The sequence below is a fragment of the Dama dama genome, chromosome 18, assembly GCF_033118175.1.
Source record: "Dama dama isolate Ldn47 chromosome 18, ASM3311817v1, whole genome shotgun sequence".
Lineage (NCBI taxonomy): Eukaryota > Metazoa > Chordata > Mammalia > Artiodactyla > Cervidae > Dama > Dama dama.
Window position 1 is genome coordinate 18,926,934 of NC_083698.1, and position 72,089 is coordinate 18,999,022.

A 72,089-nucleotide genomic window follows, 5' to 3' on the forward strand; every position below is an offset into this window, starting at 1 on the left:
CTTCTAGAAGAAAACAGCTGGTAAGCTCTGTGACATAGGTTTTAGGGATAAACTTCAGATTTCAAACAATCTGACACCAAAAAAGTGAAATCAGCTATAGCATTCCTCTATAATCCTGCTGTTTCCTTTTTGAAAAAAATTCAAATGTATTAGTGGAAAACTTAATTGGGCTTTCCTATGGCTCAGCTGGTAAAGAATCTGACTGCAATGCGAGAGACCTGGATTCAATCCCTGGGTTGGGAAGAGTCCCTGGAGAAGGGAATGGCTACCCACACCAGTATCCTTACCTGGAGAATTCCATGGACTCTACTGTCCTTGGGGTTACAAAGAGTCAGACATGACTAAGTGACTTTCACTTTAATGTTTTTTGAAAAATGTTAGTGTCCTAAACAAATGACATCAGTGACAACAAAATAAAAAAATAAGCAGACTGAACCGTTTGATCTCTTCCAATAGAAATACATAAACCTATACTGAACTACCGATCATACATATTGAATAAATATCTATTAATTAATGATGTAAGAAAAAATAGTAATTGATTCACATGATTAGATCAACTATTGCTGCTTTAGTATCTTCCACACGTCCCTCCCTCAGGAGCATTTCATTAGAACCACTATGAGACAGCGGCTGTTAACTAGTCAGCAACTTGGGTTCGACTTCAGCAAGATCTAGCAGAGGAGCTGCAGATGGGGTTTCCAAGACTGTTATTTTAAAAGCTTCTGAGGATACTCTAATTTGAAAACATAAAAGATTTCTGTACTTAAGATTTACTGAGTGCATTCTAAGTCCCTTCAGTTGTGTCCAAGTCTTTGTGACCCTGTACACTGTAGTCCATCAAGCTCCCCTGTCCATGGAATTCTCCAGGCGACTGGAGTAGGTTGCCATTTCCTTCTCCAGGGTATCTTCCCAACCCAGGGATCAAACATGTGTCTCTTATGTCTCCTGCATTGGCAGGTGGGTTCTGTACCACTAGCACATCCTGGGAAGCCCAGGCACCTGGGAAGATACAAAAAGATACTAATTCCAGAAAATTTCCTTTCTCACCACATTTTACTGTCTGAGCCATAAAAGCAAAAGGTCTCATAAATGAGATGGACACTTGGCAGCCCAATTTTTTAAAAAGCACAGTAATAAATTACTTTTCCTACAGTCTCCTGCTAATTTTTATGGTGTTTATCTGTGTATTTCAAAGAAAAAATAGTACAGTTGACATCATCTTTTAGCAACACATAAAAGAAAATGAAATAGGTTAACAAATGTCAATATGATAAAACTGACTATACAATATCAATATGTATTATAAATTGCAATCAAATTCACTCATCACTTATCTGAAAGCAAAGGTGGATCAGACGGTGAAACATCTGCCTGCAATGCAGGAGACTCGGGTTTGATCCCTGGGTCAGAAAGATCCCCTGGAGAAGGAAATGGCAACCCACTCCAGTATTCTTGCCTGGAAAAGTCCATCGATAGAGGAGCCTTGCAGGCTACCATAAGGTTGCTAAGAGTTGGACACAATTGAGTGACTAACAGTTGCACACTTTTCACTTATTTTTGTCATCTGGTAAAGTGTCAGTCTGTGTTACATTAGGAAAAATGAATTCCCCGTTTGGAGTTCAGTTCTCTGATAGTTATAACTGCTGGTTAATATTGCCAATAAATTGTGGAAAATTATGAAAGAGATGGGCATACCAGACCACCTGACCTGCCTCTTGAGAAACCTCTATGCAGGTCAGGAAGCAACAGTTAGAACTGGACACGGAACAAGAGACTGGTTCCAAATAGGGAAAAGAGTATGTCAAGGCTGTATATTGTCACTGTACTTATTTAACTTATATGCAGAGTACATCATGAGAAACGCTGGGCTGGATGAAGCACAAACTGGAATCAAGATTGCTGGGAGAAATATCAATAACCTCAGATATGCAGATAACACCACCCTTATGACAGAAAGTGAAGAGGAACTAAAAAGCCTCTTGATGAAAGTGAAAGAGGAGATTGAAAATCTTGGCTTAAAACTCAACATTCAGAAAACAAAGATCATGGCACCTGGCATCATCCCATCACTTCATGGCAAATAGATGGAGAAACAGTGGAAACAGTGGCAGACTTTATTTTGGGGGGCTCCAAAATCACTGCAGACGGTGATTGCAGCCATGAAAATAAAAGACACTTATGCCTTGGAAGGAAAGTCATGACCAACATAGACAACAATATTAAAAAGCAGAGACCTTACTTTGCCAACAAAGTTCCATCTAGTCAAGGCTATGGTTTTTCCAGTGGTCATGTGTGGATGTGAGAGTTGGACTATAAAGAAAACTGAGCGCCGAAGAATTGATGCTTTTGAACTGTGGTGTTGGAGAAGACTCTTGAGAGTCCCTTGGACTGCAAGGAGATCCAACTAGTCTATCCTAAAGGAAATCAGTCCTGGGTGTTCATTGGAAGGACTGATATTGAAGCTGAAACTCCAAGATTTTGGCCACCTGATGTGAAGAGCTGATTCATTTGAAAAGACCCTGATGCTAGGAAAGATTGAAGGTGGGAGGAGAAGGGGACGACAGAGGATGAGATGGTTGGATGGCATCACTGACTCAATGGACATGAGTTTGAGTAAACTCTGGGAGTTGGTGATGGACAGGGAGGCCTGGCGTGCTGCAGTCCATGGGGTCACAAAGAGTTGGACACGACTGAGCGACTGAACGGAACTGAATGCTGCCGTGACTCAGGATGCTACCAGGCTTTTAACCTGTCCGACAGTGAGAATAGCTTGGGTTTTTAAAAATTGAGTTAAGGGCACTTGGTAAATGAAAGGAAGCAAGTATGCAATAGTTTCTATTTATCTTCATATAACCTAAAGAAAAACGTACTATGCACTGTGTATCACATCAGCCTATTAAAATTGGGCATAACATCTTAATATGTTGCCCAGATGTTTACAATATACTTTCAACAATGATGCCGTACTCTATGAGCTTACTTCCCGGTATGGAGTAACTTTGATTAATGTCAATGATGACTCTTTAGTTAACAGATCTCTAAGGTTTAAATTGTATTTCATATCAAAAGCCAGCTGCTACACATATATCAATCAAAATTGAGTCCTATAACTCAAAAACAAATCATGCTGTCTAAACCCTGATCTTTGTCTTTACTCTGATATATGTTCCTCCTATAAAGTTAATGGCAAATACACAGTTTAGAATTTGGGGTTATATATTATTTAGGGTCATCAGCATACAGCACTGGGAGAGAAACTATGAGTCCATCACCAGGGGTTTTACCAAACAGAGCATAAACGCTCCGTGGGATGCCACAGATGTGGCAGACAGTTGCAAAGCTCTCCAGAGAAAGTATAGAGCATTATTCTTCAAACATCAGTTTTTCCAGCGTAGTTAAATGTTACTAAAAATGTATGTTTGTCTTCCCAAAATCATATTTCCCTCTTGCATTTTCTGAGTTATAAATCTTCAAAGGAGAATAGATTCTGTATTATTCACTGGTCGTCACAGTCCCCCTCCTAGGTTCTCTTAATGCCTAAACAATGAGCTTACTTATATGCACTCAGGAGGTCTGCTGCTCATTAAGCAGGTAAAAATAATAGTTACAGTTAGCAGACTTTGTTTTGCAAGTGACATGGCCTTGTTCTGGCACCAGTGCCTTCTAAGGTACATGTTAAAGTCTGTGGGCAGTTCTCTCTTTCAAAAAAATTTCTTCGATAAATGCTCATTAATTTAAAATAGGGGAAAAAAACAGGCTGTAACTTCTTCAAATGTATGTTCTAGCCCATTTGTGCCATTAGCAAAATGGATGTAAAGAAAAAAATTATACCAAAAAACTTAATATTTCCAAGAATATTACTTTTCCATAATATTCTTCTAACCATCAAATAAAACACATTTTCCATAACTAATGGAGACAAAACTACCTACCCTTCTGCTTTTATATCTTGGTCCTAAAATGGCCCTTATAATCCATTTCTTTTAACTTAATTTCAAAGATTGAGAAAATGAGACATGTAAAGTAATGTTGTATCTAATTGACTTGGTCATATCTCTTTAAAATAATTTTTACTACGCAAAAAATTCTTAGCTTATTGAAATACATATTCAACTCTTTCTTGAATTTTATTATCATAGCATACACTGATTTAAGATCTGGTTTAGTATAAAATAGTAAAAGAAAATAGTCTAACAATAGACTTACTTGTGATTATGAACTATTTAAAACTGCTAGCAACATGTATCAGTTGATTTCAACAGTCATTTAACTAACAGAACCAACAAGACTATGCTGTTAAACAATATGGGATTTAAATATAGCTGAGAATGATACTATGTTTAAAAATCATATTTTTAAAGCATCCTATTCTATGCCTGCAACTATGATTATTATATTGTTCCAGATTTGGATAAATGTTTGATGAACACAGATGCCGTAAGACTTAACCAACCATAAAGCTATTTGAGCTTAACTTTTCTCTCTTCAATTACTCAGTGAGTGAATACTATAAATTTCTGGACAAATTTTATGTGACCAAAACCTTACAGGCATTTGTCAATGAGCTGAACTGTTGTGGGGAGTAGTCTATGAAAGACTGATTACCGTCTGTACCCACAACCATAGGCAAGTCCTCATACAGTGATTGCTCATGACCTGCTCCCTCATCTATAAATGCTAGCCTAAATGGTATTCAACCATTTACATGATCTGCTTTAAGAAAAAAAAGTAATTGAACATTGATAAATAAGAGTATTTGATCCAGCGTGTGGCTTTTCAACCACCTGAATCCTCTCCCTTGGATAATTTGAATTTGAGGCCTTTGTAATGGAAAAATAAGTAATACTTAGCGAGCAATTATTGTTGTGTGTGTTAAGTTGCTTCAGTCACGTCTGACTCTTTGTGACCCTATGGACTATAACCCAGCAGGCTCCTCTGTCCATGGGATTTTCCAGGCAAGAATACTGGAGTGGATTGCCATGCCCTTCTCCAGGGGATCTTCTGTACCCAGGGATCAAACCCACGTCTCTTGTGTCTCCTGCACTGGCAGATGGGTTCTTTACCACTAGTGCCACCTGGGAAGCCCTATTTCCTAATAACATAATATAATAGCCAAATTATTATCTAACAACAATGATTGAGACAAATCCCAAATATACTACTAAATGTTCAATCATCACTCAACATCCTTAGATAGGCAGGTACACTTGCCTTTGCCTCAGCTATAATTTTGAGTCAAAAGGGAAAAGGATGAAGATAATGTTTTAATTTCAACTTGAATTCAATAGGTTACCAATACCTGAAACCCAGGAAGACTTTATGTGTTAGTGTACTATGACTGCCACAACAAAGTATCACAAACTGGATGACTTAAACAATAGAAGTTTACGATGTCACAAAAAGACTAGAAATCGAAAATCAAGGAGTTGGCAATGTTGGTTTTATCTGAGACCCATGAGGGGAAGTTTTGTTCCAGGCCTCTCTCTTGTGTCTTACAGATGGCCTCCCAGGCCTAGGTCTTTTCACATCATTTTCTCTGTGTGTCTGTGCCTCGATTTTTATAAGGACACCTGTCATATTCCATTATGACCCAAACTAAGAATGTCATTTTAACTTGATTTTCTCTGTAACGACCCTAACTCCAAATAAGCCACATTCTGAGGTACTGGGTGTGAGGATTCAACATATGACTTTTAAATTGGCACTGGGGAAACACTACTCAACCCATAACACTCTAACAATAAATTCCAGACTTTTAGCTGTAATTGAAAGAAAGAAATCTCAGGAATTGACAACTGTGAGCTTGCATTCCTGCAAAGCCTCCAAAAGCATGAGTTAAACTGTGATTACTCTCTCCTGCATGCCCTGCTCTCCTTTTTCTGTTGTCCTAGCCTCTTAATTTCTTAATCTCTGGTTACTACTTGTCAACTCTAAATTTATGAATATCAAGAACTATCTGAGGATTTTCTGTTCTTTGAGTAATATGAGAACATTTAACTTCCAGTACCACTAGTGTCAAAAAGTGTGAAAGTGAAAGTGTTAGTCACTCAGTTGTGTCCGACTCTTTGTGACGCTATGCACTGAAGCCAGCCAGGCTTCTCAGTCTATGAAGGAATTCTCCAGGCAAGAATACCGGAGTGGGTTGTCTTTTCCTCCTCCAGGGGATCTTCCCAACTCAGGGATGGGACCCAGGTCTCCTGCATTGTAGGCAGATTCTTTGCTTCTGAGCAACCAGGGAAGCCCCGGTGTCTCCAGTGGAGGGCAGTGGTTAGAACTAGTCTTTTGTGGCTGCCTTGAGTCCAGCCATCTTTCTTTTATGTATAAGTGATTATTGGATCAACCATGTGAGAGGTTCAGACTGGACTATTAAGTGGCCAAAGCCACTTTGAGCAACTATTCAAAATAATAAGATGGATCTAAATAAATTGGTTGAATTCAAAGATTTAGGAACTACAAGTCTAATTTCCCTTTAACTACATGGCAGGCACAGAACAACCGAAAAGCAGTAAAAGAAAAACAGACTTTCTAAAAAAATTTATTATCATCTGTCAAGCTCATAAATCAGATTTAATTTTCCCTTGGTGGGAACAATATTCAAATCATAATGTGTCCTTTTATTTGAAATATTGACTAGCCTCTTGTTTAAATGACAGTGTTTTAGACTGAAAACTTTGATTTTGACCACCTTTAAAAAGAGCCAAAAAAATTTTTTTAATTAAAAAAATTTTAATACATATAAAGGAAAATCCCACAAAATACATGTTTTGGGGGAGAAGAAATGGATCAAACCCTCAAACTAAACCTCAGTTTCATAGCACCATGGAAATATGCCTACCTTCTTGATTAGGGATTCCTTTAGAAGCTGCCAATGTTACTAATTAAAAAACAACAAAAAAGCCAAACACACACATGCATTAAGAAGAAAGTTAGCAAAATCTACATGGACTAGAAGTCACAACACTGATCAGAGAATTTAGAGAGGAAGGCAACGCAGGAGGAAGGCGGTAGGACAGGAGGCAAGTAGATAGGAGGGAGCCAAATCAAGACAGAACTCAAACTCCCACTGGGTTACCGGAGCTGTTGACTGATGTAAAAGCCTCTGAACTCCCTTGGTCTGCAAGGCATGTTCACAATCAGCTCCCATCAAGTGAAAGAAAACAACAACAACAAGCATGTCTGAGTTCCATAAAACTAGAAAGAAACTAACTTACAAATACCTCTTCTCAATGAAATTTACATCGTGAACATAATCTTGTGATAAATACAAATATTACCATTTTTCCTAGCATTTGCCAATTAGATTAATACTAGTTTCACACTTTATGACAAGAAATGACTATAATTCATCTTATTTCCATCTAATGATTGGAAGTGGAAGTGTTAATTGCACAGTCGTATCCAGTTCTTTGAGATCCCACAGACTGTAGCACACCAGGCTACTCTGTCCATGGAATTTTCTAGGCAAGAGTACAAGAGTGGGTTGCCATTCCCTTCTCAGGAGATCTTCCAGACCCAGGGATAGAACCTGGGTCTCCTGCATTGCAAGTAGATTCTTTACCATCTGAGACATAGACTAGTTGTTCACATATAACCACAATAAAAATTCAATTAAATAATTTATTTAGTTCTTTACCAATTATATCTACCAAGAAACTATAACGCAGAGGAATAAAAACTAAGCCTAAGGTATGAAAAAGACTGTGTCCCAATAAAAAACCCTCAACACAGCAAAAAATATGCATGTACATGCATGCGCACACACACACACACACACACACACACACACACACACGCATGCATACACACACACAGTATAACCGGTGGCAAATTTGGAATTAATTTTTTAAAAAGCTTTAGACAGGCTCACTGCATCATGAATGTGATACTCTTATTTATAATATGTTACAGAGTGTGGATTGACAAACTATGGCCTGTGGGCTAAATCTGCCTTCTAACTGGTTTTATATCAGTGGAGGGATTAGAATGTTTTTTTCACAATTTTATATGATCACATTTTAAATGATGATATAAGGACCTACATAACCATTTTCCTTCTTGGTACACAAAGTTTAAACTGTCTTTACATGACAGTTTACAGAAAGTTTGTCCTGGTATTGAGTATACTGCACTCATATATACCCACTCCAGTGTTCTTGCCTGGAGAGTCCTGTGGACAGAGGAGCCTGGTGGGCTGCTGTCCATGGGGTCGCACAGAGTCAGACACCACTGAAGCGACTTACATGCATGCATGCATTGGAGAAGGAAATGGCAACTCACTCCAGTACTCTTGTCTAGAGAATCCCAGGGACATAGGAGTCTGGTGGGCTGCCGTCTATGGGGTCGCACAGAGTCAGACACGACTTGAAGCGACTTAGCAGCAGCAGCAGCACTCATATACTGAAATGTTGTTATAAACTAATTATTGTCATGCTTTGAGCTAGGCTTTTAATATCTCAAAAAGCAACCAACTATCACCATGTTATCAGCATCCCTGTCCTCAGGTTAAGTTTTCTAAGCTGTTACTCATTCTGGTTACAGCTCAATCCCTGGCCATCATTCAGAGAGAAGATAAAAAGTCAGATTAAAAAATAAGATTCTGTAAAATATCATCTGTATATTGTTTTATTCAACAAAATTTATTAGGCACCTCCTTTGTATCAGAAAAAGTAAATTAAGGAATCTGTTCTAGGTCAATGCCCAAGTTATTGGCTTGGCCAGCTGTGTGGAGAGATGTGCACTCATCCAGTAAAAGGATATTGAAAAAGCTGCAAGGTGAGGTTCCAAATAAATTGAAGTTCTGAAATGCTTATGAGGCATAAGGTGAAAATACATGGAATAAGCTGGAAACATGGCCTAGCAACTCAAGAGAAGTATGGCCTGAAGAATATTTCAAAGCCATAAGCACGTACTTGAGAATTCAAATATATTTGAAGTTAACAAAGTAGAGATATACGGGTAAAGAATGAAGGAAGAATACATAGGTATTACCAACAGTTACGGCTAAAGAACTGTGAAATCAGGAACAATATCAGAAAAGGTCAAAGAGCTCTGATCTAATTTTAAGAAAAAAGTCATGGTTATCACTAGTCTTGGAGGTCTTGCTCAGTCGTGTCCGTCTCTTTGTGACCCCGTGGAAGGTAGCCTACCAGGCTCCGCCGTCCATGGGATTTTCCAGGCAAGAATACTGAAGTGGGCTGCCATGAGGTTGTCAATTAATGAAACATTTTTCAAAAGTGAGTTAATTTAAGAGAAAAGTTGTGATCTTAGTGGTAGAAGATAAAGAGGAGTGACTAGAGAAGAAAAGAGATTGTACCGTGCCGAAGCAAAAATTGTACTGGACAAAGTTAAAAAGACAAGGAATACTTTATTCATGGCTATTGCCAGAGGGAAGAAAGAACAGACTCAGCCTGAGATCAATTCCACTGAGGGAAAGGACTGGAGAGTTTTAAGAGATGGAGTCGGGGCATCTTGGGCCCCCACAGTTTGCTAACTGGCCTTACAGATCTTCTCCTATCTTCATGACAGGTGATAGTTTTACAATCTGGAGCAAAGTGCCTCCCCATTGTAGGTTTTCCATTCTTGCCTAGAAACTGGCCGTCAGGGGCCCTATCTTTCTTAATGACTGAAGGATGGCTCCCAGGTTTTGAAAAAGACATTCCTTTGTTTTATCAATAAAACCGTCTGACTCTGTGTGATTCTATGGACTGTAGTCTGCCAGTCTCCGCTGTCCATGGAATTCTACAAGCAAGAATACTGGAATGGGTTGCCATTTCCTTATCCAGGGAATCTTCCCAATCCAGGAACTGAACCTGCCTCTCTTATGTCTCCTGCATTGGCAGGCATGTTCTTTACCACTAGTGCCACCTGGGAAGCCCAAACTGTCAAGAGGTCTTTTAAAAGATTTATATTTCAAAGGGGAGAGAAATAACAGAAAATTCCATTTTTTATGAAGTAAATGCTCTAAGGAAAGGTAAGTTAAGGGCCTAGAATTAAGAAGAAGCCTTTTTAAACTTTAGTCAAGATGAGATTTTTAAAGTTGACTTGGTCAACTAATTTGAAGAGTAAATTGAGATAAGTTGGAGACAAAGATAATAAATTGCCTCTTCAAGGAGCTCAGGTGGGAAGGGATAAAGACACTGGAACTAGAAAGACTGCAAGATTAGAAACTAAATATAAGTTTTTACAATATAAGAAAAGCATTTTATAATCTGAAGGAAAATGAGAGGGATATCATATAGAGATTTGTAGGAATAATCATGGAAACAAAAGTCTCTGAGCAAAAGTCAGAATACTGGGTATACAGTAAAATTTAAAGGGTAGACAAGAGTTTCTCTTCCACTGAGACCATAAGGACAGAAGAATCAAAAATATTTGTGTAGCATAGCTTAGCAAAATAAAAATATACAGAAGTTAATCAAAATTAATTTCTCCCAGAGTAGAGGCCTGATATCAATGGAACAGCCTTTTTTAAAACCTTCATACTAAAGTGTTTTGAACTATTAATATTCTGTTAATATCATCATCTTGTTGACAACTCACATTTTAGTATACTGTTTTCAGGTATTCTAGAAAAACACCCACAACTGATGACCTCAGAAATACGAGAAGTCTCTCACTGCCCAGTAGTGACCCTGCTGTCTTTGGAGGAGTGATGAGCTGTTTATAAGCAATAGCTGTTAAGACTGAAGGCAGCATTCTAAACTGAAGGTTAAGTGCCGCCTGCTTTTGAGTCTGCAAGAAAAATGTTACAATCTTGGGTTTTTATATGGCCTATTGAATGCTGGAATATTTCATGTGACAAAATAAAAATATACTTAAATATAAATAGGCTCTGGTAAATAAGTAAACTCCTAAATCATACACAAAATTCTGTATACCATCTAGAGTGCCAGCTTTTACATTTTGTGGAGTCATGATATTCTTCATGAGGCTGATGAAATCCATGGGAACATAAATTTCCTCCAGTATAGGTGGAATTCATTGCCTTTGCTCTCAGCAAATGTTATACTGGGATAAAACAGAAAGCACACCATAATATTTAAGGAGAAGTAGAAAGAATATTAAAATGGCCCGTTCTCATAAATTGAAATGGAGTTTCAGGTAAAAATACTGTTACTTTCTGTCAGTTATCCATATTTCAATATTATATAATTCTATAGATTTACTTCAGTAATATTTCTGTGGAAGACAGCATATTAAGTTTAGGCTCTAATTTAAAAGTTGAGAAAACTTTTAAATATCTTCACATGTGGATCATATTGTACTACTATGATACAAAATAAAAATACTAACTAGTACTTCAAATGCTTCTCGGTAAATTTGAAAGTTTGCAGATAAAACATTATAGCTAGTGTTAGGAAATATCCATAAGAAATAATTTTCCTGGAAAAAAAGCACAGAGAAACATAACATCCTAGCATTCAACAAAAGAAGACCCTTTGAAGAAATATGCAATTTAATGCTTAAAATTTTATGCCTAACAAAAATTAGTTTGCGTAGTAATTCTGAGTATTGTTTTGATCTTTTAACCAATATAATTAGGAAAGGCTATATCATTTAACTTACTGAAAATTGTTTTAACCTAAATCTTACAGGTTTAAGTGAGGCAACAAAAAGTATGTGATATGAAGTAAGTCAGAAAGAGAAATATAAGTATGGTATACTAACACATTTATACGGAATCAGGAAAAATGGTACTGAAGAATTTATTTGCAGGGCAGCAATGGAGAAACAGACATAGAAAATAGACTTATGGAGATGGGGAGAGCGGAGGAGAGGATGAGATGTATGGAGAGAGTAACATGGAAACTTACGTTATCATATGTAAGATAGAGAGCCAACGGGAATTAGGTGTATGTCTCAGGAAACCCAAACAGGGACTCTGTATCAACCTAGACGGGTGGGATGGGGAGGAAGGTGGGAGAGAGTTTCAAAAGGGAGGGGATATACGTATGCCTATGGCTGATTCATGTTGAGATTTAACAGAAAACAACAAAAGTCTGTAAAGCAATTATCCCTCAATTAAAAAATAAATTTTTTAAAGTATATGATATATAGTAGTATTGAAATAAGATAGAGACCAAGCTTAAAAACTCCCAAGCAGACAAAAGATCACTTAAGCCACATAAGAAAAACTAAGTCTAGCTAATTTCATAGATATAATGGAAAGTCACTTTAGGTCATTTCTTATAAATGCCTCTGATAATCATAAAAGAAGCTTATGGCATCTTCCAAGTTAATCATTTTTTCCAACCCCCTGCTCTCTGGAAACCCCCACAGTAATAACTAATCCTTGTAAAGTTTAAAAAACTTTGATTTTCACTTTGTAAGTCATCCTGTAACATTATGAGCAACATGTCAGGTTAAGACTTGAAGGAACCCTACTCTTGGAGTTTATTTCTCACTCAATAAAACATTCATACCATGTAAAGCTCTCGGAATTGTCTCTTAACAGTAGAGAACTAACAATCTGAGACTGATTATATTTGTTTTCAAGTTTTCAAACTGATTAACAAGCATGTTTTATATTGGAAAAATATCTAGGAAAGAGTTTTTTCCTCCCTAACAATGCAATCCAAAGAATATTAGGGGGGAAAAATCATGACACACAAAAGAAGATGCATAGCTTGTTAACATATGCCATATAAAACACAGAGTAAATGCTCAGAAGTGGTTCCCTCTCTGCAGTAGAGGGATAATGAGATTCTAAATCTACCTATAATTGAGACCAATAGCTTGTTACAGAATAGGAACTGCTTTCAAGTCCAAAGTCACTCTCAACCTTAGTGAATGAATAAATATAATGATTTAACATCTATTGCATTAGACCACAGTAGGGAAACCTAGTGATTGATTCTCACAATGAAGTCTGTATCTCTAGAGAAGAACAGGGCTATAAGAGCATTGGATGGCCATAATTACCAATGTGGTCTCCACGGTAATTATTATAAACCTAAATAGCAATGTTTATGATCTATCTATTAACTGTCAAGTCATTAACTATGAAAATATATATATGATAGAATATATAGCCAGTAAATTTCATACATATTGAACTCTGTTATTTTACTAAGGTCCATATTACCATCAGTACCACAGTCCACTTCTGCGGACAGCTGTAATAATCATGCTGCCTGCTAGTCTCTCTGAGGCAGAAGTAAGCTAGCAGAAACACCAACAATAAACGTCACCTTTTACTCATATTTATTAAAGGAGAAATGCCTACCACAGTCAAACGTTTTGTTGCACTGTTGATAACTTTTTATTCTTTTTGATATACAAGGAAAATATGCAGCAGTGATTTGCCCAAATGGCTTTAATGTAGTGAAATGAAAGATATCAACCCACACACAGGAAGGCATGAATAACAGAAAGTGAAAGGCACCCAACATGTCCAACTCTTTGTGACCCCATGGACTATACAGTCCATGGAATTCTCCAGGCCAGAATACTGGAGTGGGGAGCCTTTCCCTTCTCCAGGGGATCTTCCCAACCCAGGGATTGAACCTAGGTCTCCAGCATTGCAGGCGAATTCTTTACCAGCTGAGCCACCAGGGAAGCCCAAGAATACTGGAGTGGGTAGCCTATCCCTTCTCCAGGGGATCTTCCTGACTCAGGAATCAAACTGGGGTCTCCTGCATTGCAGGTGGATTCTTTGTCAGCTGAGCTACCAGGGAAGCCCCTGAATAACAGAAAAATAAAGGTAATTAGATACATGGAGATATATATTTAGAAATATACATCCATATCCATTTAAATACATGGAATATATAAGACAGCCTCAGAAATCATAAAGCATTTAGTAAAGCCTTAGATGCTCTGAAAATCAGTTCCAAATATTTAGGCAATACATTAGCTTACTATTAGTAGCAAACAGCAGCAAACAATGACCAACCTGTATAACCAAAATCTAACCACCCCTTTCTTTTTTGCTCCTTCCTTCTGTCTTCTTTTCTCCTTTACTGCTTCCTTCCAACACTTAGGTTGTGCACCTTCTTTGTGCCATGCGTGCTCAGCTGCTCAGTCGTGCCTGACTCTTTTGTGACCCCATGGACTGTAGCTCACCAGGCTCCTCTGACCATGGAATTTTCCAGGCAAGAACACTGGAGTGGGTTGCTATTTCCTTCTGCAGGGGATCTTCCCAACCCATGGATTGAACCTGCATCTCCTGCATTGGCAGGAATATCCTTTACCACTGAGCCACCTGGCAATCCCTCGGTGCTATGGATCACTCAATATGTTGGCATGCAGTTTTTGTTGTTGTTGTTATTTTTTATAAAGCTATTCCATTCTCCACTATCTCATGACTCCTTTCCAGTGAGGAAAGAAGTTGATTTACAAAGCTGTGTTAGTTTCATGTATATAACAAAGTGATTCAGTTGAACATACATATATGTTTTTTTTCAGATTCTTTTCCCTTATAGGTTATAACACAATATCGAACATAGTAAAGAAATAAGCTATCAAGCCATGAAAAGACATGGAGAAAACATGAGCAACATAACTAAGTGAAAGATGCCAATTCAAAAAGGCAATGTACTGTTTCATTCCTTATGTATGACATTCTGGAATACATAAAAGTAAGGAAACAGAGGTTGCAAGGGGTTAGGAGGTAGGGAAGGATGAATAGGCAGAGTGGAGATAATTTTTTAGGGCAGTGAATATACTGTGTGTGATACCATAGGACAGACACATATCCTTATATATTTGTCCAAACCTATAGAATGCAGAACACAAAGTGTGACCCCTCTGGTAATATGTGGATCCTAAGTGTCAATGATATCTCACTGCAAGGTCATCAGTTATAACAAATGTACCACCCTTGTGGAGGAAGTCAAATATGGAGGAGGCTATGAAGGCATGGCTTCCCTGATGGCTCAGACAGTAAAGAATCTGCCTGCAATGTAGGAGATCCAGGATTGATCCCTGGGTCAGGAAGCTCTCCTGGAGAAGGAAATGGCCACTCATTCCAGTCTTCTTGCCTGGAGGTTCCCATGGACAGAGGACCCTGGAGGACTACAATCACCCAAAGTGTCAGACATGACAAAGCAAATGCCATTTTCACTTTCAAGATACTAATAAAAGGAATCCTGACTTTTTAATCAAAACACGTACAAGTATATACATATTAATCACTAGAAGTAAAATTCACCAAAATTTGGAAATGAACTGTGGTGTTGGAAAAGACTCTTGAGAGTCCCTTGGACTGCAAGGAGATCAAACCAGTCTATCCTAAAGGAAATCAGTCCTGAATATTCATTAGAAGGACTGATGCTGAAGCTGAAACTCCAATATTTTGGCCACCTGATGCGAAGAACTGACTCATTGAGAAAGACCCTGATGCTGGGAAAGATTGAAGGCAGGAGAAGAAGGGGACGACAGAGGATGAGATGATTGGATAGCATCACTGACTCAATGGACATGAGTTTGAGCGAGCTCCGGGAGATGGTGATGGACAGGGAAGCCTGGCATGCTATGTCCATGGGGTTGCGAAGTGTTGGACATGACTGAGCAACTGAACTGAACTGATGGTACATATAAAATAAGAAGAAAAATGCCTTTCAATTTTCTTTCAGTTAATCTTCTCCAAGGTTTCCTCTGCTCTACCCACTGGGAAAGCCAGGAAGACCTCTTCACCTTCATCTAAATTCAGCTTCTTTAGAATTGAGAATAGGTACTGAACCCACTATGGGCTTTAAACCACAGCAGTGTCTAACTCCCTTCAGTTAGGCACTAATGTAATACATTAATCTCAGTAATCACAATCATCACAATAACTAGCTTACACAAATAATGATGTTACACATTGAAAATAAAGTAAATAGATTTAATTCTCCCTCACTTCATATGCGTAGGGACCAGTGGAAAGATCTATTAATAACATTAGGAAATAATATTTAGTGACACTATTCTTCAAGCTGCTTTAATTCTATCAAGTTTCACAATTTCAAGCCATATAAACATTAAAAATATGTTCTGAACAAATTATGTTTATAATCTATGGAAACTCAGGAACTAAGATGAGTATTCAGGCCTAGTTACAACCGTAAGCTCAAATGACCTTGAAGTCATTACACGTGAGTACCGTGCAGGTACACTTGGAACATGTTCAAGTCTTGATCTCATCAGTTAAGTACACTCTGGCTTCTGGGATCAAGCAAGCTGTTTTGGCTCAATATAGTTCTCCTCCCCTCCAGATTGACCCCTCCCTCTCCTTCTGACATGAGGCATCAGAACTCTTTCCATGAGACATCCGTGTCACTGTCAAGGTTATAATACACTTTTTCTGGAATATTGTAAGAGTAGACATCATTAAGGGCTTCCCTTGTGGCTCAAACAGCAAAGAATTCACCTGCAATGAAGGAGACCAGGGTGTGATCCCTTGGTTAGGAAGATCCTCTGGAGGAGGGAATGGCAAGCCATTCCAGTATTCTTGCCTGGAGAATTCCATGGACAGAGGAGCCTGTCAGGCTACAGTCCATGGGGTTGCAAAGAGTCAGGCATGAGTGAGGGACTAGAGAGAGAGAGAGGGACATCATAAACTGGTAAGTGTACAACGATAAAGTTCTCCTAAAATTTGTTGTCTAAAAGATTTTTAAACATCACATGTTCAATGACTCAAAACTTAACAAACTTCAGAAAAAAAAAATAGCTATTTTAGACAGTGTATTATTTCCCTAGGCTTCTCTTTAGCTAAAATGAATTGTCAAAAGGCATGTCTTTATATACATACACTCTTCAGCCACCAAAGAGAAAGCATGGCATAAAAACTGCACGACCCTGTTGGTTACAAGGACCTACTGTTCAGCACAGAAAACTCTGCTCAGCTTTGCCCGGCATCCAGGATGGGAGGGGAGTTTGGGGGAGAATGGATACATGTACTGTGGCTCGGTTCCTCTGCTGTTCACCTGAAACTATCCTAACCTGTTAATCAGCTATACCCCAATACAAAATAAAAAGTTTTTTTTAAAAAAACAACATGACCATCTGCAAACGAAGACAAAATCAACTTGACACTGCACTTATTGCTCCTATGGCTCACTTTTGTTATAGTCAAGAGAAAGCTATGGTCATTTCTGTTGTTTTTATTCCTTTAGAACTCTTAAATTAGGTGATAATGGTTTTTCTCAGTTTTATTAAAGTATAACTGACAAACTAAAAGCATATATATATATATATATCAGATATACAACATGATTTAATATATGTGTATGTTTTTAAAGAGTTACCACAATCAAGCTAATTAACACAACCATCACCTCACATAGCCACTGTGTGTGTTTGCTAAGATCTATTCTTTTTCTTTTTTGCCCATGCTCTGTTGCTCCCAGGATCTCAGTTCCTCAACCAGGAATCAAATCCAGACTACAGAGTGAAAGCATTGAATCCTAACCACAAGACCACTGGGTAACTCCCAAGACAGTCTCTTGCCAAATTTCAATTACTCAAAGCGGTATAATAATAAAGGGATTCATTCACCCAGAGCATATAATGACTATAAATAAACATGCACCACATCAGCACACCTAAATTTAATAAGCAAATACTAACACATTTGAAAGGAGAAATAAATAATACAACAGAAATAGAGAAGTTTAATACCCTACTTTCAACAACAGATAGATAATCTCAAAAGAATATGCATAAGCAAACTTTGGACTTGAGCTATACTTTAAACCAAATATTCCTAACAGACATGTCTGTGACATTCCACACAACAGGATCTGAGCACACATTATTTTCAAACACACACAAAATATTCTTCAGGATAGATCATATGTAAGGTCACAAAACAAGTCTTAGTAAATTTAAGACAATTAAAATATCATGCCAAGTTTCCTTTCCAAACAAACTGGTATGAAACAAAATCAACAGCTGAAGGAAACATGGAAAATTCAGAAATATGTGCAAATTAAATAACACACTCCTGGACAACCATGAGTTAAAAAGAAATCACAAGTGAAACTTAAAAAGTACACTGAAACAAAAATTTGGGAGATGGTGCTGGTGGGAGTATCCAGCCCAAATGTGGCTATGGTTGGGTCTACAAGGTGACAAGACTACATCAGGCTAGTATCCGGGACCACTGTCAGCAAGCCTGCCACCTGGATGCAGACTTGGCCTCTTAAAATGACCCTTTTCAGTCTTCACCTCTACTAGGCTTTCACAGCCTCCTACCTCCCAATGGATCCCAAAGTTCCCAGAAAGGCACTTCTGTCCACAGATGACTACCAAGTTAGTGTTCTTATGGCGGAATACAAGTAGGGGACCTCTTATTTCATTACCTTGCTAACATCACATCCAGCTGCTATGGATTAAGATTCAACTTGCCTGTATTATTAAGTTAAGCTTTCTTTTCTTGAAAATCTACTAACTTTATAATTTTAAAATTGCTCTGCAACCACAGATATTTTGACAAATAAACAAGGAATCTGATTTTCTAAGGAATTATGTTATATAACCACTGTCAACTACTACAGCTGAACAAATTAACATGGTTTCTACCATATTAATTGAAGAACAGACACTGGTTCTGTCGGATGGATGGTTATATGGAATAATTTGTCATCAGGAAGCCTGCTTCATCAAACAGATAATATAAGTGAGACTATTTTGTAAATTACAATTTACTATATTATACTAGCTTGAATTATTACCATTGATAGAAGTGTTAGTAGGAATGAATAACATTATTATTAATAACTCTTATCATTACCATGAGGGGTGAGCAACCATTTACCATAGTCCACGGTTGAATAAGAATAAGTAATATACAAGCAACATTATTTAGCTGTGAAGTGCACTGAAATCTTTTTTCTGGTCTTTTCAACGAATTATACCTCAGTGAGTTGCTTGTATTTCTCAGCATTTTCTCAGTCCAGTAATTGTGGTTATTTTTGAAAGGTACTTTCAGCATTTTCAAGCAAGTATGTTTCACATTTTAACATGATTTTGAATAAATGATGGATCTAATTGTTCAACATGCAAATAAAATTTTTTGAGGCTGTAAAGTAACTCTCCATATTTACATTTCATTTTTGAGACATTTAGTAAAATAACAATACTAAATGATTTGCTTTACTTGAAGCTCTTGTAAAAACTTTTGTCATATTACAGAATATACTCCTAATGGCAGTAAGAGAGGAATCCTTATTTTATAGACTATCATGATCACGCTTCACAGAAAACAGTAGCTGTACAAACTCTACACTGCACTGTTTTGGGAAAAAAAAAATTGCTTCAAATCAGGCATGACTTCAAGCACAGCAGAGAAATGAGGAAGAAGGTGTTATAAAAATTTCCTTTGGGAACTATTGGTTTCATCCTATTTTTCCCAATTGACTCATATACAAAGATTTGAGCTGGGCATCGGGCCAAGGCAAAGACTAAAATCAGACCACAGAAGCAGAAACACACTCAGATTGCAGATAAAAATCAATGAGATGACCAAAAATAATTCCAAAAGAAGATAACCTGAACAGATCTAAAAAATTAAAAAAAAAATTTACACAAAAGAATTAGTTCCAAAAGAATTACCAGACTAGGTACTTGAGCTCACCACATAAAGTCAGTTTTGTTGTAACAGTTGTTTTAAATAGTGAATTTGTTCCAACATGATTGAAATACTAAGGAGAAAAATTTAGCATATCCAGAATTTTGTGTTTACTTGAAATGTAATTTCATCTGTAAGAAATACTTGGTGATGGCAGAAAACTGCACCCAGCTGAACAAAGATGGTAGAAATACACAATACAAAGACACACACACACACATCCTTCCAGCCACCCCAGTTCGGTGTGAATTGTGAGCCACATACACCCACAAATGGTGTTACAACTTTTTCTGTATTTCAGCTAAGCCTACTTTCACTACTTTGAGATAACTCTTTTCTAACTTTCATTCCATAAGCAAAGCTTCAAGTCTTTTTTTAAAATGTGTAAATGCAATATTTATTGCAGTATTCATATATTTTATATAAATCTATGCTTCCATTTTTATGAGGTTTCAACTTTTTCCCATAATTCTTACAGTGTTTTATTGAATCATTTTTCATAGTAGGTGATTTTTAAGAATATGTGTCACATTATAAACTGACAATACTGAAAAAAAGTATAATTACAATGCTATATAAAACATTCAAGAAATATTCACTCATCCCTAAGATATTTCAGTATTTCCTAGGCAAGAAATATGGAAAGTCAGAAAATCATTTAATGTAGACAATACTATCAATATGACTAGCCAATAGGATTTTGATACAAAAATTATTTATGCAACACAGAGTTATTTTTACTCAGATATTTCTTTTTGGAAAAAACAAACAGGTATTTTAAGCCTAGTTTTTCTCTATACAGCTTTAAAAAGTTTTTCAGTTTTTTCCTATAAGGTCAAGTTGAGATTTTTAAGAACCTCATTATTAACTTGCAAGAAATGTATACAACTTGAGTTTTTCAAGAGAGTCAAACTTCTAGTGCCTGTTAATAAAGTAATAAAGCCACACAATATAATACAACCAATGATCTAACATAAATTTCATAATGCTAAACAAGCTACTAGCAAATCAATGGAATTCAAGTGCATAATAGAACAGTTACTAATTATAGGAATAGATTAATATCTTAGCAGTAGGTGTCAGTATAATGTTATAGGTATAACTATGTGAACAAAAGAAGAGTAAGAATGTGATCTAACTCAAATGATTTTAATAAAATTCAATACCATTCTCAAATAATTTTGATAAAATTCAATGCCATTCCTTAGTTTAAAAAAAAAAAACTTGCAGAGATAATTACTGTTCAGCTTTATACTTCAAAACATCAGAAATTCCTTGCTAAAGGTGGGAACACTATGTTTCATAGCATCAGTAATAATTTCATTCTTCAAGTCCTAAAGCAGAGAAGTGATAAAGCAAAAACAACTATCATTTTTTAGACATTCACTACATTTCAAAAATATTCACTTAAAAAAACAGAAGAGAACAAGCAACTGAAAAATATTTATATTATTGTTTGTTAAATGACTGTTCCCAGGCACCAAATGAATGGATTATTTAATGGATGTGGGAACCATTAACCAAATCATTAACAACAGTAAAGAAAGGAAAGAATGACTAACTTGCAATATGCTTTTAAATAAACTACATTTTTATAGAAATACATGCAAAATAACTAAATTATCAGAGACAAAAAAAAAAAAACAAACAAATCTTGTTAACTGAAAGGGAACAAATTATTTATTAAAAGGCTGGATTCCTCCCAAAATAAGACTCCAATGGGGCTGAGAATTGAAAATAAATTTAATGAAATGATAAAGAAGTTCAAGTAGAAAATTAACAATGAGCCAAGAATTTTTATAAAAAGTCTTAAGAAAGTATTTGGATTATCATATTTAAATAATAAAAAAGTTGTATAATAGTATAGTAGCATGCATGCTATATACATGCTATTTATATAAACATAGAGGGCAAGACATAACTTAGAGATATGCTTTTAAAATAAATTTGGGCTTCCCAGGTGGCGCTAGTGGTAAAGAATCCACCTGTCAATACAGAAGATTCATGAGATGTGGGTTCAATCCCTGGGTTGGGAAGATCCCCTGGAGTAGGAAATAGCAACTCACTCCAGTATTCTTGCCTGGAAAATTCCATGAACAGAGGAGGCTGGCAGGCTACAGTCCATGGGATCACAAAGAGTCAGACACATCTGAACACACACTATATAACATTTACTAGTTGATAAACCACCAAGTCAATAAACAGAATGTATTACTTAGTAAATGCTAATAGGGAACTGAAGAGGTGTTAGGAAAATAAACAACTCCCATATCACGCTAGAATAAATTTCAGATAGATTAAAGCACTGAACTATTTTTTAAATCTTAGAAACACTAGAAGAAAAAAAAAAAATCCTAGAAAAAAGTATCCAAGGAAAAGTTGTCTCTATTCCTTAGATAAAAAACAGGTTTCTAAGTATAAAAGTAAATATATCACAGAAATCTATGTTTAAAGAAAATAGCAAAAAAGATGACAAACTGAGGAATCATTTGATACTCAAAAATGAAAACTCATTCAGAAAGCTTTTTAAGAATAATATTAAAAGCACAAAAGAAAAACGGGTCGGCATTAATTATACTGATTAATGTATAAAATGTATAATGTGTAAAAATTAATGTAAAATTAATGTATATAAGGATAAATGATAAACACAGGAAAAAGAAAACCTTACTACTAACTAATGTAAATACAAAGAAAGTCGATCAAAAGCAATTTTGAATTTACTAATTTAGTAAATAGTTTAAAATGTTTGGGCTTCCCCGATAGCTTAGTTGGTAAAGAATCTGCCTGCAATGCAGGTGACCGTGGTTTGATTCTTGGGTGGGGCAGATCCTCTGGAGAAGGGATAGGCTACCTACTCTAGTATTCTTGGATTTCCCTTGTGGCTCAGCTGATAAAGAATCCACCTGCAATGTGCGAGACCTGGGTTCGATCCCTGGGTTGGGAAGATCCACTGGAGAAGGGAAAGGCTACCCACCCCAGTATTCTGGCCTAGAGAACCCCATGGACTCTATTGTCCATGGGGTCTCAAAGAGTCAGACACGACTGAGAAACTTTCACTTAAAATGTTAAGCACTAAATACTGATGATGTAACAAGACAGGTCCTCTCATATTCCACTAGTGAGGCATTATTATTTTACTATGGTTACCAAGAATGAATGACTTAAACTACAGAAGTTTATTCTCTCTCAGCTTTGAAAAGAGGATGTCAGAAATCAAGGTGTTAGCAGGGTTGGCTTATAATGGCTATCTTTTCTATATACTTTCAAATGGTCTTCCTGCTGTATGTCTATATCCTAACATGGGCCACCCATATGACCTCATCTTTTCTACTGACCACTTTACATGCCCAATCTCCAAATATAACCATGTTCTGAGGTACTTGGGGTTAAGATTTCAATGTATGAATTATGGGGTTGAGGCACAATTCAGCCCATATGGTGTGTCAAAATAAAAATTACACTGGCCAAGGAAGACTGTGATCACAGCTTTTATAACAGAATAGAGGCCAGAGTTAAGTCTGAACTCAACTCCTCTGAAAGGAAGGGCTGGAGAATTTTAAGAGATGGAGCAAGAGGATCTTCGGCCACCTTACTAACTGGCTTCACCCAAGGGAAAAATATCTTCAATTATTTTTATGACAGGAGACAGAGCACCTATCTTCCATGATGATTACATTTTAGAGGGATAGCCCCCAAGCCTTTGAGAAACACAGTCCTGAAAGAAAAAACTGTCAAAGATCTTTAAGAAGATGTACATCTCAATGGGAAAATAAAGAATGAACAATTACAAATTTTCTACAGTAAACACTCTAAGAAAAGGTAATTCAAGGATCCAGGGTCAGGAAGTAGACTGTCTACAGTTTAATGAGTCTGAGGAAAAGGTAAAGCCCAGCTTAGTGGGGAGTGGTGGTGGGGGGTTACTTTACTTTCTTTTCAGCATTTTGAAAGCTGTATCTAAGTTCTTATCAACTGATTTCCTCTGAAACATTCATTTAATTTGTGAAATGCTACTCCAAGGGGGGAATAATTTAAAAGCATATAAAGAATTGTGTTTTCAAGGTGAAACAGGAGAGAAGGGGGCAGGACATAAACTTTAAAAGAAAAACATTGCCCAAAAACAAGACATAAACTGATTAGAACCAATGAGGTCCAAGATGGCAGACAAGTCAAATTCCACTAGACCTTGAGCCTGAGAACACACTCTTAACACATCAGCAACCTAAATGACGCACTCACCAGCATCACGACAGTTCTGAGGTCAGTCATCAAAGACCAAGAAGTGGGTGGTGGGCCAGTTCCTGGAAATCCCTGCCCCTTCCCTGAAACAGTTTAAATAATCTTCCCATTCTTTAGCCTATAAAATTAGCCAGCCCATAACGCCTAACCACCCCATATTTCGAGCCTCCTCTCACCTTCTGAGATGCCCCACACTCTATCTGTGGCATATGCTTCTCTGCAAATAAATCCACCAGGGCCCAAAAGTGGGCTCTTGTGTAACACTTGGAAATAAATTGTCCAAGGAGACACATACGCTGACAAAGCACGAGAATTTTTGGAAAGGGATGCCCGGGAGGACAGCAGTAGAGTAATGGAACCCAGAACTGCTCTGCCACCTCGTCTCCCAACCCTGGCTTTAATGGTGATGGGATTAAGTTTCCCAGTTGTCTTTAGCCAATCATTCTGACTCGGAGTCCTTCCTGGTGGTGCACACCTTGTTCAGCCAAGATGGATGGCAGTGAGGATTCTGTGACATGGCTCGACATGTAGCGTCATTTTTGACCTTTCCTGAACTCTCCCTGTTGGTGGTGGCTTATTAGTTCCACGTTCCTTACAAGGACCTCCTGTCATAAAACAACTCAGGCAAATGGTTACTATGGTGCCTGGCCAGGGTGGGCAGTTTCAGTCAGTGTGCTTCCCATAACAACTTTATCTCTCACTGAATTCTTTCTGCAATGAGAAAGAACTTGAGCTTTATTAAGTCCTGAAACCAGGTGTGTGATCTCGGTTGGAAAACACGAGTTTTGGCCAGGTTTGAGTCTGGGCTGTGTGGGTTTAGTCCCAATCTGAGGTATGTAGTTTCAGAAGCATTATTCATAATACTGAATAACTGTAAACTCCTTACTTAAATTTAAAAAATACACAAATAATTTATTCTGATTGTCAGGGGAGTATATAATTTCCTCAATTCTGTCTCACTGCAGCAAAGATTTGAAACAGTGGACCAGTGTTACAGCTCAGTTTTATTCAAAAAACAAAGGTTAGTATACCCTCGAGGTGTGAGGGCAGGATGACCCCAAAGGAGAGGCCTCAATTCGTCTTGGCTTCCTCTTTTTATATGTTTTGTCTCCTCCCCTACTTGAGCCTGCCCTAAGCCAACTGGGCTGGTCAAGAAGGAAGCGTGTTTGTTTCACCTGAAGTTCTCACTCTGGTCTGTGGATTTACTTTTGTTCTGTTTTCTTGGGCTTCCCCCTTCCTTTTTCTTTTAGCCACCACCATTTTGGACTCTTTCTTCCTATTCCATCTACCTAACATGATATTTACCACAAAATATGATCTAACTACTACCAATATGGTTTACTAGAAATTTTTCATATAGAAAATATGCATGATTTCTTTTTAAGAAAAAACAAATACAAACATTGTACACAGTATAATCTGATCTGCAAATACATTTTACATATATACAAATGTACACGCACAGAATCAGAGACCAGATAGATTTGAAGGAAACTCAAAAATATTTACAGTACTGACCTACTTGTTAGAGAACTATAATACTTTTACATTTATTTTTATGTATTTCCAATTTTTAAATATAACATAAGCAAGTCAAGAAAAAGTAAAATAAACACAATACCAATGAAACAGACTAATTTAAAAAGCAGGTAGAAGAGCAGAACATATTATAGTAGTGAAGGGGAGCAGAATTTGTCACTCCAAAATATGCTTCTTTGGCATAAAATTATTTTTAAGCACAGCAGATCTAGCAAAAACTCAGAAAACTGAGACATTATCCTTTTATAAGAAAATTTTACATTTATGAGGGAAATTTCCCTTTGTAAGAATGCCTTCTTCATTATCTCAGGAAGAAGGGGATTAGCAAAATGGTAAAAACTCTTTTATTAATAAAGTGGGCAGGGACTTAAATCTTCATGACAATCATACCTGTGCTTACTCAGCTTTGCGTACTCATCTCCCATAACTGAATCTCTCCTCACCCCAATCTCAACACTTCCTTCTCTTTAGCTTGCAATAGTATTTAACATAAAGGCTTGGACCATAGAAGGAGTTACTTTTCCTGGGTAACTCCCACATATACAAGACATATATATGTTTTATTAAACTTCTGTTCTTGTACTGTTAATCTGATATTTATAAGGTGGAGTGGGGAGGTGGGCCCCAGCCAAGAACTTAGATGGATAGAGGGAAGATTATTTTTTCTCCCCACATTAGTATTTTAGAAATAGCTCTCTAATGGCTAGATTTATGGACTAGATTTCAAAACTGAAAGCAAGTTAATAGACTAAGAGCTAACTGCTAGTATATTCTTAGCTTCTAAGCCCAGAAGTGAAGGAACATTGTTAATATTTTAAAATTGAAAGAATTTTTTCAAATTCATTTTCTCTTGCATCATTTTACTCTTGTTCGATGCATCTGAGGCATGATGGGGTTTCAGAGTTCTCTGCCCTCTACATTTTTTGTCCCACTCAATCACCTTGTGTTGTGGGAAGGAAATGTTTCAGCAATGTGCCAGAGCTGGCTTATACCAACTTAAAACAGTCCACTGTGAATATCTCTTTCTGAACATCACTTCACAGTGATGTCAAGTTGGAAGTGTGGAATCTGCAATGATGGAATTATTTGCACCAGGGACGGGAGCATGCTTTCCCCCTTAAGTATCACTTGTTAAACATTTATCAGTGCACCCAATTTTAGTATGATGATATATCAAAGTAATGCAATGAAAAGCAATCAGTAATATTTTAAAAGATATATATTTTTTAAATTTATTTTTTATTGAAGGATAGTTGCTTTACAGAATTTTGCTGTTTTCTGTCAAACCTCAACATGAATAAGCCATAGGTATACATATATCCCCTCCCTTTTGAAACTCCCTCCCATCCCCCTCCCCATCCCACCTCTGTAGGTTGACACAGAGCCCCTGTTTGAGTTTCCTGAGCCATACAGCAAATTCCTTAGGCTATCTATTCAACAAATGGTTATGTAAGTTTCCATGTTACTCTTTCCATACATCTCACCCTCTCCTCCTCTCCCCTCATGCCCATAAGTCTATTCTCTATGTCTGTTTCTCCATTGTTGCCCTGATAATAAATTCTTCAGTACCATTTTTCTAGATTCCGTATATATATGTTAGAATATGGTATTGGTCTTTCTTTTACTGACTCACTTCACTCTGTATAATAGGTTCTAGGTCCATCCACCTCATTAGAACTGACTCAAATGCATTCCTTTTAATGACTGAGTAATACTCCATTGTGTATATATACCACAACTTCTTTATCAATTCATCTATTGATGGACATCTAGGTTGCTTCCATGTTCTAGTTAATGAAAATAGTGCAGCAATTAACAATGGGATACATGTGTCTCTTTCAATTTCTGTTTCCTCAGGGTATATGCCTAGGAGTGGGATTGCTGGGTCATATGGTGGTTTTACTCCTAGTTTTTTTAAGGAATCTCCATACCATCTTCCATAGTGGCTGTATCAATTTACATTCCCACCAACAGTGCAAGAGGGTTCCCTTTTCTCCACACCCTTTCCAGCATTTATTGTTTGTAGACTTGTGATGAGGCCCATTCTGACCAGTGTGAGGTGATATCTCATTGTAGTTTTGATTTGAATTCTCTAATAATGAGCGATGTTGAGCATCTTTTCATGTGTTTGTTAGCCATCTGTATGTCTTCTTTGGAGAAATGTCTGTTTAGGTCTTGTTCCCACTTTTTGATTGGGTTGTTTGTTTTTCTGGCATTGAGTTGTATGAGCTGTTTGTATATTTTTGAAATTAATCCTTTGTCAGTTGTTTCATTTGCTATTATTTTCTCCCATTCTGAGGGTTCTCTTTTCACCTGGCTTATAGTTTCCTTTGCTGTGCAAAAGCTTTTAAGTTTAATCAGGTCCCACTTGTTTACTTTTGTTTTCATTTCTGCTACTCTAGGAGGTGGGTCATAGAGGATCTTGCTTTGACTTCTGTCATTGAGTGTTCTGTCTATGTTTTCCTCTAAGAGTTTTATAGTTTCTGGTCTTACATGTAGGTGGTCTTTAATCCATTTTGAGTTTATCCTTGTGTATGGTGTTAGGAAGTGTTCTAATTTCATTCTTTTACATGTAGCTGTCCAGTTTTCCCAGCATCATTTACTGAAGAGGCTGTCTTTGCCCCATTGTATATTCTTGCCTCCTTTGTCAAAAATAAGCTACCCATAAGTGCATGGGTTTACTTCTTGGATTCCTATCTTGTTCCATTTGTCCATATTTCTGTCTTTGTGCCAGTACCATACTGTCTTGATGACTGCAGCTCTGTAATATAACCTGAAGTCAGGAAGTTTGATTCTTCCAGCTCCATTCTTCTTTTTCAAGACTGCTTTGGCTCTTTGGGGTCTTTTGTGTTTCCATATGAATTGTGAATTTTTTTGTTCTAGTTCTGTGAAAAATGCCATTGGTAATTTAATAGGGATTGCATTGAATCTGTAGATTGCATTTGGTAGTATAGTCATTTTCACAATATTGATTCTTCCTACCCAGGAACATGGAAATCTCTCCATCTGTTTATGTCATCTTCAATTTCTAGAAATAAATACATTTGTCTTCTATATGCTATTTAGATTGAAGATCCAAGGTAACTGGGGGTTGCAGACATAAATTCAAAAGACAGCTGCATGAAACAATTTTCTTGGAGAAACCCAAGGTTGTCCGGAGATTAAACTCCATGGGAGAGAGGAAGACCAAGAGGATGGTTTCAAGTCACTTGTGTAAGAAGATTTGCATTGGTTAAAAAGGAAATGGAAGAAAACAGTCAACCAATGATCATATGACCCCATAAATCAACAAATGATCAAAAATCCTATAAATCAAGAGAATATGGTTTTAATCAAGCAGGTCCATATGGGCGCTTCCCAGGATAGGCTCTTTCCCCATATCCTCTGCTTAAGCTCTTCTCTGAAGTACCTGAAGGATAGTATTTGATGCAGATTTTCTGAGTTGTTTTACAGATATCACACACACACACACACACACACACACACACACACACCCCAAATGGAAGATGTTAACTACTTGATGACCATTAGCACAGAGCCCCAGGCCTCCTGGAGCCTAAGGATTGATAAAGTTAAACTCTGTGACACCACCCTGTTACCTCACCATCAGCCAACAAAAGAACTGTGCACGATTTGATCGTGTACCTTGCAACCTTCCTCTCCCTGACCTGGCTTTTAAAAATGCTTTGCCTGAAACCCTTTAGGGAGCTTGGGATTTTCAGAGCATGAGTCACCCATTTCCTTGTATAGCCCTGCAATAAACCTTCCTCTGCCCCAAACTCTGACATTTTGGTTGTTTGGCCTCACTATATTTCGGGCAAACTTGTGCTAACCCTGGGATTACTCGTTAATTATTCTTATTCAATTATTATTCTTATCACTTTAAGAACTCGGAGAGCTTCAGTGTGGTCTCAAGGAGTCTTATATTTCATAGAACCTAGCAAGCTGCAATATACCTAATAGGTACAAAATAGATAACTCTCAAACAGAATTGAACAAGATGGAATTCCCCCCCCGCCCCCGGCTTTTCTTTTTACAGTATCTGATAAGACTTTATTGACATGGAGTTTTATCAAGATTTAAAGGGAATAAATCCTGTCTTAAAAGAATCCTAATTGACAAATCAATTTAAACAATGTTCTAAAATGCAAAATCTGTTCACTCATTTCCATATCAAAACCACTTTACAGCTTGCCACTGTCAATGAGACGAGTTTCAAAATTCTTAGCATAATTCATTAGACAATTCATAACCTGGTTCTGCTAACCTTCCAAACTTTTCAGATTGTAGCCACATAATACCTCCCTTAACCCCTATATATTGCCCAGATCCTCACCCACACCAGAGTAGATTCACTGAATAGATTCTGTATTCATAGAGCAAACTAAAAGTTTCCTTCCCACAGCCCAAATCACCTGGATTTTTAAGTTATAAATCTGCATCCTTTAAAACTCAAGTTCTGCAAGATGAGACTATATTCATCCTTTACAATGCTTGCCCCATATACTGTGGAGACATACAGGAAATATTTTAAAAGAATGAATGAATATTTAAGGAGTACTTATAGTCTTCAGGGAAAGAAAAACTAGTACTTAGTTACAAAATATAATTTCTCTGATATTTATTCTTTTCAGGTTATGAATGAAGTCATATTACTAAGAAAATGCGCAAAGGTCCGCAGATAGTTAATGGAGTTTAAATCCAGCACTTTGCTTTTATATTACTCTGCTAATTCAAACAAAAATCCCTTTATGTTTTGGCTAGAATCCATCGCTGCCATTTCAGACTAACCTTGTAAACTGTTACAGGGATCAACAAAATCTGACTCTTCATTGAATGTGTTTTTTATTTTAACCTCTGCTTCCAGTTGCTTTTGTTTACTAAAAGGATACTGTCTATACATAATGGCCTGCCTCAGGGAACTGTGCCCATCTGCCTGAATGTTAAACCAAACTGCCTTTGTTCAAGGAAATAGTCTGATCCTGTCCACTGTGAATGGCTACTGGAGGACGAAATTAATACATTCCCTCTCTGAGGCTGGCCATTCCAGGAGACCTCTGCAAGACTCATGACCTTTTTACTTTACTACCTCTTCCTTCTCTCTGTTTTATAAAAGAACCTGGCATCCAGACTCTGACAAGATTGTTATTTTGAGACATTAGTCTGTCATCTTCTCGGTCTGCCAGCTTTCCAAATAAAGTTATTAATCCTTGTCTCAACACCTAGTCTCCAATTTAATGGCCTGTAGTGCAATGAACAGAGTGAGCTTGGACTTGATAAAACAGACACTCTCCTTTCCTTACTCAGAAAATCGAGACAAAAAAAGATGATTAAGTTTTTAGTGAAAATATCTCTAAATTAGACTTACTATATATATTATGGCTTAACTCTATGAGGGAATGTATGTCTGTGTGTAAATACATATACAGAAGTAGACAGATGCATATTCACAAGCCAAACTGAAAGGAAGATAAAGCAAATAAGAACAAAAATCTTTAAAATTGAAAAAAAGAAAGATTTTTGTCAATTTCTAGAGTAAACTGATTAACCTGCCTCTTCTCCCTCGAAGTCTAAACCACATCATTCTGCCTAGCTGAAACAAGTGATGTTCTCTATTGATTAAAAATGAGAAGAGAAGTGTGGCTAAATCTGTGCACTTCAATCAAGGCTCATTTTTCTTGAGAATGACCCAACATTTACTTCTGCATGAATGTGCCTAGCAGGCAGTTCCATACACAGTTTTTAATAGGGTGAATGTCTATTGCCAGACATCTGTTCTGAACCTATCTTTATTGTAGTTACTCCAACTAATTGCATTATTTTGGTAAACAGAAGAAAGCAATTTAAAATGACATCTATCTGGATCAGTCCCAAACTAATCAGTTTTTTTTTTTTTCCCCTTTCCCAAAAGATGTAAAAACAGATGTTTCTGTTATTCTCCCCTGATACTACATATCTTTTTATTATGGAATCAATTAGATTTCCTTTTTCTGCTTTTAACTGATACTACTACTTGCAATCTTATATAGAACTAGTTTTAAAACATTGAAACTTGAAATTATTATGTTTTAACTACAAACTTTCAAACCTAATATCTTTTTATGTGAAAGCAAGATGTGGCCCCACCCCTGCCACTGAATCAGCCCATCATTGTACTGGAAGGACTTCTGGCAAGATAATAAAATGAATGAATAAATGCCACTGCTGATAAAATTAACCTGTGGCATCAGATAACCACTCTGAAAACTTGTTTCTTTATCTGCAAGATTAAGAAGTCAGAGTATTATTAGTCAGCCACTAAAAAGAATGAAATAATGTCACATGCAGCAGCATGGATGGACCCAGGAGATTCTCATACTAAGTGAGGTAAGTCAGAAAAGGAGAAATATCATGACATCCCTTATATATGGAATCTAAAAAGAAATGATACAAATGAACTTACTTACAAAACAGAAAAAGATTCATTAGAGAAAGAACTTATGGTTGCCAGGAGGAAGGATGAGGGGAAGGGGTAGTTAGGGAGGTTGGGATGGACATGTACACACTGCTACATTTAATCTGCATAACCAATAAGGACCTACTGCATAGCACATGGAACTCTGCTCAGTGTTATGTGGCAGCCTAGAAGATGGAGTAGTTTGGGGGAGAATGTATACACATATATGTATGGCTGAGTTCCTTTGCTGTTCACCTGAAATTATTACATTGTTAATTGGATATACCCCATTAGTAACTGAAAAAAAAAAAAAAAAGAAAGAAGGAAAGAAAAGAAATAGAAGTCAGAGTAGGTGACATCTCAATTTCTCAGAGTCAAGGATAAGACCCTGGCTTTTACACCTTCCTGCGGGTGTTAAAATGGTGCCAGAAAAAGACAAAGAAAAGGAACAGTTAGAAAAGCTGAAAAAGATCACTGTCACAAGGCCAGAAAGAAAACAGCTGAATAAAGAAGGTTTTCAACAGTCCAAATGATAATAATCTTTACACTAATATAGTATCTTCCAGCTTCCAAATATTTTTTCATACATTAAAATTTGTCATCAATGAAAACTCTGTGATGAAAGTGTCAGGAGAGTGTGTTATTTCTTTGGTCTTGTCTTGCCACAGCAAAAATTTGAAGCAACAGACAGACCAGTGTCACAGCTCAGTTTTATTTGGCAAGCAAAGGAAAATACATCCTTGAGGCATGAGGGCGGGCTGACCCCCCCAAAAAGTGAAGAGAACTTAGCAGCTCAATTTTGGCTCCTCTTTTTATGTTTTTCCTCCTCCCCCTGAGCCCGAAGATCCCTATGTAAACTGGGCTAGCCAAGAGGACTATTTGTTTTACCCGAGATTCTCACTCCGGTCCTCGGACATTCCTTTGTTCTATTTTCGTGGACTTTTCCCTTCTTTGTCTTTTGGCCACCACTATTTTGGACTCCTTTTTCCTATTCTAACTACTTAATGTTCCCCACTAAAGAAATGGGAGGACCAATTCTTTGTGAATATGGGCGTCGAGTTCTCTCTGGCTACTTCCTGGCTGAACTGGGAGGGCGAGGGGCATTGGGCCTCCCTGCCTTGCTACTCTCAAGCCTCAGAGTCCTTATAATGGTATCAACCTAAGGGTGAGTGATATTTTCCATGGTTGGTGGTAGTTTTATATATCCTTGTTCAACTGGCAGTGCATGTTGTAGCTTGTTGACATGAGCAGAGCAAAAACGGGTTAGACAACTGATAGTACATGGAACAATCATAAGCAGCATCAATATGGTGATAACAGGGATTAGTAAGGGCATTAGTCAACTCCAAATTACCTTACCAGGAGAAGGATCCCCCAAAGAGAGATTGTAGCCACCCTGAGGACTTTCCAGATTGTTCTTTGAGATCCCATATGATCTGAATGTTTTTCTTGAGGACTGTGAGATTTTCCTTAACTTAGCTGGAGGTATTTACCCAGAAACAACATGTCTCATTCAAATGCCTCAGGTTCCTCCATGTTCAGGGATCAGGGTATCTATCTCCTGTCTATTTTGGAGTACAACCCCTGCCAAGCTGTGTTGGATCTTTAGAGCTATTCTGAGAAATCTTATCCCCAGAAACTTAATTTTGGGAGTGTTCATTAGAATGGCACTGATTTGTAGTCCTAAATAGGTATCTGAGATATCCCAGGGGCTCACAGGTGTATTGAGTGTCCTCTTCTGTTTTCTTCCATGGCTTGACTCATGAGTAGTGAATCCAGGAGTCATGTCCTGTTACCTTTACTGCTGTGGGGGTAGAAAGTATTACAGGGTAGGGGTCCTTCCATGTGGGCTGGAGTTGAGCATTAGGAGACCCATCTTTCCAGACTTTAATTAGAACTTGAGTCCCTGGAGCATACAGTGATGGCTCTTCACAATCTTTTGGGTCCTGGTTGATACCCCACAAGTGCGGAATCTTGCTGGAATTGCCCAGTGGCCATGATATAAGACTGGACAGTCTGAGCCTCTGGATCTAGGAAGAATTCATTGACATAAACAAAAGGTCTCCCATGTAGCATCTCATAAGGACTAATACCAAACTGTTCCTTAGCGGTAATACAGGTCCAGAGGAGAGCCTCCTTCCATCCCAGGGAGGTCTCCTGGGTTATCTTTCCTATCACTGATTTTAAGAATTGGTTGGCTCTTTCCACTTTTCCTGAAGACTGAGGCATCCAGGCACAATGGAGATAATAAGTTAAATCAATGCTTTAGAGACCCCTTGGGTGACCATAGAAGTAAATGATGTCCCACTGTCACTTTGTAATGACCTGGGCAGACCAAATCTCGGAATGATTTCATGGAGCAGTTTTTTTTTTACTATCTCTTCAGCCTTCTCAGTTCAGGCGGGAAAGCCTTCAATCCATCCTCTGAATGTAGCTATCATGACTAATATGTATTTATACCCTTGAGAAACTGACATCTGGGTAAAATCCATCTGCCAGTCCTCTACTGGGTAGTTCCCATGATGTTGGGTGGGCTGAGCCAGCTGGGATCTTCGAGCTCCTTGGGGGCTGTTTAATTGGCAAGTGAGACAAGAGGTGACCACTTGTTGAACAGTCGTGAGGGAAGGCTTGGTGCTTGACCTTGAGGCTCTTGGGTCCCTAGGGCAGAGTGCCACCCAATTGCCCAATTGATGGCATTTGTAGCAAGCCATTTTAGACTTGTCATGGTTTGGACACTCTTTGACCCAATGTCCCGCCTGTCTACAGATTAGGCATCTGCCTCGTGCCTTGACCTTCAAGAACTCAGGGTTTGCCATAGGGCTTCCCTGGAGGGCAGCCAGCATCTGGACATGTCTTTTCTATTTTCTTTTCTCCCTTTCCCAGGCCTTGGCCTCCCTCTCCTGTTCTCTGTTATAAAAGGTATTGGTGGCTGTCTGGACCACCGAAAGAGGCAGCAGGGCCCTGTTGCTGTAACTGTTGTAACTTTATCCTGATGTCTGATGCACACTGGGACAGGAATTTGTCCTTTAAAATAACCGGTCCCTCATAGGAGTCTAAGTCCAGATTGGGAAACTTTTGGAGGACCTCTTTTAGCCTTTCCAAAAAGGCAGTGGGGTTCTCATTGGGCTCCTGAGTTATTGCTGAGACTCAGGCACAGCTGCTTATTTTTTGCTGAGCTGCTTTAGTCCTGCCTTTAAACAGATCAGAAAATGATCCCTTTCCCAGATGTTCTCAGGGTCATTATAATTCCAATTACGATCTGAGGAGGGGACTGCAGTTTCCACCACTGGGTATTTATTGCTTGACATGTGAAGCCCCATAGCATACCTTTGAGCTTCCTTTAAGACTCTAGCATACTCAGGGTCAGATAAAGTTTGACCAAATATGACTATGATGTCCTTCCACATCAAGTCAAAGACCAAGATAATGTGTTGGAATGTATCTGTATATTTGCCTGGGTCACCTGTATAGCTTCCCAGGTCTTGTCTGATCTTAGTTCTAAGAGGGAGAAGGGCTTATGGATCCAAGTTGATCCGATTTCTCCTCCAGTTCTAAGGTACATACTCCAGTCGGCATTTGTGGAGGGGCTGCTCCAGATATGGGGGTACATTTGGATACAAGGAAGGAGCACCAGGTGACTTGGGAGCCATGGGAAGTGAGCCTTCTCAGGGGGCTTCCTTCTCTTGGTTGTCTGTGCCTAACACCATATGCATAGTAGGCTCACATTTAGGGCATACACCAATCCCATACTTAAGACAGAGTTCCTTCATATCCAATTGGAAGAAAATTTGGACATAGGGGATCTCTGTCCATTTCCCTTGTCTTTTGAAGAATAAGTCTAGCTGGTATTGTACTTTAAATTTCCATCCTTAGGTCAGTGTTCCTTGTCCCCCAGAGAATACCATGGCCATGCAGTGGCACAAAAGAATTTTAAGTGACTTCTCCTTAGAGGATCAAACAGCTTCCAGTTATAAAGAATGCATCTCAAGGGCATCTGTCAGAAAATGGATGGGTTATTTCCCATCTGAAAGACAGTGATGAAAGGGAGGAAAAGAAAAAAGAAAAAAAAAACTAATACGCCTCCTTCCATTTTTATGGGTGGACTTCCTTAGAGGTGAGTCTTTCTGAAGCTTAACCTACCCAGTATTCCTGCAACCTGAGAGCCAGGCATTCCTGGGTCAGGGTGCAGATCCCCAGACAGGTTAAGGCATGACAGCCTCTTGTAGATCGAATACCTGGGCAGGTAGAGGCAGGTCAGCCTCCTGAGAATTGGGTCTCTGGGCAGGTCGAGGTATGTTAGCCTCCTGGGACCCCTGGACTGGCGGATCCCCAAGCAGGTTAAGGCATGACAACCTTCCAAGGGCCAGATCCCCAGGTAGGTCGAGGCAGGTCGACCTCCTGGGACCCCTGGACTGGAGTTGGGTGTTTCTAAGGTCTGAAGTGTAACCAGTGCTGGGTAGGATTAAGGGGTTGTAATCAACTCATTGCTGGGTTGTCCACCACAGATGGGAATAGATATCATGATGTAAAGCAATCCAAGTTTGTGCCCTGAGACTGGGAACCTGATGAAACAGCCATAAGCCTTATCTTCTTGTTGGTCTGAGGGAATGTAAGTCACTGATTGCTACCCCTACTTCTCCATAAGAGCAATTTAGAGTATTCCCAATAGTAAACATTTCATTGTCATAGAACAACTTCAGTTAGTAACAGAAGCAATGAAAAAGAAATGGGTTATCTGGTCCTGTTAGGGGCATTAAGAGTATTTTAATAACAAGAGGGGTGGAACAATGTTGCCTACAAGGGAACAACATTGGATGTAGGAGTCAGTAAGTACAAAAAAGATCTTCATGAGCCATTTCATGCAAAGATGGGCAAAATAAGGACAGAAATGGTATAGACCTAACAGAAGTAAAAGATATTAAGAAGAGGTGGCAAGAATACAAAGAAGAACTGTACAAAAAAGATCTTCATGACCAAGATAATCACGATGGTATGATCACTCACCTAGAGCCAGACATCCTGGAATGCAAAGTCAAGTAAGTCTTAGGAAGCATCACTATGAACAAAGCTAGTGGAGGTGATGGAATTCCAGCTGAGCTATTTCAAATCCTAAAAGATGATGCTGTGGATGTGCTGCACTCAATATGCCAACAAATTTGGAAAACTCAGCAGTGGCCACAGGACTGGAAAAGGTCAGTTTTCATTCCAATCCCAAAGAAAGAAAATGCCAAAGAATGCTCAAACTACTGCACAATTGCACTCATCTCACATGTTAGCAAAGTAAAGCTCAAAATCCTCCAAGCCAGGCTTCAACAGTACATGAACCACAAACTTCCAGATGTTCAAGCTGGATATAGACAAGGCAGAGGAATCAGAGATCAAATTGCCAACATCCTTGGATCATTGAAAAAGCAAGAGAGTTCTAGAAAAACATCTATTTCTGCTTTATTTACTATGCCAAAGCCTTTGACTGTGTGGATCACAACAAATTGTGGGAAATTGGTACCTGACCTGCCTCCTGAGAAATCTGTATGCAAGTCAAGAAGCAAGAGTTAGAACTGACATAGAGCAATAGACTGGTTCCAAATCGGGAAAAGAGTACGTCAAGGCTGTATATTGTCACCCTGCTTATTTAACTTACATGCAGAGTACATCATGCAAAACACCAGCCTGGATGAAGCATAATCTTGAATCAAGATTGCCAGGAGAAATATCAATAACCTCAGATATGCAGATGACACCTCCCTTATGGCAAAAAGTGAAGAAGAACTAGAGTCTCTTGATGAAAGTAAAAGAGGAGAGTGAAAATCTTGGCTTAAAACTCAACATTCAGAAAACTAAGATCATGTCATCCAGCCCCATCACTTCATGGCAAATAGATGGGGAAACAATGGAAACATTGAGAGACTATTCTTTTGGGCTCCAAAATCACTGCAGATGGTGACTGCAGCCATGAAATTAAAAGACACTTGCTCCTTGAAAGAAAAGTTATGACCAACCTAGACAGCATATTAAAAAGCAGAGACATTACTTTGCCAACAAAGGTCTGTCTAGTCAAAGTTATGGTTTTTCCAGTAGTCGTGTATGGATCTGAGAGTTGGACTATAAAGACAGCTGAGCATTGAAGAACAATGGTTTTGAACTGTAGTATTGGAGAAGACTCTTAAGAGTCCTTGGACTGAGATCAAACCAGTCAATCCTAAAGGAAATCAATCCTGAATATTCATTGGAAGGACTGATGCTAAAGCTGAAACTCCAGTACTTTGGCCACCTGATGGGAAGAACAGACTCATTGGAAAAGTCCCTGATGCCAGGAAAGATTGAAGATGGGAGGAAAAGGGGAAGACAGAGGATGAGATGGTTGGATGGCATTAGCGAGTTGATAGACATGAGTTTGAGTAAACTCTGGGAGTTGGGAGTTGGTGATGGACAGGGAAGCCTGGCGTGCTGTAGTCCATGGGGTCACAAAGAGCAGGACATGACCGAGTGACTGAACTGAACTAAGAACAAACTGATTAGAGGCAACAGACCAGATATTTCATAAAAGCGGAGTGTAGATTTGATCTGGGGGTATGTTTGTAACTTTAGGAGAAGGGTGGCAAGGTTTTGGGACCAAATGTCCTGCAGTGCTAACTTCCAAAGTGGCAAACATTATCCCTGGAAGCCCAATTGTTCTTGAAGGGATGCCACCAACAGGTGGACTTCTAGCAGGCACTGTGTGCCTGTCACCCACCCTAGCAGGTCCAATAAGAGATGCTGTTGTTGCACATGTAATAGGAAACATGGAAGATGAAGCCCTGAATATTTAGAGGGATTGGATATTATACAGCATTTCCCTCCCAAAGGCCAACTCTTTTCTGGTTGTCCCTCCAGAAGATTATAGAGGCAACATTGTGGGCCTGGAAGGGGCTCAGGAAAAGAGCATGAAACAGGAGGAAAAGGAGTAGGGCACAACTTTTGAAAGAATGACATAGTTCAAGGGCACAACTTAAACAGATTAAAATCAAAGGGTTCCAAGATGACAAGCCAAATTCAACTGAACCTTGATCCTCAATCTGCAAGCTAAATGACACACCCTGAGGGTGCAGGACAGTTCCAAGTCATTGTCAAAAGGCCAAGGAGTAGGTGGTTCCCCAATTGTTGGAATGATCCTCCCACTTATTAGCATAAGAAATCACTCAGCTGGCCAAAAGTAACCACACCACATTCCATGGCCACTGCACTTGCCCTCTGAGATGGCCACACCCTGTAGAATGCGCTTCTCTCTGAACCCTAACAAATCCACCTCTTACCTATTGCTGTGTCTCTCACTGAATTTTTTGCAATGAGACATCAAGAACCTGAGCTTCATTAGATCCTAAACCCAGGCACCGTGGATTTTGGCTGGGCTCAAATCTCAGTCGGATATGACTGAGTGAGTAAGCATAGCACAGACTCCCTGCCATGTGGGTTTGAGTCACAATCTTAGGTAAATTATTTCAAGCACAACTTTCAGAAATAGAAAGATGATGACCTGTGCAATACTTTGTAAGCAGTGGCATAGATTGAGAGAGGAACTGGAGGACGGGACGAAAAAGCAGTGGGAAAAAGATGCTGAGGAATCCCCTTCATAATCTTCTGGAAAATCTGCTAAATACCTGACCTGTGCTCAGTTTACTTTGGCCTGATCCTTGGCACAAAGAAGATTAAGGACAAAAAAAAAAAACCCCACCTCCTTGGGAAAGAGCTAGTAAGTAGCCCCTGCCAGAGTTTCTCAATTGTACCCACTGCTCCACACCTGTTCGAGGAAACAAGTGTCAACTGAAAAAAAAAAAAAAAAAAAAAAAAAGATGTACAACTTGAGAGTTGCGAGTGAAGTTTTATTTGGGACAAAATGAAGACTGCAGCCTGGGAGGTAGCATCTCAGACAGCTCTGAGAGACTGCTCCAAAGTGGCAGAGGGGGAAAGTCAATATATAAAGTTTTGGTGAAGGGAGAGTTCAATACCATGAAGCACTCATTTTACAAAAGGTTTTTTGTTAGTCATGAGGATCTGATGTCACCATGAAGGGATTTAGTGTTTCTCTAGAAATGAGGAGGTGTAAGGATTGAGATAATAAAATCTGTTCCTAAAAACATCCAACTATCTAAAGACCTCTCTCACCAGATTCCCTGGAGCACAGAGTGCCTCACTCCACCCTGAATTCCCTCAGGGTTTGTTGAAGGTCAACAGCTATGCCGGCATGGAGTTCAATCTCTATAGAAGCAGATGGCAAATGCCTTTGTTGTTCAGGCATTGGCAATGCTCTTGGTAAGTGCCAATTTGAAGTTGAAGCAAGAAACAAGAGATTGTAAAGGAATTAAGATTTTGTTAGCCATATGTCCTTCCAGCCATAGGAATGAGGACCTCCTACCTTAACCGGAGGTCTTCTGGAATCTGAGACTTAGTCACATGAGCTTCCTGCCGAGTTTGTTTTTGCTGTCTGGGTTTCCAGCACTCTGGGCTTCTTGTCACTTCCACTGTGCTGGGTTTTCTTCTCATTCAGCTTCCACCACAGGAGGAGTTTTCACCGAGTTGGGCTTCAGCTGTGCTTGACCTCTACCTCACAGGAGCCAAGATGAGGTTATTTCAGCCAGGTTAAATCTGAGAAATGGCACCAGATATGTCAGGGGAGTGTAATTTCCTCAGTTCTGTCTTGCTGCAGCAAAAATTTGAAATGGCGGACCAGTGTTATAGCTCAGTTACAGCTCAGTTTTATTTTGGACTCCTTTTTCCTATTCTAACTACCTAACAGAAGCAGGACACAGACTCATTTTCATATTTTATGAATTAAAAAGTCAGGGTTAAGGAAGATTAGGTCAAACACATGAACATGAGTACAGGAAAACTGAAATCAAAAAATATTTTTGCCCCACAGTCATTACTTGTTATAAGCACAGCTTCTGATCTGGATAGCCTGGGTTCAAATCTTAGATCACTGGGTGTTTACTGGCCCTTTGACCACCCTGGGCCTCAGGATGCTTATCTGTAAAATACAGGTCTTGAATAAACTTAACAAAAAGACTTGAAGTAAGGATTAAAAAGCTGCGTATACATGTGAAGCACTAAGACAATTGCCTGACTTTCAATAAGGGTAGGCTGCCATTATTACAGTCAATAAAATGACCAGTGGACAGAAGATACAGCCACAATATCACTACCTCATAATATTACTATTATGATGCTTTCTCTTTATGAGGCTCTGGAGGCCTTGATAAGACAAAAAAAGTATGTCAAGGGAACCGATGAGCAGCAGCCATGTTGCCAGAAACGGAAGCAGGATGGCAAGGTCTAAGCCCCACTCTCTGCCACAAGCGTTGGGAGAGGTGAACTCTGCCCTGGACGGTCTCCTCAAAGGATAGCCTATGAGCAGATAACCAGAGTTTTCTCATTTACAAGGAATTTACATCATTCTAATAAGACCTTTGTTTTAAGATGGCATTATACAAACTCATAACATGTGAATTTAATTCCAGTCTAAGAAATTGCACAAGTGCAAGCATGTAAGTTAATTACTTTTAATGTTGAAGACAGAATTAACTCATGTAGTAACATCTGGTGAGCCTATTTGGTTCTTCAGATTAGGATAATTAGAACTGACAAAGTACCTTCATTCCAACTTCTCTTTCTCATCACCCCGTAGATTATTTGCCAGTTTATATTTTGTTGATGTTGTGGCAGGGTTTTTTCTTTCATGGCACCAAACATACTCAATTTGTTTTACATTAAACTATAGCGGTTGTAATTATTACTATGCCACTGTTCATAATTCACATTTATATTATGCTGAAAAAATTTTATTATGAAGGAACTACATAGCATTTAAATGGTCTGTGTGTGTTAGTCACTCAATTGTGGCTGACTCTTTGTAACACCATGGACTGTAGCCCACCAGGCTCCTCTGTCCATGGTATTCTCCAGGCAAGAATACAGGAGTGGGTTGCCATTCCTTTCTTCAGGGGTTCTTCCCCAGCCGGGTATCAAACCTGGGTCTCCTGCTGCATTGCAGGCAGATTCATTACTGTCTGAGCCACCAAGAAGCCCTTAAATGGTCAGTACGCATCCTCATTATATATTGATGGGATCTATGAGACTATACAAGTTGACTATACAACTTGTATACAACTATACAAGACAACTTTCTAAGACTTTCTAGAAGACATTCACTCTAGTGTGCCAAGCTTTTACTACAGGTCTTTAATGTATAGTAGGCACTCAATAAATACCTTTGCCATGAAAGAATGATTAAACCAGTCAATCATCTATGTGCAATTTTATGCTATGTATTAGTTAGAACATAATTATTTTGCTTTATTTTAGGTTTTTTATTTCCATTTTATGAAATTTTGTTACATTTGTTCAAATGTATATCTTCCTTGTATCATATGTCTCTTTCATTGTGTGCATTCTAAAAAATCTTACACTGCTAAGAAAAAATGCCTACACATATGAAACTCTAATCTCATGCTTTAAGTATAGGATTATTCATTCTATAATTTTATACTGATTTTTGACCAATGTTTTATAATATATAATATTCAGAACAGTTGAGGACACATTCAGACCCTTAAAAAATTCACTTAATCTCCCTGGGCCTAAATTTCTTCATTTACAAAATGACAATAACCATGCACTTATTTTCCTTAGTTCAGAGCATTGTTCCAGAGATAAAATTATTTCTTAATAAAAAGTTACATAAAATTATTAACTTAGAATATATCTTAATGCACTGTGGGGCTTCCCTGGTGACTCAGATGGTAAAATAATCTGCAAGGGAGACCTGGGTTTGATCCCTGGGTTGGGAAGATCCTCCGGAGAAGGGAATGGCAACCCACTCCAGTATTCTGACCTGGAGAATGCCATGGACAGAAGAGCCTGAAAGGCTATAGTCCAAGGGGTCACAAAGAGTTGGACACAACTGAGCAACTTTCAATTCACTTAAAGTGTTTCAGGATTTTATTCTGTTTAGTGAAAATGATGAACTACTTCAAGTATTTTTTTAAAAATCTGTATTAAGACAAAATTCTTTCTTTAAGGTATTCAAAGATTTATATGGCAAAAACATGATAATGTGGTTGAGTAAAATAAAATGAAAATGAGAGAATCTACCTTTAAAATTCTATTTTTAAAGTCATCTGAATCTGTAAGTATAAATTTGTTAGGTCAGTAGGGCAATTAATATTTTAACACATGATTTAAAAGTCAATCAATTCAGGTAATAATATACTATGACACCTTTCAGTTTTTCTATCTTTTGTTCAGAAGTGAGGTTTATTTTTAGAAGAATACTTGTGAACATGCCTGAAATGGTCACACAGAGATTTTAATGTTTTTAAATACCAACCTGAGCCCTGTGGCAAATATGTAAAAAGAAAGCTTCAATCAAGCTATTTTATACCTTCTGCATATTTATCACATGATGGTAATAAAATTTCACAAGCTCAGAATTTCTTTGTGGGATTAATACAAATTGAAACTCAGATCTTCCTATCTCCTAATTTCTCTTAAATATATGTTTCTTTACTGTCCTTACTGTAGAAAACTTCCATAATCAATTTTTAATCTACAATGCACACTATTTCCAAAAGGTCTAGTGTATACTTTAAAAAATCATAAAAATTAATATAATTAAGAGCTAAGTTGAGACAATAGTTAACATTATATTCTAAGTATACCAGAATCTCCTTCAAGGAATATAGATTATACCAAGTAAAAATGCACAAAGAACTATAAATGCTAGCATTTAAGTGATAATTTTATTGAGATTATTTAAAGTTAAAATTCACTCTGCCTTAGGCAATCTAACAACTGCAGAGTATAACAAACATTCTAATTTCCAAAGCATTAGGAAAGAGACGAATGCTAATTGTAAGCAGTTATGGAGAAATGGGAAATTAAAAGGAAAATTCAAGTCCTTGAATACATGACTGCTTTCCCTACTCAGTACCTTAGAGGATAACCTGACTTGCCCATTAAAAAAATGAGTGTCTGTCAAAACCATTGTATATAAGATGCTTTCTTGTTTTTAACAGGTGTACCAGATGGTAGAACTTACTATAGACATTTATCTCCAGAGTATAGTCAATTCGTAAACAAAAGCTTTCAGCATTTTGGAGATTATCTTTTATTCAAGGACCATAAAGGATGTTTCAGGAAAAAATGTAGGAGTGAGGTGGGGTTTATAACTCCTTAGTGTCTGTCAGTCCCACGTAGTAGGTAAAAAGTCACATTAACTATGTATGAGATGAGAGGATACACTGAAAGGTATTCTCAAGTCACAAAGAACCAATGCACTGATTTCCCTTGGCTCTTTACCTATTGTTCAAAGAGGAGTTTCATGGAAATTTTTGGTTGGTTTTATTCTCACTGGCATTTATTGTGAGCTAGGAACAAAATTCACTTCTACAATTCAATTCTACAATGGAGTTGAGACCTATTGCAAATATTTATAATGAGTTAAAGTGACTAAATTAAGCAAGTTGATTCTATTACAATAATATTGCTCATCCAATCCCTTTTTAAATGACTGGAATAAAGATCAAACAAAACAAGCTATTTTAAAGCCCAGTCAGCCAAGTACTGTGTGACTTTGGAGAAGTCCCTCAATTTTGTACTTAAATTCCTGTCTTGTATTCAGATTGAAACTAACGAAAACTAGTAAAGAATTCAGCTAACTGACCAATCCTTGTAAGCACTCAAAACACAATAATTATAACAAATTAAATAATCTAAAAATGTATGAATAAAAATAGCTTCTATTCCCTGCCACACTGAAAACCTCAATTCATTGAGGAGATTGGTTTTCATATATCATTCTGCACCACTATTTATACAGACAAACATAAACACACCTATGGCTTCAGACTACTGAGAATTTAATGAGCGTTAGAAATTCCCATCTTTACCCTAACAGGTCAATATAGGCAAAATTTAAATTTTGTGATGTGGCATATTTGATACACCAAAATCATTCTACTTAAAAACTTCTAGTTTGTTAAAATTGCAAGTTAAATAATTTCATTGTTCCCTTCCAAAAAAATAACCTAATACAAAGGTCAGTAGCCACATGAAAGGCAGCTACTATGAAATGAGATAAAAGTCAAAAATACACACTGATAAACACACACACACACACCAAATTTTGAAGACTTAGACTGGTGAAAAATATAAAGTATCTCAAATAATAACATCTGGGATATATTGGTGAAAATGTTTAATGAACTTCACCTTTTTGTACTCTTTAAAATAGCTACTAGAAAATTAAAAAGTATGTGTGTAGCTCACACTTGAGGCTTACATCATATTTCAAACTTACAGTGCTATGTTATTTCCTCTCAAACCACTCCTGTTCCTGACTTAGCCATTATATCTATGCAAGTTATGCCTTTCCTGCCTTCCACACTGGATTCTTAGCACAACTGTGCTTTTCCACCTCACCTTGGGTATTTCCATCCCAGATTTCCCCAATTATCCTCTGACCATGATATTGTATCAACAGTTCTCTCTGTGCTTCATCTAAGGCTGAAATCCCGCTAATCTGGGAATGGAGTTATGCGTTTACTTTACATCACTGAAATTCAGCACACTCAGCACAGAAGAGTATTCAAGATGCCATTTGTTGATTATTGTCACCTTTATTTAAAAAGCCAAATCCCTTATGGCATCATAGTCATTTCCATTACAATTAAAATAACCAGTTTGGGGCTAAAATAAAATTTACTCACTGAACTCTTTTCAAAAGAAAAATCACAAGGTGACTTTATTTTTCATTTTACCTTAGCCAAACTTAAAATTTAATCCTAAAACTTACACAGTTAAAAAGAACACAAGCAGCAAATGAAAACTAGTTTTCTGGGAAATTTTACAAACTGATCATTTTTGTAATACTCAGTTCAATTCACTTCGGTCATCAGTTGTGTCCAACTCTTTGAGACCCTATGGACTGCAGCATCCCAGGGTTCCCTGTCCATCACCAACTCCTGGAGTTTACTCAAACTCAGGTCCATTGAGTCGTTGATGCCATCCAACCTTCTCATCCTCTGTTGTCCCCTTCTCTTCCCGCCTTCAACCTTTCCCAGCATCAGGGTCTTTTCCAGTGAGTCCGTTTTTCACATCAGGTGGCCAAAGTATTGGAGTTCCAACTTCAGCATCAGTCCTTCCAATGAATATTCAAGACCGATTTCCTTCAGGATATCCTGGCTGAATCTCCTTGTTGTCCAAGGGACTCTCAAGAGTCTTTTCCAATGCCACTGTTCAAAAGCATCAATTCTTCAGTGCTCAGCTTTCTTTACAGTCCAACTCTCACATCCATACATGACCACTGGAAAAACCATAGCTTTGACTAGATGGACCTTAGTTGGCAAAGTAATGTCTCTGCTTTTTAATATGCTATCTAGATTGATCATAGTTTTTCTTCCAAGGAGCAAGAGTCTTTTAATTTCATGGCTGCAGTCACCATCTGCAGTGATTTTGAAGGCCCCCCCAAAAAAGTCTGTCACTATTTCCACTGTTTCCCCATCTATTTGCCATGAAGTGATGGGTCCAGATGCCATGATCTTAGTTTTTTGAATGTTGAGTTTTAAGCCAGCTATTTCACACTCTTCTTTCATCAAGAGGCTCTTTAGTTCTTCTCTGCTTTCTGCCATAAGGGTGGTGTCATCTGCATATCTGAGGTTATTGATATTTCCCTGGCAATCTTGATTCCAGCTTGTGCTTCATCTAGCCTAGCATTTCACATGATGTATTCTGCATTTAAGTTAAATAAGCAGGGTGATAATACAGAGCCCTGACTATATATAGGGGTAAAGGAACTATACCCTAAATTAAAAAAAAAATAGAAATAAAATGTATTAATACATATGGGTGATTAATGTAAAAAATCATCTGACTCTTGAAACTTTTTTTGCCATTCAAAAGTTAACAGGAAACAGTGATTCCCCATACTAAATACCTCTATACACAATTTGAATAAATAGCATATATAAAAATATTTAAATATTTTATGTGACAACCTTGCTTTTTGCTTATTTTTCTAATCCATATTGAATTGCCAACAAAGCTATTTGTGTACAGTAATGTATACATAAAATACTTTTAAGTGTTAAATATCATTTGCATTTGAAAGCATTCTCACACAGGCATGCTGATAGCAAGGAATGAACAGCTTTTAAAGCAAGTTCAGCAAGCTTAGGTTATTAACTTCTATCTAAAATAATACTGTTTATTTTCCAAATTAATCTTCAAAATTTCATCAATAGCCAGTTTCAACAGTTTAGCCTGCATTTTAATTAAATTTACATCTTTAAATAAAAATTGTGAGTGGATTCCAAATTTTGTACTTTACTAGGTGGTATTTGTCAATCATCTTAAACTATTACATGCCCTAATGTGACTGGAATATAATTTCTGTTCTCTGTGACTAAATATTCAAGCTCAACAGTGCCCTAAATGGCTTATACCTTGTTCAACATAACCATCACTGACCACATGATCAGACATCATGACAATGTCAAATTGCCATGAAAATGTCTGAACACTTACTCTCAATGTCTGTACCTGTTTCAGTGTTAACAGGTAAGAGGCCATGGACTGTACTTTTTTTTTAGTACACACTTCCCAGTATGCAGGATTTATGCAACAAAAATCTTTTACAAGATTTTTTTCATGGTATTCAAATACAAACTCTAGTATCTTAAAAATAATTTGTGCATTAGAGTCACTAATGCCCTAATTCTCAAATGTGCTAAGAAAATAGCACTTTGTAAATCTAATCCTCTATGAGAAACCATTATCCTAAGTTCTTCTCTCTTGGTCTGTAAATGCTTGGGCCATTTAATTAGTAGGCTCTTGCTCACAGTATCAGTTTCATTCTTGGGTTCATTTATTAGCTAAGGCAGACAAAGCCAAGAGCAAAGGAGCTGAATAATACTGCAGAATGCAGAAGAAAATATTCTAAAGCAACATCTGGAGACAGAGAAAAGTCAATGTGAAACTATAGCAATTAAGCTTTTTAAGATACTGTCAAGTCCCAGGGTAGGAGAGGTAATTTTAAGAGATCACTCTGCTTTTATAGTTTCCTTCAATTCTGAGAAATACTAGATACCCATGTGGTTAATAGTAACATCTTCAATTTCAACAATTGATAATCCTCAAAAATTCAGTAGACCACTTGACCACATTGAACTCAATCCCTTTTTACTTCTTGGTTTTTTGAAACCAGAATTCATGTTTATACTTAACAACCATCACTGTTACAATTTTCTTCTGATACCTCTGATTCTCTTACCGTTATAAATGTGAACTAGAACTAAACATGGAAGGACTCTTTGGAATGGAGAAAAAGTGTTTCCAAAAAGAGATACTAAATGATTTGTCCACATAGAAGTATTCACTGATACTAAGTCCCTCAGAATCACCTCAGTTCATCACAGACCTGAGGCACCTCCAGGAAAGAAAGAAAAATCCTAGGCTTCAGGGGTTTCTGGTAATGTCAGCTGCCCCAGCAACAACAGTAACACAAATAAAGAATTTTCCCATCTAATTAGACTGATGCTGAAGCTGAAACTCCAATACTGTGGCCACCTGATGCAAAGAAACGACTCATTGGAAAAGACCCTGACTGGGAAAGACTGAGGGCAGGAGGAGAAGGGGACGACAGAGGATGAGATGGTTGGATGGCATCACCGACTCAATGGACGTGAGTTTGAGTAAACTCCGGGAGTTGGTGATGGACAGGGAGGCCTGGCGTGCTGCAGTTCACGGGGTCGCTGAGAGTCGGACATGACTGAGGGACTGAACTGAACTGAATTAGAGTATAACCACAAAAGGTACAGTGGATATGAATGTAGAGAAAATACAAAATCCAGGGGTGGTGATGAATATGTTGAGGCTCAAATGATTAATTTCATATTAATTAATATGGTATTATACTATCTTCAAAAGAGCAATTAATAAGATAAAAACTTCTAAAAGCTGAAAGCATAACTCAAGAAAATTCCTTAAGAGATCTGGTGCCGAGAATGTATAATTTGATGTTCCATTGGTTCACGGTATTGAAACACAAGCTTTAGTATATTAAAAATAATCTGAGTCTCAGAACTACTATGTGCTGCAACAGGAATAATAACCGTTTGTAAATCTAAATCTCCAAGAGAAACCACTGTCCTAAGTTCTCACTTGCTCTGGTGATATCTGTATATGCTTGGGCCATATAATTAGCAAGATTTGGCTCTCAATATCACTTCCATACTTAGGGTAATGTTCATGTTTCTACTGTCATTATTCTAACTGTACTAGCTTTACCTATCTGAGCAAGGAATCTTGCAAACTGTTATTTAGGTTATGATTAAGTATTTAATTGGAGAAGGAAATGGCAACCCACTCCAGTATTCTTCCCTGGGATATTCCATGGACAGAGAAGTGTGGCCGTATACAGTCCATGGGGTGGCAAGAATCAGACATGACTGAGTGACCAAACAAAGAAGGGTTTAATATTATAAAACAGGTATTTCTTCTAGTTATACAAGAAGTATGTACACATTGTGAAAAATTTTGAAGATGAAAATATCCATATAAAAATAAATCAAATAAGTAGGGCAACGACTAATAGAGTTTTGCCAAGAGAATGCACTGGTCATAGCAAACACCCTCTTCCAACAAGACAAGAGAAGAATCTACACATGGACATCACCAAATGGTCAATACCGAAATCAGATTGATTATATTCTTTGCAGCCAAACATGGAGAAGCTCTATACAGTCAGCAAAAACAAGACCAGAACCTGACTGTGGCTCAATCATGAACTCCTTATTGCCAAATTCAGGTATATTGAAGAAAGTACGGAAATCCACTAAACCATTCAGGTATAACCTAAATCAAACCCCTTATAATAATACAGTGGAAGTGACAAATAGATTCAAGGGATTAGATCTGATAGACAAAGTGCCTGAAGAACTATGGATAGAAGTTTCTGACATTGTACAGGAGGCAGTGATCAAGACCATTCCCAAGAAAAAGAAATGCAAAAAGGCTAAATGGTTGTCTGAGGAGGCCTTAGAAATAGCTGTGAGAAGAAAAGAAGCCAAAGGCAAAGGAGAAAAGGAAAGGTATACCCATTTGAATGCAGAGTTCTAAAGAATAGCAAGCAGAGATAAGAAAGCCTTCCTCAGTAATCAGTGCAAAGAAATAGAGGAAAACAATAGAATGGGAAAGACTAGAGATCTCTTCAAGAAAAATAGAGATACCAAGGGAATATTTAAGCAAAGATGAGCACAATAAAGGACAAAAATGGTGGGGACCTAACAGAAACAGAAGATATTAAGAAGTGGCAGGAATACACAGAAGAACTGTACAAAAAAGATCTTCAGGACCCAGATAACTAGGATGGTGTGGTCACTCACCTAGAGCCAGACATCCTGGAATGCAAAGTCAAGTAGGCCTTAGGCAGCATCACTATGAACAAAGCTAGTAGAGGTATGGAATTCCAGTTGAGCTATTTCAAATCCTAAAAGATGATGCTGTGAAAGTGCTGCATTCAATATGCCAGCAAATTTGGAAAATTCAGCAGTGGCCACAGGATGGGAAAAGGTCAGTTTTCATGTTCAAACTACTGCACAATTGCACTCATCTCACATGCTTGCAAAGTAGTTCTCAGAATTCTCCAAGCCAGGCTTCAATAGTACATGAATCATGAACTTCCACATGTTCAAGCCGGATTTAGAAAAGGCAGAGGAACCAGAGATCAAATTGCATCATCGAAAAAGCAAGAAAGTTCCAGAAAAACATCTATTTCTGTTTTATTGACTACACCAAAGCCTTTGACTGTGTGGATCACAACAAACTGTGGAAAATTTGTAAAGAGATCGGAATACCAGACCACCTTACCTGCTTCCTGAGGAATCTGTATGCAGGTCAGGAAGCAAGAGTTAGAACAGGATATGGAACAACAGACTGGTTCCAAACTGGGAAAGGAATACGTTGAGGTTGTATATTGCCACCCTGCTTATTTAACTTATACACAGAGTACATCATGCAATATGCCAGGCTGGATGAAGACTAGCTGGAATCAAAACTGCTAGGAGAAATATCAATAACCTCAGATATGCAGATGACACTACCCTTATGGCAGAAATCAAGGAACTAAAGAGCCTCTTGATGAAAGTGAATGAGGAGAGTGAAAAAGTTGGCTTAAAGCTCAACATTCAGAAAGGCATCTAGTCCCATCACTTCATGGCAAATAGATGGGGAAACAGTAAGATACTTTATTTTGGGGGGGGGGGGGGCTCCAAAATCACTGCAGATGGTGACTGCAGCCATGAAATTAAAAGACGCTTGCTCCTTGGAAGAAAAGCTATGACCAATCTAGATAGCATATTAAAAAGCAGAGACATTACTTTGCAAACAAAGGTCCGTCTAGTCAAAGCTATGGTTTTTCCAGTAGTCGTGTATGGATGTGAGAGTTGGACTGTAAAGAAAGCTGAGCACAGAAGAATTGATGCTTTTGAACTGTGGTGTTGGAGAAGACTTTTGAGAGTCCCTTGGACTGCAAGGAGATCCAACCAGGACATCCTAAAGGAAATCAGTCTTGAATATTCATTGGAAGGACTGATGCTGAAGCTGTAATTCCAATACTTTGGACACCTGATGCAAAGAACAGATTCACTGGAAAAAACCTTGATGCTGGAAAAGACTGGAGGCAGGAGGAGAAGGGGATGACAGAGGATGAGATGGTTGGATGGCACCACCGACTCGATGGACAATAGTTTGAGCAATCTCCTGGAATTGGTGATAGACAGGGAAGGCTGGCGTGCTGCAGTCCAAGGGGTGGCAAAGAAGTTGGACACGGCTGAGTGACTGAACTGAACTAATTCAACCTCTTAGAAATAATGCCTGCCTGCATTTTAGTACTTCCTTAAATGTACTTGAAATGTAAGATTTTGTGTTTTTATCTCCAATTCCAACTCCCATCCCCTTTTCCAACAGAAACAGTTTATAACATACTTTTGGCACTGTACATAATATTAAGCATCTTGCTAGGTCTTTACATGTTCTTTATAAACACATAAATACCACCTCCCCCCAATAAAACTACAAATCTCCCCCACACTTTCTTTTAACTTAAAAACAACCTTAACAAGATATATTGAGGTATGTATTTCTTTTTATTGTTTTGATTTCACTAATTTTTTGTAATGTGATAGTCTCTTTTGGGCTAAATAATTAGCACTCAGATTTCCTCCCTTCCAGGGTCCTATGCTATTGCCTCTGAGATGCTGTGACTGTTGTTTGAATTTCAGAAGCATATAACTGAATGACTCATACTCTTTATGTCATGTCATGTTATATTACATCATTAGTTGGTATGAGATCCTTCACATTTAAATTTCCAGTTCTAGTTCTTTTTTCTATCTCATCATCTACCATAAGCAGTCACTTTAATGTTTATTATGTGTATTTTGAGAAGAAGCATTTGTCTTTTAAAAAACATACTTTATTTGGTGTATGTAAGCATTTTTATATTTAAAAATAAAAAAGGGCGGGGTGGGGGAAGGTTCCATACTTCCCCCGGCTCCATTCAAGACTGAAGTTTAAAAATCAATTCATAAAATCAGGATGCATCTAGTTCTTTACAACTGTCTTCTGCACAGTTACGTCTATCACTTCTTATCCATTCTCATAGTGATGATACCTATTTTGTCTACTCCTGACAGCACACCAGCGCGGGCGGCTGCGAGGGCGCACAAGTGCGGCTGAGAGGAACTACCCCACATCGCAGCTCAGTGGCGGCGGCCGGGAGGAGCTACCCCACTTCCAAGGAAAGGAGCAGTGGCTACGCTTTGCTGAAGCAGCCGTGAAGCGATACCCCACATCCAAGGTAAGAGAAAACCAAGTAAGAGGGTAGGCACTGAGAGAGGGCATCAGAGGACTGCTGCTGCTGCGAAGTCGCTTCAGTCGTGTCCAACTCTGCACCACCCCATAGACAGCAGCCCACCAGGCTCCCCCTTCCCTGGGACTCTCCAGGCAAGAACACTGGAGTGGGTTGCCATTTCATTCTCCAATGCATGAAAGTGAAAAGAGAAAGTGAAGTCGCTCAGTCACGTGAAGTCCAACTCTTCACGACCCCATGGACTGTAACCCACCAAGCTCATCCATCCATGGGATATTCCAGGCAAGAGCAATGGACTGGGTTGCCATTTCCTTCTCCAGCATCAGAGGGCAGACAGACTGAAACCACAGTCACAGACAACTAGCCAATCTGATCACATGGGTCACAGTCTTGTCTAACTCAATGAAACTAAGCCATGCCGTGTGGGGCCACCCAAGACGGACAGGTCATGGTGGAGAGGTCTGACAGAATGTGGTCCACTGGAGAAGGGAATGGCAAACCACTTCAGAATTATTGCCTTGAGAACCTCATGAATAGTATGAAAAGGCAAAAAGATAGGACATTGAAAGATGAACTCCCCAGGTTGGTAGGTACCCAATATGCTACTAGAGATCAGTGGAGAAATAACTCCAGAAAGAATGAAGGGATGGAGCCAAAACAAAAACAACACCCAGTTGTGGATCGGACTGGTGATAGAAGCAAGGTTTGATGCTGTAAAAAGCAATATTGCATAGGAACCTGGAATGTTATGTCCATGAATCAAGGCAAATTGGAAGAAGTCAAACAGGAGATGGCAAGAGTGAACATCGACATTCTAGGAATCAGCCAACTAAGATGGACTGGAATGGGTGAATTTAACTCAAATGACGATTATATCTACTACTGTGGGCAGGAACCCCTTAGAAGAAATGGAGTAGGCATTATAGTCAACGAAAGAGTCCAAAATGCAGTACTGGGATGCAATCTCAAAATGACAGAATGATCTCTGTTCATTTCAAGGCAAACCATTCAATAACACGATAATCTAAGTCTATGTCCCAACCAATAATGCTGAAGAAGCTGAAGTTGAACAGTTCTATGAAGACCTACAAGACCTTATAGAACTAACACCCAAAAAAGATGTCCTTTTTTTTTATATGGGACTGGAATGCAAAAGTAGGAAGTCAAGAAACACCTGGAGTAACAGGCACATTTGGCCTTGGAATACAGAATGAAGCAGGGCAAAGGCTTATAGAGTTCTGCCAAGAGAACACAATGGTCATAGCAAACACTCTCTTCCAACAACATAAGAGAAGACTCTACACATGGACATCACCAGATGGTCAACACTGAAATCAGATTGATTACATTCTTTGCAGCCAAAGATGGAGAAGCTCTATATACAGTCAGCTGTATATGGGAGCTGACTATGGCTCTGATCATGAACTCCTTATTGCCAAATTCAGACTTAAACTGAAGAAAGCAGAGAAAACCACTAGACCATTCAGGTATGACCTAAATAAAATCCCTTATGAGTATACAGTGGAAGTGAGAAACAGATTTAAGGGACTAGATCTGATAGACAGAGTGCTTGATGAACTATGGACGGAGGTTTGTGACATTGTACAGGAGACTGGGATCAAGAACATCCCTAAGAAAAAGAAATACAAAAAAGCAAATGGTTGTCTGAGGAGGCCTCACAAATTGCTGTGAAAAGAAGGGAAGCAAAAAGCAAAGGAGAAAAGGAAAGATATACCCATTTGAATTCAGAGTTCCAATAGCAAGCAGAGATAAGAAAGCCTTCCTCAGTAATCAATGCAAAGAAATAGAGGAAAACAATAGAATGGGAAAGACTAGAGATATCTTCAAGAAAATTACAGATACCAGGGGAACATTTTATACAAAGATGGGCTCAATAAAGTACAGAAATGGTAGGGAACTAACAGAAGCAGTAGATATTAAAAAGAGGTGGCAAGAATACAAAGAACTGTACAAAAAAGATCTTCAGGACCCAGATAATCATGATGGCGTGATCACTCACCTAAAGCCAGACATCCTGGAATGTGAAGTCAAGTGGGCCTTAGGAAGTGTCACTACGAACAAAGCTAGTGGAGGTGACAGAATTCCAGTTGAGCTATTTCAAATCCTAAAGGATGATGCTGTGAAAGTGCTGCACTCATTATGCCAGCAATTTTGGAAAACTCAGCAGTGGCCACAGCACTGGAAATGGTCAGTTTTCATTCCAATCCCAAAGAAAGGCAATCCCAAAGAATGCTCAAACTACCGCACAACTGCACTCATCTCACATGCTAGTAAAGTAAGGCTCAAAATTCTCCAAGCCAGGCCTCAGCAATAAGTGAACTGAGAACTTCCAGATGTTCAAGCTGGTTTTAGAAAAGGCAGAGGAGCCAGAGATCAAATTGCCAACATCCTTGGATCATCGAAAAAGCAAGAGAGTTCCAGAAAAACATCTACTTCTGCTTTGTTGACTATACCAAAGCCTTTGACTGTGGATCACAGTAAACTGTGGAAAATTCTGAAAGAGATGGGAATATGAGACCACCTGACCTGCCTCTTGAGAAAGTTGTATGCAGGTCAGGAAGCAACAGTTAGAACTGGACAAGGAACAACAGACTGGTTCCAAATAGGAAAAGGAGTACGTCAAGGCTGTATATTGTCACCCTGCTTATTTAACTTTTATGCAGAATACATCATGAGAAACACTGGGCTGGAGGAAGCACAAGCTGGAATCAAGATTGCCAGGAGAAATATCAGTAACCTCAGGTATGCAGATGACACCACCCTTATGGCAGAAAGTAAAAGAAGAGATTGAAAAAGTTGGCTTAAAGCTCAATATTCAGAAAACTAAGATCATGGCATCCGGTCCGGTCACTTCATGGCAAATAGATGGGAAAACAGTGGAAACAGTGGCTGACTTTCTTTTTCTGAGGTCCAAAATCACTGCAGATGGTGACTGCAGCCATGAAATTAAAAGACGCTTACTCCTTGGAAGGAAAGTTATGACCAACCTAGACTGCATATTAAAAAGCAGAGACATTACTTTGCCAACAAAGGTCTGTCTGGTCAAGGCTATGGTTTTTCCAGTGGTCATGTATGGATGTGAGATTTGGACTATAAAGAAAGCTGAGCACAGAAGAATTGATGCTTTTGAACTGTGGTGTTGGAGAAGACTCTTGAGAGTCCCTTGGACTGCAAGGAGATCCAACCAGTCCATCCTAAAAGAGATCAGTCCTGGATGTTCATTGGAAGGACTGCTATTGAAGCTGAAACTCCAATACTTTGGCCACCTGATGTGAAGAGCTGACTCATTGGAAAAGACCCTGATGCTGGGAAAGACTGAGGGCAGGAGGAGAAGGGGATGACAGGATGAGATGGTTGGATGGCATCACCAACTCAATGGACATGGGTTTGGGTAGACTCCGGGAGTTGGTGATGGACAGGGAGGCCTGGCGTGCTGCGGTTCATGGGGTCGTGAAGAATCAGACGCGACTGAGTGACTGAACTGAACTGAACTGACAGTACAAACAATGCTTTAAATGTATTTATACTAGCTCCTCTATAGATCTATCGAGAAATTCTCCTTACTCCAAGCACTAAGAATACAGTTGTGATATTCTGGAATTTTAGCATGCTTAATTTCACAAAAACCTTTCAAATTACCTTCCAGAGAGCCTATTAGTTTATATACCAATCAGAACTACATAAGAACTTGTATCCCCTATTTCCTAAACAGTCTAATAATTCAGTTTTCTAATGTTTAAAAATTTATTCCACATAGAGTAGTATATCAGTTATTTTAATTTGTAATTTTTTCATCACTGATTAGCTTACATTCACCAATCATTTCATATTTGTTAACCATTTTCTATCTGAGGACTACCTATTTATATACCTCACTTTCTTCTGGTGTTACCTGTTTTCTCTTGCTAATGTAAATTAGTGTCCTCAAAACTTTTTGAGATTTATTCATGTCTTACTCAGTATGGGCTACTATAACAATATACCATAGACTGGGTGTCTTAAGCAACAGACATTTCTCATAGTGCTAGAGGTTGGGAAGTCCAAGATCAGGGTGCCAGTAAGACCCAGTTCTGGTGAAGGCCTTCTCCCTGCACCCCCAGATGGTGGAGAGAGCACCTCTGGCTTCTCTTCCTCTTCTTTGAGAACACTAATCCCATCAGCAGCACCCTGTTCTTCAAGACCTAATCTAAAGCTAATTACCTTCTAAATGCTATCACACTGGGAATTTCGATTTCAACATAAATTGGAGGGAACATTCCATAACAATCTCTTACTGGCTTGGATGCTGCAGGTATCTTCTCCCAATTTAACTTTTTTGGGCTTGAATAAAATCATGACTTTGTTGCAATCAAATGTACTAGTATTTTTTATCATTATAGTTTGTGCGTCTATGGTTCTATTAGGAAGTCTTTCCCCACTGCAAAGTCACAATCCTCTATATCTTTTTTAAAAATTTTATTCATTTATTTGCTTGCACTGGGTCTTCGATGATGCATGGGCTTTCTCTCATTGCAGTGAGCAGAGGCTACTCTTCGCTGCAGTGTGTGGCTTCTCATGGTGGCTTCTCTTGTTGCAGAGCGCAGGCTCTAGCTGCATGGCCATCAGAAGTTGTAGCATGTGGGCTCGGCGCTTGTGGCTCCTGGGCTCTAGAGCTCTGAGTAGCTGTGGTGCATGGGTTTTAACTATATAATCAGTCACACAGTGTTCTGGACTCGGTGCATGACTGAAGCTTATGGCACTTCCAGCTGTGATCCCATTCAGAGGTGGGACAACTCACTGTTGGAACCATCTCTGACAGTTCATGCACGAATAAATGGCAAGAAAAAAGGGAAGGTCACACCAACTAAATGGATTGTTTGGACTCTGGACCTAAATTAGAACAAACCAACAGTAAAGAGCCATTTCTGAGATGACTGGGGGAAAGTATGGATTTAACATTAAGAAACTATTTTATTGCTACATATAAGGGTTATATTTTCAAACTCCTCTGGTAGAGATATTTATATGAGGTATCAATATTTATGGGTCCAAAAACGTCTAAGGTTTTCTTTACGATATTCACACATACATACACAAAGGTATTAGAAGAGATTATTCCATTCCTCCAATTTTTAGATGCTTGAACATTTCTAGGTGTAAAGAAAAAGTGACAAACCATAGAGTGTATGTGTGTGTGTGTCACACAAGGTAAAAGAAAAGCAACATGAAAACACTATTTCAAAAATGCTTACCTGGGAGATCACAATATTGCCAGTGTTAATGGGGAAACAGAAAAGTGAAGAGAGCTAAGACTTCCAGGATAAGCTGTTCACAGATGAATCTTACATATGCTGATGGATGCCAAGTGTTTTTAAGTGTTTCAGTGCTTGTATGTGTTGGGTTAAAACTGCAAGGAAGCTCTCCAAAAAATTCACAATGACCCTGTGTCCTAGAATCCAAATTGGCTTTTAATTTTAACTGGCTTTTAATTTTCAAATTTTTAATTGACTTTTTTGTATGTGTATATAGTTTATCACATTTAAACAATTGTGCAGATTTTTATTTCACAATCACAAGAGACATAAAATAAAGGTACAGTATATAAAACTGCATTAAAGGTTAACTTTTTAAACTATAACTTCTAATTTTGCCATATCTGCCTTGGCTGCAGAACATTCATTTTGAAATAAACTGCCAATAATAAACGACCAATTATTTTTTCAGTTAAAAAAAATAATCTCTATGAATTAACAGACATAATGGAAGAGACAAAGAACTCCCAACTACACCATTCACACAATCATACTTGCTACCTCATGATTGATGATTGCTAGATGATTACTTTATAAATACCTCTGGTATTCAGTTAAGATACAGAAATAAAGTATGTCATGGCAGTAAAGTTAGCTATTTTAACCATCAGAGAGAAATACAATAAGCTACTCTCTCTATATAAGTCAAAAGAGTGGTGAGTCTTCAAAGTATACATTAATTAGAAGGAGTTTGCTTGAACGCACTGCTTACAAGCGTGTAGAACTGTAGGCTTTTGGCCTCCAATTAAATATATTCTCTTGGAGTTTTTTTTTTTTTTAACTTGACTTAAACAGTTCCCATTTACTTTCTCTTTGCACTCACTGTCTGGCCAGATTAAATACCCTGACACCTGCCCAGTGCTGTTTTTTCCTGAAGTGGGAGAGTGAATAATACTTTTCCTTCTCCCTGATGACAATGTTTTTGCAGCTGCTTTTCTTGGCTATTTTGTCAGTCCATGTTCTTTCTTTTCCATTAAATAAAAAGTAAATATTTTTACTTGTTTTCAATTTTCATTCACTGTATTTTACTTTTTTGTTAAAGAAACTGATCTTATCTTGACAAAGAGCTATATCCTTAATACCTAACACAACATTGACTGCATGTAAGAGATTCTGTAAATTCTGAATGTTTAAGTAAATGCAGTCTTGTGCTTATGCACTCACTACATAAAAAACAGCAAATGCAGCACTCAGAGTTTAAAATATTCAGGAATCTCTGCTAAAATCTTACTTATCTAACTTCACAAGCCATTGTGATGTTTCTGAAGGCACAGAGATCTCATTTCCTTGTTAGTTTGTGGGACAATTTAAATTACTGATGATTTGTACCTAATAACACAGAAACACTCAAGTTAATCAGAAATAAGAGTGAGTACCCATTTTGCGTGATAAAGCCTGCTGTCTTCTCTGTACAAATGTGCTACTAATTCACAGTGAGAACTGCAAGATATTTCTCTCAGCAGGGTTGCTGGACTGATGTATTTCACTCTCTAGATCTCTCTATTGGTGAGGATGGGGAAGGACTGAGATGAGCATTTAATCTGTAGTTACAAAACAGTCACATCTACCTGAATACAGTGAATCTTAAAAAAGTGATGCTGAGCTCATCAGTAAATGTACCAACTATGCATTCATGCTCACCCCAGGTTTTTATAATTCGAATGCTGCTTGTGAGTACAAAGTACTACTGTGGACTTTAAATGCTTTCTCTTCTTCAAAAGTTATGCCAGCCTAATTGTTTTCTGTCTGAGACTGATGATATCACTTGATACACCGTGTTTCAGTTAGAATGTCCATATTTTTATGGAGTAAAGAAAAAGGCATTTTGGGAAAGAAAGGAACTGCAAAACTGAACATTTTACCTAGAAGTATCTCAGGAAGAAGCCATACTCATTTTTGTTTTTGTTTTTTTTTTAACTTCATCTTTGTTCCTCTGAGAATACTGTGAACCACAGAGATGTACGCATTCATTTATTAACGTGAAATAAAATGTCTGATAATCAACAAAAATGTCTAAAGAGTGGGAACAATGCTGCTTAATATATGCTTTTCTCCCTCAGTGATAAGGCATGAATGTTTAAAGACGGGACTCTCCCAAGGCTATAAGTAAAAAACCGAAAGACATTTTAGGAATAAAGCTCCAGGAAATGAGATCAAAGTTTCCATATACTTTCTCACATGTCCCACCATTCCATTTTAAAACAACACACCTCTTAATTTATCTTTTTTGTTACTAAATGACACACAGTAGAATTCTTATGGAAACACTGCAATAAGACAACTGCCTATCACAGAGCATGAATTTATGCTATAGCAGAAGTACAATACATTCTAACATAGAGATTCTTCTGTGCTATCAACTACAAATCTGAATTCTTACAATTATCAAGGAAAGTTGGTCTTACAGACTATCATTTACAGTCAAATGTGTTATGGTTTCTGGCCTGATGTTGTCCTCTGGGAGATCTAAAAAGAAGAGTACAGTTATACTTCTTTGTATATAATTTTATAAATATAGTTGGTGGGAATGAAAATTGGTGCAGCCACTGTGGAAAATAGTATGGAAGTGCCTCAAAAACTGAAAATAGAACTACCATATGATCCAGCAGTTCCACTCCTGGGCATATATCTGAAGAAAACAAAAACACTAATTTGGAAAGACACATGCACCCTGATGTTCATAGCAACATTATTTTCAATAGCCAAGATATGGAAGCAACCTAAGTGTTCATCAACAGATGAATGGACAAAGATGATGTGGTATACATACACACAATGGAATACTACTCAATCATAAAAAAATAAATTGCATTTTGCCATTGGTGACAGCATGAGTGTACCTGGAATGTACTATGCTTAGTGAAATAAATCAGACAAAGATAAATACTATATGTTAACACTTATAAGTGGAATCTCAAAAATAAAATGAATGAATGTAATGAAACAGACACAGATACAGAAAATGAGCAAGTAGATACCAGTGGGGAGAGGAAGGATGGGAGGGCAAGATGGGGTAGAGGATTAAGAAGAACTAACGAGTATAAAATAAGCTAAAAGATATATTACAGCACAGGGAATATGGTCAATATTTTATAAGTTTATATAAGGTAGCACTATGTTGTACACCTGAAACTGGTGTCTCAGACGGTAAAGAATCTGCCTGCAATGCAGGAGACCTGGGTTCGATCCTTGGATTGGGAAGATCCCTTGGAGAAGGGAATGGCAACCCCCTACAGTATTCTTGCCTGGAGAATTCCATAGACAGAAGAGCCTGGCAGGCCATAATCCATGGGGTCGCATAGAATTGGGCACAACCAATACAACAAATCAACTATACTCAATTAAAACAAATTATAAATATAGTATTCTCACATTTAAGTATGGCTGACATTTTTAATTCGCCAACTGATGTCACATTCTAAGAACTGGTATTTTTAGGCCCACAATAAATATCAGGAGAAAAATTCTCCTTTATATTTAAGATTACAAAAATAAGTGATTTATTACATCACAAAAAGAATTCTAATTCCCTGCCCAAATTATAACTAGATATACCTTAAAATCATTTGTCTTCATGCAATTTTTTCCAAATGAATATAGCTAGAATTTCCTTTTTAAAAATCACAAACTTGACTTTTTACTAATTTAAATGCAAAACACCTGTAAATTTTTGTCTAAGATGCTTTGTCTGATCTTCTAAATTAATAGTAATAATATGTTTTGAAGTGGAACACAAGAAATACTGAAATAAAAGAAGTAAAACACTTTATTTTTTAAGTTAAGTATTTTCATTCTCTCTCATTTTAGTTTGGGACAAAATATTTTCCAGTATAATGTATGTAGCTAACCAAAGTTTTAAATGCTTGATGTAAATTTCCAGTTTAAAAATAAACTTAAGGTGAAATTTAGTATGTAACTCTATCAATGACTTTTCATCTAAATTGTCCAACATTTTAATTTTTATTAAAATTATTAACATACTTTGGATTAACATATGATAAAACAAAATAGTAAACTATTAGCATGAAAGAAGAGAATGACTCAAATATACATTAATAAAGTATATTATATGTCATTTTAAAAGACTTTCCATGGATCATGAGCAATAAAGGCAACAATAACCTGAGTCAAACTTTCAACCAAGATTTGTAAGAAGTTACCAATAAGTTTTCTGCTTCAAGTTCTTGTTTTATTATTGAAATTAGAGAGACTTGAGAGCTAGAATATAAGCAGAAAGTATTTGGTTTGGTGCACATAGGTCACAAAAAGATTATGAAGAAAAAGCTTACAGAGGTTTTGTCTTCCTAAAATCAGGAAACAGGACAACTAGAAAAGGTCTGTAACTAGACACACAATAACCTTAAAAAGCTTGTTCCTCCAGATTTCTGTTAAAAACACAGTAACAAAAAACAACAACAACAATAAAATTATTCTTAGCATCTATTCAAGTTTTACTATACACAATTGTACTGAAATCATGCATTCATAACTTGTTCATAAAACATCAACATCCTCTTTTCTATTTCATCATTTTTTTTTCCCCTTGTGTTTGTTGGAGAAGGATGCCCTCAGGCACTTATTCAATTAGTTGATAGTCAACCATCAGAAACTAAAACAACATATTTGAAAAACAGTCATAGCTACATATTATATTCAAAATCATATGAATGATCCCTAAATTACTAGAGATTGTCTATTCTGTGCAAAATGGAAAGGTACATGCTGAGAAATGAGAACAGCATTTGGGCAAATCTGGCTTACAACAAATGTATTTCTATCCAGTGTGTGCAAATATGAACTGCTTTAAAGTCAGGCTTTGTTTTAGAAGACTGCTTAGAGAGCTTGCAAAGTACCTGTGTCTTAATTGTGAAAATTTTGCTGACAAAGGAGGAATTCATATTATTAAAAGTGTTGTGGAGAAAGCCATGAAGTAATCAAAGGTTGTAATAATACTAATGAACAGTTTAATTTAGAGGAAAATGTGTGGGCGGGTGGGTAGCAAGAGAAGGGAAATAGAGCAAGAGGAGCATGGCTGAGGCCTTCTGAGGTCAGGAGTGTTTGACATGCAGCTGCCTACTCAAGAATAATAACACAGAAAACTGTGTTCTCAGGATCACTGTCTCTCCTCTAAATCTTATTAAATGTTTTATAGTTAAATGCTAAGAACTGAAGAAACCATTAATACAGAGAAATGCATGAGAACATTAAAATATATGGGGGCATGTATTTCAATTCAGTTGGTAGTCAGAATTTTACAAGACATGTCAACACAGAAACTGCCAACAAAGTCATAATTAAACTATTAATAATATAAACAAATTAGATTCCTTGTTTAGTTAAGATGGGGTTAGACAAGCAAACTAAAATTAAACACTAGAATGACATGAAATTTTTCCGTGAGTAATTTCAAGGAAGAGCACTTACAGTTCCTAAGACTATTGAGATTGACTCTAAATCATTTACTTTAACAACATGTGAAGTGCATTTTAATGTAAATAAATACATGAAAAGATCAAATTGAACAAAATTTTCAAAATATATAATCATTCATTTTAACTATAATTGAGTTTAAGGTCAAATAATCTATACATTAAAACTTTGTATAACAGGTTAACATGTTATATTACCATTTATAGAATGAAGTTGACACCATAAAAAAAGAAATAAAAACTGTTAAAATCTCTCTTACAGTTTAAATAAAACATTGTCCTTAGTCTAAAATTCTCCAGAAAAAAACTTTTAGTGGAAGAAGTAGACTCTAATATTTACCTAAACAAAATTCTGATTTTTGTTTTTTTAGTATCTATACTTCTTAAAATAAAAAGGATTTTGGATTTTGAAAAAACAGAATTATTTTGTGTCATAATAACAGGACAGCATGGAAGACTTTGTTTTGTACTGTTTAAGGGAGAACATGTGACTAGGGTAAACATATTTAATTAGCTGGCATTCTCAAGACAGGAGTCAGCCTTATGAAAAACAATGTTGCAAACATAATATAGTAATTAAACTGCATTAAAGTAAAAGAAGTTATCTAATACATATTTTTGAAAATCCTTTACCTGTCTTCCATTATTTATTCTGTGAAAATCTTTAAGACAAAGAATCCTTCACAAGAACACAGAAAAGAAAGAGGAAAGTTTATTGTTATGTATGATATGTATAGAAGACATACATCTTATGAATTTTAAAATTTACTGTCCAGAGCATCAGAAGAAGTTGCCCACAGATATTTCTTCAAGAAAGGCAAACCCATACTTTCTGTCAAGCACTGTATCAGACTCATTCACAGTAATTCATTTTTCCCTTTCTATAAACCCATCAGATTTCTTGCTGAAATCAGATTAAAGCTCCAAGAAAGGTTTACACCAGCTTCATTTTACCTCTGTGGTTGCCAACCTTTCATAATGTGGTAGCCGAAGAAACATTAAGGGATGGAGGGAGAAAGGCAACAAGCTTTTAGTGGAAAAAATATTTTAAGTTTTTTCCTCTCTGTAATTTCCTCTCTTGAAATCTCATTTCTTTCCTTTCTTAGAGCTCTCCCTTTCTCTTAGGCTCCTTCTTTCTAAGGTCACAGTTTTTCAAGCTGTACTCCATATTGTAGAACTCCAAACACTGCCCAAGTTTGGGCTCTTGGAACGTGATCCATGAAGACTGCGAGACCCATCTCTCCATGGCTAAAACACTCCTCATTTTCTTGCACTGAATTATGCCAAGTGTTTCATGTTCAAGATTTCATATTTCCTAAAAACCCCAATAACTATATGTCAAAAGTTCCCCAAATCTAAAATATAGACGTATATTAGTTACAAAGAAAATAAAGCTACAGCTGCAGATGAAAATTAACTGAAGATGGAGTTTAAAGCATTGAATCTCAGACCTGGCTGAACATCAGAATCACTTTATGATTTTAAAAAAATTGCAGAATCCCAGACTGCTTCCACATCCATTAAATCAGAATCTCTGAGGGAGATATTTGGTCATTAGTAATTCTCCTAGAGCTCCTAAGGTGATCCTAATAGTCAGCAAGGTTTGAAAGCTACTGATATTAAATCAGAAACAATAAATAAGTGGGTAATTGAGACTAAAAGAAGAACCTTGTTTCTTGAGTTTGTAAGCAGTGGTAACTGGATGAGGATATGGATCTGTGAAGAGTTTTTAAAGATGAGAGATATTTTAACATACGTATACATGCTGATGAGCAAGAATCTAGCAGAAAGGGAGAGATTGAAGGTATGATTATAGAAAAGGGAAAATCCACCCTTAAGGTCTCAGAGACTGAATCAAGTGTTGGGATTTGGACCACTGGAGAAGGAACTGACACCATAAAGAGAGCATCTTCTTTCCCTCCTATAAAGGAGGAAACATGGGAAACATGGGCCCAAAGCAAGCGTATAAGGGTTGGAGAAGGTGAGAGCATCCCAATAAAATGCTTTCTCTTATTTCTCTAAGGTAGGATTTGAAAATACTTGGGTGGGGGGTGGTAGTGAACCTGCCTTATAAACAATACATATTTTCCAGGTTATGAGGTAATAGAAAATATATATGTATTGATTTTTGCCTTTGGTTCCTGGCACAGAACCCCTGAAACCCTTGTAACATCCTAAGTGAAAAGAATACTAGGAGAATCTCCTGTTCTAATATTGTCTTTGAACCCATTCCTCACACAGGGCTCTGAAACCCTTGTAAAAATTTTAAGTGATAAGAGTATTAGGAGTATCCTTTGTTTTATTGACACAACTCTGAATAGGGTCCTGGATGACTCCTGAATGGATGGGGGTCACCAGAAAGACCAAGCTCTGATTATAAACTTGGGATTTTTGAGTCCCACCCATCAGCCTCCAGAGAGGGGACAGGGGCTGTAAATTTAAAAATAACTGATCGTGCCTATATGAGGCTTCTCAGGTGGCCCTAATGGTAAGGAAGCCACCTATCAATGCAGGAGATACTGGTTCAATCCTCTGGGTGGGGAAGATCTCTTGCAGGAGGGCATGGCAACTCACTCCAGTATTCTTGCCTGGAGAATCCCATGGACAGAGGAGACTGGAGGGCTACAGTCTATCAGGTTGCAAAAAGTCAGATACAACTGAAGTTACTTAGCATGCAGACACACAAGGCTAAACTAATTTATGTGTTAGAAGTAAGAATATGGTTACTCATGCATGAAAGGGGCTTCAGTTTTGTTCAAAACAACAACAAAAAAAAACCACAATGCATATAGCTTCATATCTTTTATTATTAGCCTAAGTATTTTTACCTTATCCTTAGCCATTTCTATAAAAATAATCTACTTTTTCTTAATAAAACTAAGTTTTAAAATCTATGAAAGTTAAAAAGTTTCCCAAATCAAAAAATTTTAAGTAATCATTCTCTACTAATTATATATTTCAGCATTTATAACAAGGTTATGTGATAAGTATGAAAAATGTTTATCATGTCTTATCTTGAAAATATTCACTAGTTCTCTATTACCTACAAGGGAAGGCTTGTGGGCTTTTTCTTTTTTCTGACATTTTAAAAATTGTACACAAAATGGACCTTCATTTGTCTTTCAAGATTCAAATCTTTTCACTCATTATTTCATTCATTTGCACATTAAGACACTACTGATTGAGATTATGTCCCAGGCACCATTTTAGAAGTTAATCTCTATAGAGGTAAACAAGAGGCACAGTCCCTTCATCCAGTGGGATCACAATCTAATGGAAATTTACTGATAATAAAAAGAAACTAAATACACGGGGTCTACACTCCTCATCTCTGACCCCTAGCCCCACCACCACTTATTCATGGCTAGTGGAAAAAATCTAGAAGATGCTTTTGTTCTGTTCTTAGCGACTCAGCGATATGCCGCTGAAACTGATTCTAACTAATACAAATGTTAAACATGGTAAATTTAAGAAGGGAGAGAAACTCTTACAAGGTAGTCAAAGTTATTCAGGAACTTGTATGAAATATCCCAGTTCTACCATATGAAGGTATTCGAGAAGCAGGACTAGATTCCAATGATTCTCTTGTAGGTCCTGATTCAGAAGCCACTGTTAGCTGCCTTTATTCTTATTTTAAATTAATTCCCAGATGTGATATGTGGTGCCAAAAAAATGATGCACTACCTAACAAATACATGCAGAAAACTATAAAATTAGCATGTGGGTTATAGTCCTCAGTCACTGAAAATCCCTATCAATCCCCCTTGCAAAGAAAAAGTTATTTTAGACCAGAAGGTATTAGGTAAGTTTCCCTTAAGACCAAGCTTCAGAATATGTCAAACTGTCTCTACCACATTATATTCATTATTGTTCTGGTCATTCAGGATGTTGTAACAAAGTATCAGGATCTGGGTGGCTTAAACAATAGACATTTATTTTCTCACAGTTCTGGACGCTGGCAGTCCAACACCAGAGTGCCAGCATGGTCAGATTCTACAAGTCCCTCTCTTCCAAGCTTGCAAATGGCTGCCTTCTATGTCCCCACATGGACTGCAGGGAGAGAGAAATCTCTCTTATAAAGGCCACCAAGTCTACAGGTTTAAGATTGCACCATCATGACCTCATTTAACTTTAATTACCTCCTACAAGCCCTTTCTCCACATATAGTGTTATTAGCATTAGTCACACTGTGAGTTAGAGCTTCAATATATGAATTGGGGTTGGGAGTGGTGCACAGTTCCATCCACAGGACTTTTACTTTATGTTTAGAATATACAGGTAAAGCCACAGGAACTAGTGATGGCAGCAATATAACTATTTTCATGTTTTAAGATGTTAATAGGCCTAAGTGTTAGGGGATTAGCACACAGTCTTCTGTACTCACACTTTCACATCCACAGATTCAACCATGAACTGTGTAGTACTTTAGTACATATTTATTGAAAAACATCTGCATAGAAGTGGCCCTGCACAGCTCAAACCTGTATTGTTCAAGGGCTAACTGTACTTGGAAATGAAATAATCTTCATAAAAAGAATACTTTCTTTGATGACCTCTGGAGACAAAGCCAATGAACTGATCTTGACTTTAGTTTTGGTTTAAGCATCCCTCAGCTTGACTCAACTTGAGACAGGTTTCCTTCTGACTATAAGGTACCTCAGATGGTAAAGAATCTGCTGGCAATGCAGGAGACTCAGTCAATCTCTGGGTCGGGAAGATCCCCTAGAAAAGGGAATGGCACTCTACTCCAGTATTCTTGCCTGGAGAATTCCATGGATAGAGTCACCTGGGGGCTACAGTCAATGCGGTGGCAAAGAGTCGGACATGACTGAGTGACTCACACTCATTTTCACAAGCCTCTGACTTCCCTTTTCACTTTAGAAAAGTGACAAGAGTTCTCTTACTTTAGAACACTTGCTATTTTATATTCTTTCTCTGCCTCTTTGAGATATAAATCTTCTCCCAGCCTCTTGCCAGTTTTATGACCCAGAATGTCTCTGGAAAACATGGAAGCCATCCCTTTGACCTATTTTCAACCAGAAAGACAGTGCTCCAGTTGGTAGGTAGAAGCCATAATCACCAGTTTGCAAATAATTGGCCTAGTCACTCTGACCAAACTCCTCACTACTACGTACATCTCTCACTAGTTTTTCACTAGCTCACTTCATGGCTTACAATTTCCTCCAGACTTTTGTTTGAGCACAGCTGAGTTCCATCTCCCTTCCCTGGCACTGCAACAGTCTTCAACTGAGTCTTCCCTGTCTAATCATCCAGTCCAATTTTCCTTCACATTTGTGAACAAAAGTATGGACATAATCCATAAGATACACAAATTATGGTAAATCCTACAGTCTTATCTTACTGAGCAGCACATTTTATAGTTGTCATCAGAAGTATAAAAACTTACACATTTTAGCAAGAGGAAACTGAGGCTACAAAAATGAGAGTGAATCTGATGAAAGTTTGAGCTGAGATTTTCTCCTTCACTATGAGGAACATGCTATGCTAATCAACCAGTTCTGCCAGAAAGGTAGACTAGATAACTTTACTCAAGGTTTAGAAGGAAACGCTATAAGAATACGCTTTATATAGTCTATTATTTAAAATCTAATAATACCTACTGTCCTAATTTTAACATTAGATGAATTTTAATATATAATTACCTGGAAAAGAAACATCTTGAAAACTTTTATACAAAGGATATTAATTAATAAAAAACAAAGACTTCTGGTCTTGACTTTGTTTCTCTTATCAAAAATAAGTCATTTAGTCCTCATAATGGCTAGAATTTGTCTAAAAACACCCTTATTGACAGAAAAAAAATGACAGTCTCCCTTCTGTTGATTTATTCCCCTGCTCTAAATTTTGTCCCCACACCAGAAACATACATTAATTTACCCAAAAGGGGAAAACAATGAAAGTAATAAAACAAAGAAAATATTGCTCTAAACTTAGGTTTATTTTCTCATTATTCAAGGTCAAATACAACAACCAAACAAGCTTCAAGTTAAATATAAGAAATGCAATAAACCAATAACTTATAATTCTCTTAAGGGATATAAATTGTGAGGAGCTTTTTATATTTTAATGGGAAAATAAATCTAACATGATGATTTAGAAAATGTTCCCACAAAACAGTATTCAGTAAATTATTCTACACCACCTCACATTTGTCACAAGGCATGGCTATTTTCCTAAGCATATTTAAATGCAATCCCAACAAACAATCTTATTTTCCAAACTGCTTTTTTTGGTCACATTTCATTTTAGCAGTGAGACACATCTCATTTGCTCCCTCATGAAAAGCTGTATTTTTGCTCTCTTCATTTATCTATAACCCATCTTGCGTCAACAAATAAATTAATTCATCTGCTTTGCTTTTAAATTTTAAGTTGCTATTTGACATAGTTTTCTAGTTAAACTACTGAAAATTATTGTATGCTCCCCAAAGTTCTTCAGTGTATATTCCACATTGGATCCAAGCATACATTTGGGGGAACATTCTCAAAGCACAAATTGCTATTTTATATAAGGTTTTTTTAAAGTATGTCCTTCAATTGCTTGACAGAAAGACCAACTTTAACCTTTGTAATATTTATTTCCTTTTGCTTTGCAGAAGGAAGGTACACAGGATATATATGAGTGAACTGACTTTGTTCTGTCCTTCTCAATTATTTTCTCAATGTTACAGTCCCCACACTTACACCAGTAATCAATTGGTTTCCTTTTACAGGGATGCTGCTGTTAAATTACTTTGACGAAACTATAAGCAGGAGAAACTAGTTAGAAATTCAAAAAAATTCATTTGATCAAAAGTTTTCCTAAATGGGGTCTTACTAATGTTACTATTTCAGTATTCAGGTTAGTGGCTGACAATGTTAAAGCTATCCACCTTAAGATACTGAAGAATGACTAACAACGATTATAACCCTACCTACAGGCCAGTATGCTACTGGGACATTCACATTATTTGGTAAGGAAGTTGGAAAGCCACATGTAAGAGGTTAAAGAAAGGAACTTTTCTGGTGGTGCAGTGGACAAGAATGCTCCTGCCAATGCAGGGGACACAGGTTCGATCCCTGGTCTGGGAAGACTCCACACCCCTCAGGGAAAGCCCATGCACAACTACCAAGCCCATGCTCCAGAGCCCAGGAGCTTCAATGACTGTGCCTGAGTACTGCAACCCCTGCGGCCTGTGCGCCCAGAGCCTATGTATGCTCCACAAGAGAAGCCAGCAAAGTGAGAAGTCCCTGCACCACAACAAAGAGTAGCCCCCACTTACCACAGCTAGAGAAAGCCCATGTGCAGGAATGAAGACCCAGCACAACCAAAAATAAGTTTTAAAAAATGACCAGTAAAAAAAAAAGAGGTTAAAGGAAGTCGCTGTATTATTTGTATCTAAGGAAGCCACCAGATATAATCTCAGGTTTCACAATACAACCTTTTTATAAGTTGTCTTCAATTATATAAAATGATGCTCATGGAGTAGAGTTTAAAACCATTCCCTTAACATGAGACAAAATTGACACTAGTGGAACTGGTCTACTTGAACAAGAGTTCTTCAGATTCAATAATATTCCAAAACCAGTTATTTTATACTCCAAGCTGAATTCTATTGGCATATCTTTGTGAAGAGACCTAAAACTGCTTTTCAAAGTGGTGATATGTGCATATTGTATACTTAGACATCATAGGAAAAGACTCAGCCGGTCTGGACAACCTGTATAATACCACTGCATACGGCTTTGATTCACTCTGTCATAGATGTGATATGGAAAATGGATCATGAGGCATTGATGATTTCAGAAATGGAATATGGTAACAAAACAAGAGAGGCTAGGGCCATGAAAAACGACCCTTTCGGAACAGACAAGAAAATCACAAGCAGTAATTATGCAGACAATTTATACATAAGGCAGAAGAGCACACCCACTTAGAATAAGCTCATTAAGTCACAAGACTTTGACAGTACTATGAGAAAAGGTAACAATGAGCTGAACATCAAATGGATTTCACAGACAACTTCAATCCCTATTTAGGCCCTGTGAAGCCCAAATTACTCCTCATGCTTTTGAAAATTCACCTGAGGCTTATTCTGCAGCTCTACTCACTTTCATAGCTGGCAACATGACAGCATTGCCCACCACGTCACCTGGAAAATGACCTATTCTCCTCTCCCCCAAAACATTCTCTTTCCTTGAACTCTTTAGCACATGCAGTCTCTGCACATGAGCAACTACACACTGCCTAGTATTGAACAGAGGCAATTAAGAATCTCAAATGGGTTCATCCTGGATTTAGGGTATCCCTAAATGCAGTGACAGTCTCTTTCTAAGAAAAAGGCTGAGAGAGACTGTAACACAGACACTCTCAAGACAGAAGGCATGGTGAAGACAGAGGTGGAAACTGGAGCACTGCGATTACAAGCAAAGCAACGTCAAGGCTGGCCAGATGCCATGGGGAACCAGGAGACAGGCAGGGACTGGATTTTTGTTAGAGTCTCCAGAAGGAAGCATCCCTGCTGACACCTTGATTCTGGACTTAGAGTCTCCAGAACTGGGAGAGAATAAATACTGTGGTTTTAAGCCACCAAGTCTGTGGTTGTTATGACAGTCCTAAGCAACTATCACCCAGAGACATGTCTTCCCTCTTCATGGATGGTCTCTGCTTCAGGTCT